Source organism: Trachurus trachurus, assembly GCF_905171665.1.
Source record: "Trachurus trachurus genome assembly, chromosome: 18".
Taxonomy (NCBI): domain Eukaryota; kingdom Metazoa; phylum Chordata; class Actinopteri; order Carangiformes; family Carangidae; genus Trachurus; species Trachurus trachurus.
The window spans coordinates 14,942,539-15,014,627 of NC_139909.1; the positions used below are offsets into that span (position 1 = coordinate 14,942,539).

Genomic DNA, 72,089 nt, shown 5'->3' on the forward strand with positions numbered 1-72,089 from the left:
ACACCACAGTTTCCCTCTGATGTATAATTCACTTAATGAAGGACAAATGAAGTTGTGCAAAAGGTTTTTCTCAAACCTCTGAATTATTTTGAAAGATACATGATGTCACATTATTGGTTACTTCTCTTCTTTTGAGTAATTTATAAAACAAATTATATGATTGAATGTGAACATACAGTAAGGAGGATATGAAAAACAGTTATAGTTGTTGGAAAGTGAGAGAAACAGGAAAAAAAGAACTTGTTACCTTGAGTTTCTCCATAGAGTGTATTCAGCACTAAAATAAAGATTGAAACCTCATGAGACATAATCAATCTGATAAACATCATCATAAACTACAGCTTTTTAAGAACCAGGTGGAGTTTCAGACGAGGCCACTTTCATTGAAACAAGGGGCACAGTCTAGCTCTATCAACTGTCCTATTGATTAAAGGCAAAAAGCCCCCAAACATACTTAAAAAGATTACTCAACCTAATATTCTAAATTTCTGAAAAGGCATAAAACTTGAATGAAATAGATGTAAAATAAAGCAAATAACATTACTGTGCATAATGTGCATCATGCATTGTACAAATTTGTAGAAATAACCTGTGCAGTTCTCCATGTAGCTCTGGTCACATCAACAAAACTACTACAAGGCGGCAGCTAATGGGGATCCATCTAATGAACAATAAACAAACTACAGGGCTAAAATCATGAATCTGCCTCTGAAAGACACAGACTTGTAAAATGACTGATGTACTCACAGAGTAATGACAGCACACAGAGCAAAGTGTGGCCCATCTTCACATCCAGCACCGACACCGTCGCACTGCTTCTGGAAATGTTTCTACTTTATATAAATAATGATGTAAAAAGAGAGAGGGAGAAGGATGGTACAGTAGAAGAGGAAGTTCATCCACACATGCATGGAATTAATTTTGCTCAACTCCCTCTAAGTTCAGCCCCTCTGTTCTTCCTTCTATTCCACACAAAGTTCAGACCACTACATGATGACTACAGCACATTGACACTTCCTGCTCTCTGCTAAGATATAGTAGTCTGTCTCTTGTGCATATTGTAAGTTGGTGTCTGACCCTGAGGTGTGTTGTGTGTACAGTATCTACCTATGCATGAATCTGCTTCATCCTCTTCACAGAGTAACTGATGTCAAATGTGATCAAGACAATAGAATTAATTAATCAGTCTGAAGTACAACTGTTACCTTGTCATCACTCAAAGACATTCACAAGTTGTGTGTGAAAGTTAAAAAGAGGAAGCACCATGTACTGTAGATAGTGTGTGCAAAGTGGTAGAAACAGAACAGACCAATAACAGCAGATTTTCTTAATAAAACAGCAACTGGTGGTGATGTCACAATGTGCAAGATCTGAAAAATCACGAGGGAACAAGAATCAAAGTCTAAAGACTGAGCTTGAACAAGTTTATTATAAAAGTCTCTGTGTTCTACATCATGAATGAACTCTTCCTATCATCACCACTGTCTGCTGCATGTGGTATGGCTGTGTGAGAAATATCACGTACCTCCTGTGTTGAACTGACCTGTGGGTTGAGAACTCGTGTCGTCTTGCTTCATTGACCTCAGAAATCAAGGGTGAATTCCAATTCCTATTTTAACCCTCAAGCTCAACCCTTAATCTTAGTAGCCCTCAAAACCAAGTCTTAAGGGCTGTTTTGTGACTTAGAAATGGGATACCCCTTAAATGCAGACTGTGGGGGGTTTGACATTAGTTGATTATTTTATATATATATTTGCACTTGTGGCAAGGTGAAAAGGGCCCGGGCGGGCTTCGAATGCCAGACTCCCGGGTAAGAGTAATGCGCGCTAACCATTTGGCCAAAGGGACATCCCCTTGGCCAACTAGGCAGGGCGCATGATCAATTGGAGGTATGGTGACAGGACCTGTCAACTGTCACTGTTTGGTTATTAGTTTTCTTTTGTAGCCTATAAGTTAGTTGAGTTAGTTAGTTAGTATAAATTGATATTCAAACAAATAATCTGTTTAAATACCACAACATATTCAGCTGAAAGTCACCACATACCACGGCTTATTGAAAGCTAAACACCAGTTGTTACTTTCGTTAGATAACTCTGCGGCTACAGGAGATGACATTAGCCTGGTCATCTTATAACATTATCACCGCAAACATTTTGCTGTATCTTGATAAAACAACTTAACAACTACATTACCACCGAGAAAAATGACCGTCTTGTAACGGCCGGCTATTGACAAAAGTAAAAAATAAATACATTTTATGCAACAATGAGGTAAATAATCCATAAAATGGGCCTAAACTAAGATAATACAATGGTTGGAAATTACGGTAACACTTTACTTGAAGGTATCATCATAAGAGTGGCATGACACTGTCATGAATGTGTCATAAACATTAAGTCAATGTCATATTGTTATTAAGTGTCATTCAGTTTACCCTAACCCTAACCCTACAAACCCGAATGACATAGCAATGTAACCCGATGTATGAATGCCTTATGAAGTTGTCATGGATGAATTACGAACACCTTATAAACGGTCTTATGAATGAGTTATGCACTAACCCCTCAAGTAAAGTGTTACCAAAATTACCACTGTGCAGGCTACGTCACCTTGCGCTGACGGAGCTGTCTGACAGTGGCTGTCCTTTCCTTCTCAGTCCGATCACACTGAAGCAGAAATAATTCACTTAGTTTTATGTCAGGAAGAATATTCATCCCGTAGATGGGCTCGTTCCCTGACGAGGAATGAACCAACCACTAGCCTACCACTTCTCATCACAGTCCATCATTTATCTGAACAATAATATTCTCCATCTGCACATCTAATATCAGGCTACACACCGAGGAATGGAAAGGACTTGCACTTATCTAGCGCTTTTCTAGTTCCTTAGACCACTCAAAGCGCTTTACAGTGTGTCACATTCACCCTTTCACACACAGACATTCATACAGCACTAGGCACAGTGCGGGAAGTAACCATTCCAGACATTCATACACCCAATGCACACATCGTGGTCTCAGATCTGTATCGTTTTTTATCACTTTGCAGGATTAACTAACCACCTCCCCTGCGATCAGAAACATTGTATTTGGTCACTCCAAGTTCACAATTTCTATCACCACTGTCTGCTGCATGTGGATAGCTATAGCTGTGAAATATCATACGTTGCGTGACCTCTGGGTTGAGAACTCGTGTCTTATTGCTTCACTGGCCTCAGACGTCAAATCCATGAGAAACTCAACTGAAAAGGAAATGAAAGTCTGAGAAGAACTCAGTTTCCCAACACCTCCAGCTCCTTTACTGTACATAATTTGTTGACGGAGTCAGCAAATCTAATTGACCGGCTGTCCACAAGTTTCCAGCGTAAATTCCAGAAAAAATTTGAAAAAATGATGTGAACCTAACTTAAAGGGATAGTTCAACATTTTAGCAAATTGGCCCATTGCCATAATACACAATCCAACAACTCCAAAACGCTCTGGTGGACAAGTTGAGATCTGCACACATTCACCACGCTATGAGATAATAACAAAACATTACGAGACAGAGTTGTTTTAGAGGCATCAAGGATTGTGTATTTGATGAGATTGATGAGGGAAACCAAGAATTCCCATGAGCCTCTGTAGCGTAGTTCTGAGCAGCTCGCGGCTCAGCTTGGCCGTAAAAGCTGAGCCGTAAAAATAGCTTGCACTGACAATTAAAGGTAGGCCTAATGAACCTACTGCTATGACTATAGGGATTATGGAGTCTGACAGAGCTGTCTGACAGGGGTAAGTGCTTTGAATTTGGTCCATCGACAAGCTGAAGACAACTGTGTTTGGTGGCTGACAAGAGGATCCCAAAAAGAGAGCTAAATGAAGCAACTGTAACCCACGATCCTGCCCACATTGAGGAGGTACTAGGGTGTTCTCAACTGTAGTGGAAAATGGCCAAAACCGAGTCGAGTCAAGTGGTGCTGTAACTGTGTAGTGGAAAAGAGCCATTAACTACACTAACTGTGGGAGAGCAAAGAGCTGTCTACTGCAGATATTAATTGCATTATTATATTACTGAGGCCACTAGGTGTCGCCTTACAATAAAAAATAACTAAGGTTCATATTGTCCTGTCCTTGAAATTGACTTGAGGACAGTCTTCAACTTGCTCTATGATGAGCTCCATCTGTGGCCTCTCTCTTGGATCCAGATGTGGGCCAGCAAAGATGCACTATTCAAAAATTTTTAACAGAAAATCCAACTGTGGTTTTTGATTTTGATTTTTTCATTCACAAATCCAAATGATTTTGACACAATGAAAATAAATCTTAAGAAAACGTTCAAATAGATCTTTAAAAAATACAATCAAATAAAATGTACAGTGGCACAACTTCAGAAAAAGTTCTATAGATTTTCTATTTTCCAAGATTAAAAAAAACTGTCCATATTATCTACAAGCAAACCCACGTACAAATACAGTACAAACAGAAACATTTTGCTGCTTGTGGTTTTTCCCTGATCTGACTGCAGGTCTCTACATGCTGCTCTTCTAACAACTACATGTAGCAAAATACAACCATTGTAAGAGCTGCATTCTGTAATATTATTTCATTTTCACCACTTATTACATAATGTTTATCAAACTGAACACTGATGTTAAATTCAGCACCATATGATGTACACACTGAGCAACAGAGGAATATAAAATCAAACATGTACAAACTGTTTAAAAATGAGAAACCTGTATAACCTATGGTACAAACATTTCACTGCATTCAATATTCATTCATATTCCAAAACAAAACTCTCAAACTTTTTTATATACTGTATATTATCTGTTGTTCACCTCAAAATGTCTTGTTGTCCATGTTGCTCTTGTTTTGTCGACGATGTTTTTCTATTCATTAACCTGGAACAAAATTTGAAATGACTGTAAATATAGTATTAAATATACATTCAAATAAAAAAATCACAATCTCTATGTGGAGTCAGCAAACACCTTACTTAGAAACAACTCTTTTGCATTATCTTCCAGAGCACATATATCGTAAAAGAAATCAAAGTCAAAATCAAGAGAAAAAAACTGTGTCAACAAAAAGTAAATTGAACAGAAAAAGATGAAACAAGTTAAAGAGCTGATGTTAATGTTTGTACCTGGCCTGTGGCTGGATCTGGATTCTCATAGTCAGAGCTCTGCTCTGCATCGTCACATTGACCTGTTGAGATGAACATTACAGACATTTTATATCAGTTTCATTAGGAGATGTGACATTAGTGTCTGAGCTGAGAAAATGTTGTTTTCATTGTCTTGGACATTATTACAAGTTTATACTGAACCTTGTCCAGTGTTTTCAGAGCCTCTGATTGATTCATAGATGCAGGTGTCACCTACAGGTCAGTGATGATGAAAACAAAGTCCCATCAGTCACCTCATGTCTGTGATTTAAACTGAAACAACTTCCTCAATAGATGTGAAAGTGTTGGAAGCTACATGAACAACTGACCATGGAGGAGAGAGGAATAAACCTGCTGTTGGTTTTCATCATGGTGGACTGAGTCCTGATTCTCTCTCTGAGTCTGAGTGAGTCTGAAACATGGAGTTTAAAAACGTCTATTAGCAGTGATGAGCAGGAACATTTCAAAGTAAAACATGATAAAGATGTGAAAAATAGAAGTGATTTTAATTTGGAGATGAGAGTTTGTTGTATGAACCTGTTGGCACATGGACCTGTGAAACACAAAGTAGATATTGAAAACTGAACCGCTAACTGCACCATGACATGACATCAGAATTACTCAGTGATTGATCAATAATCAGTATCTCACCTTTTGATCTTATGCAGCTAAACAGCGGCAGGACAGTAATCAATAATATTCCACAAACCAACCTAACGATCAGCCACACAGGAAGTGAAGAGTTTTCAGGTTTGGGCCCAGCTGTTGGAAATATTCAAAATTAAATAATAAAACCATCAACAAAATGAGACACAGGTCAAGTCTAAAGATCTACATCTCAGATAATGGAAAAATACTTCCAGACTTCCAAACACTTTAACACTACTCACCTCTGACTGACACCCAGCTCTGTGGAGACTTTTGTCCTGAGGACTCACACCTGTAGAAACCTTCATCAGACTTTGACACTGCAGAGATCTTCAGCTCCGTCCTGGTGTCGTTTTGGATCAGTTTGTTATTCTGATAGAAAAACACACTGGAAGGATTTGTGTTTGTCCTGAATTCACAGCTCAGAATAACAGACTCTCCCTCAGTCACAGGATGGACGGGGCTCAACAGGATCATATCAGAATATTCACGACCTGTAAAACAGTCAGAACATGAAGCATGAAGCAATTAATTAGATCACGAGACATTGAAAATTATTCAGATTCTACAAAACGTGTAAAAGAGGCTAAATGTAATAAAACGTACCATCTATAGTGATGTTGACTGTGTTGCTGAACTCTCCTGATCCAGACTCACACCAGTAAATTGCATCACTGGGCTGGGATGTGAACATTATACATGTGGATCGAGTCATTATTCTCAAGTCAGAACAGGACCAGTATCGACCCTTGGGAATCTTCTGAGAAAACCTCCAAGGAAACCTCCTCAGTCTCCACTTAGTAAAGTTTCCTTTACATCTCAGTGAGATCTCCTGAGAGGTGAAGTGCTGCACTCTGTCAGGACTCACTGTGAGAGATGCTGATGGATTAACATCTGTAAAAATAAATAAATAAAAAAGGGCTTTGGAACAAACAATTATCATTTCAACACACTGATATGAATTGCATATTGATCTTCTTTCACTTTCAAACCAACACGTTCTCACCCCCAGTGCGTCAACAGCCTGACGAACGGTCACTGTCCCTCCTCGTCACATGCCTGACTCATTAGGTGCCCGTTTTTCGTCAGGTTTTGACGCGCTCGGCTTTCAGTTGATTCCAATGCAGTTCCCTTCGCGGCGATATGTGACGCTCAGAGCAAGTGATCCAGCCGACCCGGCTGGCGGCTGCGGCACTGACGGACGTTGTGAGCAGAGGAAAACTTTTTTTTTTTTTTTTTTTTAACTTTTCCTTAAATCTTTATTGAACCTGATGCTGCTGTGTCTGACGTAGCTTTCGGCAAGGACGTCCTTTCGGTTATTTATTTATTTATTTAGTGATCATGGTGTTTGGTGCAGAATAATCAATCAATAAATAAATAAATTACGTCCTTGTCGGAAGCTGCGTCAGACCAGGAGGGGGGGGGGTTGTGGATTCTACAGGTGAAGACCACTTCCGCGTTCAAAAAGCTGCTCTGTTTAATCAATATTCTGAAGAAAGATCTGATTATTAGCCATAACGCTGTAACCATCCAAGGAAGACTGTGTAACAATATTATGTGCTTCTGCTGAGTCCAAAAGCCCTGTGTAATATCAACTTTATTTTAAGAAAACACGCTTTGTTTCCAATGTCATATCACAGAGAAGCACTACATTACCCATAATCCTCATATTTATCAGCGACGTGTCTGATTGGTTGAGCTTGCTGTTATCAGCAAATGAAAAAATAAAACAAATTGAGCTTATATTATTTTCTTAGTAACTAAAAGGTCTTAACATCTTTTTTGTTTTCAACATTGAATAAAAAAAGGGTGCTATATTGTTAAAATTCAACAATAAAGTGCATAAAAGTTGGCTTGACTTCTTTCTTTTTTTCTTTTTTTTCATAATTTTCACCAGCATCTTTCTGGTCCACATCACATCACATTTATTGTAATTTTTAATTCAATGAGTGACATTTTATTTTTTATCTGAAAAACATTATTATGAATTCAAGGGTCAGAGGTCACTGATTAGTGTTAAATTTAACCTTTTTGACCCTGTTTCCTTGAATAAATCACTAAGACTTTGATGCGGAAAGCTGAGATTTTGATTTGATTTTGTTCAGAGCACTAGGGACAAAGTTTCTGTAGAATTTCAGACCTGTCGGACGTCCAGAAGGGTCACAGCTGACTGTCCAGGCTCGTTTCTCGGCCTTCAAAGCCTAGATTTAGAAGCCTTTTGTCTAATAACGTCTACATCCTTGGGGTTATAAGGCTGAAAGTTTAAGTTAAGTTAAGTTAAGTATGCCTTTATTCATCCCACGACGGGGAAATTCACAGGTTACAGCAGCAGTACATACAAACACACTCAGACATGCCATGCACACTATGGTGGACTGATAAAAAAGAATATATAAAAATATGGACATTTATAAATAAATATAGGGGCAACCAAGATATTAAGAGAAGTATAAAAAAATATATATATATGTATATATAGCTAAAAAAGTAGTGTCAAAGTGCAGTCGTGGATCGGGGGGGGGGGGGGTTATTGCACATGATTTTTTCCTGGTCTGGCAGAGCCTCAGTGGGCCTCGTTGAAAAGTCTGACAGCAGAGGGGAGAAAGGACCTGCGATACCTCTCTGTTGAGCAGCGCGGGTGCCGGAGCCTGTCGCTGATAGAGCTTTCCAAAGCTCTGACAGTTCCATGTAGGGGGTGGGAGGCATTGTCCATGATTGATGACAGTTTCATCATCATCCTCCTGGCCCCCACCACCTCCACGGGATCGAGGCTGCAGCCAAGGACAGAGCTGGCTTTCTTCACCAGCTTGTTCAGCTTCTGTCTCTCTGCTGCTGTAATGCCGCTGCTCCAGCATGCCGCACCATATAGGATGGCAGATGCAACCACTGAGTCATAAAAAGTCCTCAAGGGGGCTTCCTGGACCCCAAAGGACCTCAGTCTCCGCAGCAGGTGGAGTCTGCTTTGGCCCTTCCTATATATTGCCTGTGTGTTCACGGCCCAGTCCAGCTTCTTGTTAAGGTGAACACCCAGGTACTTGTATGAGTCCACTATCTCAATGTCTGTTCCTTGGATGTTCACAGGTGAGGGGGGGGGGCCTTTGCGCCGGCGAAAGTCCACTACCAGCTCTTTCGTTTTTCCAGCGTTAATCTGTAGATGGTTCCGCTGGCACCAGGTCACGAAGTTCTGGTTCAGCTCTCTGTATTCGTTTTCATTCTCGCTGTTGATGAGACCAACGATGGCAGAGTCGTCTGAAAACTTTTGTATGTGGCAGCTTGGTGTATTGTAAGTGAAATCAGCCGTGTAGGTGGTGAAGAGGAGAGGAGCCAGAACTGTCCCCTGTGGCGCCCCCGTGCTGCAGACCACCGTATCAGACACACAGCCTTTTGTCCTCACAAACTGTGGCCTGTTAGTGAGGAGGTCCAGGAGCCAGGCTATCAGATGGTGATGCACTCCTGCATAGTCCAGCTTTTCCTTCAGAAGTTCTGGTTTGATAGTATTAAAAGCGCTGGAGAAATCATAGAACATGATTCTCACCGTGTTTCCAGACTTCTCCAGGTGGGACAGGGATCTCTGCATGAGGAAGATGACAGCGTCCTCAGCCCCCATGCGAGGCTGGTAGGCAAACTGCAGTGGATCCGCAGATGAACTCACCAGGGGGCGCAGGTGGTGAAGGACCAGCCTCTCCAGGGTCTTTGCCAGGTGGGCTGTCAGGGCCACTGGTCGGTAATGGTTGAAGTCACTGGGTCGAGGTGATTTGGGCACCGGTACCACACAAGATGTCTTCCACAGCTGTGGTACCTTCTGTAGCCTCAGACTCATGTTGAAGAGGTGCTCCACAACCCCGCACAGTTGTGTAGCGCAGGATTTGAGGACCCTGGAGCTGATGCCGTCTGGACCCGTCGCCTTCTTGACCTTGAGCCTGGCCAGTTCTCTCTCTACCTGGGCTGTGGAGAGCACCATACTGGGTGGAGGGGGGATGGTGAAAATACTGGGGGGTTGTGGTGGATCTGAGGGGGGAGGGGGAGGGGTTGATGGGACAGTGAGAGCGATCAGGGGCTGTGGAGGGACTGCATGGAGAGGGGGGGGGGCTGGGGTGGAGGGAGAGGTGGAGGCTTTTCTGACTAAGAGGGTCTCTCACGCTTTAAGTCTGACAGACTCTGAGTCTGAAAAGCCGAAATAGACAAAACACATTTCCAAAAGTCGTACAGTTCTGATTTCGTAATATATGGTTCGGGGGCCCAAGACGAACGCGTAGATGTGTGTTTGGTCCTGATTGAGCCATTACTTTTCGAGAGGCGGGGCTTCAAACAGTCGCATTCCTCTGTATCCTTGAGGCCGCTGTTTCCATAGAAACCGACCAAATCACTTGAAACTTGGCCTGTGGACTCATGGTGAGGCCCTTATCCATCACCCCGAGACCCAACTCTGTGGGAGCATGGGAAAGCCAAGTGGCCCCCCGGGGCCCCCTGGGGCCCCTAGAGCAACGGGACCAAAATATTCTGATAGAGGACTCTCTGATATACAACCTATTAATATTTCATGATGATAACTTAAAGCATGTGTGTTTTGTTGAGAAAAAGCAGGAATGGCTGGATTCACTTTGATGTTTGACCCCTGTGACCTTTGACACTTACCAATTGGCTTTATGCACAGCTCCCCTACTTCCTGATCGTACACCAGCTCCTTTAGCTAAAAATTCAGCCTGATAGGCCAAAGCATCTGGAAGCTATTAAAGAATTGCATTTCTCCTTTAATATGAGTTCAGAGAAAGGAGCATTGCTTTTTGGCTATTTGTGACCCTTCTGAATGTCACAGAGCTCTGAATCTTTTGCACACACAATCTACTAGACATTCTGGACCACATATTAAAAGCTCATCTTCCTGCATCAAAGTCTTGGTGTTTTATTCAAGGAAACGGGGTCAAAAAGGTCACAGATCAGCGACCTTTGACACTTGTGAAGGTCGCACGGGTTTGAAATTGCACATGGTGGATGGCCTTAGGCCCCGGACAAATGCATGAAACTTTCAGCCTTATAACCCCAAGGATGTAGACGTTATTAGACAAAAGGCTTCTAAATCTAGGCTTTGAAGGCCGAGAAACGAGCCTGGACAGTCAGCTGTGACCCTTCTGGACGTCCGACAGGTCTGAAATTCTACAGAAACTTTGTCCCTAGTGCTCTGAACAAAATCAAATCAAAATCTCAGCTTCCCGCATCAAAGTCTTAGTGATTTATTCAAGGAAACAGGGTCAAAAAGGTTAAATTTAACACTAATCAGTGACCTCTGACCCTTGAATTCATAATAATGTTTTTCAGATAAAAAATAAAATGTCACTCATTGAATTAAAAATTACAATAAATGTGATGTGATGTGGACCAGAAAGATGCTGGTGAAAATTATGAAAAAAAAGAAAAAAAGAAAGAAGTCAAGCCAACTTTTATGCACTTTATTGTTGAATTTTAACAATATAGCACCCTTTTTTTATTCAATGTTGAAAACAAAAAAGATGTTAAGACCTTTTAGTTACTAAGAAAATAATATAAGCTCAATTTGTTTTATTTTTTCATTTGCTGATAACAGCAAGCTCAACCAATCAGACACGTCGCTGATAAATATGAGGATTATGGGTAATGTAGTGCTTCTCTGTGATATGACATTGGAAACAAAGCGTGTTTTCTTAAAATAAAGTTGATATTACACAGGGCTTTTGGACTCAGCAGAAGCACATAATATTGTTACACAGTCTTCCTTGGATGGTTACAGCGTTATGGCTAATAATCAGATCTTTCTTCAGAATATTGATTAAACAGAGCAGCTTTTTGAACGCGGAAGTGGTCTTCACCTGTAGAATCCACAACCCCCCCCCCTCCTGGTCTGACGCAGCTTCCGACAAGGACGTAATTTATTTATTTATTGATTGATTATTCTGCACCAAACACCATGATCACTAAATAAATAAATAAATAAATAAATAAATAAATAAATAAATAACCGAAAGGACGTCCTTGCCGAAAGCTACGTCAGACACAGCAGCATCAGGTTCAATAAAGATTTAAGGAAAAGTTAAAAAAAAAAAAAAAAAAGTTTTCCTCTGCTCACAGCGTCCGTCAGTGCCGCAGCCGCCAGCCGGGTCGGCTGGATCACTTGCTCTGAGCGTCACATATCGCCGCGAAGGGAACTGCATTGGAATCAACTGAAAGCCGAGCGCGTCAAAACCTGACGAAAAACGGGCACCTAATGAGTCAGGCATGTGACGAGGAGGGACAGTGACCGTTCGTCAGGCTGTTGACGCACTGGGGGTGAGAACGTGTTGTTCAAACACAAACATGTATTTCATGATCTTTAAAAATATGTTTCTTAAGGCTTTTACTCTATTAGTGTCTCAGCATTATATCTGTTTTTATCTCGCCTGTACCTGCTTTGTCACATGCTGATGTCTGTTTTTAATCAACTTTTTCATTTTCCGGGTTTGTGTGGTTCAATCTGAACACTGAGTAAAGTCTCCACCTACTTTTCCTGTCTGCTGACTGAATAAAAACAAACAAGCACAGACAGTGAGATGAAGTTCAAATATCCACAATAAAAATCTCCACTAAGGAGAGAGAGTGGACACACTGCAGTGGAAACCTCATATCTCTCTGTCGGCTGATTATGAAACTTTCAGATTAATTGAAGAAGGAAAAGGGAAAGAGAGAAGGAAACAAGGAGAGAGGGATCTTAGCCCAGATCTTAACCTGGTCCCCAGTCAGTACATTTCTTCCACTGGGACCATGAACTTAAACATCCATTTATTTGGCAGTATCAACATTGATTGTTGGGAAATGTTGCTCACTGGTAAAAACATGGATGAATTCAGGTACTTCTTCACAGAAAACCGACAAGAAACAACAAACTGACCTCCAGACCAGACAAACGTTGGTTCACTAGTCTCAGTGTAAACCACTGGGTCTCCTCTTCCAGCCCGACACACATATCCTGCTGTGTGTGTCTGACCATGAACCATGTAGGAATCCTGTTCAGTCCCACTACTGCTACCAGGGAGCAGCTCAGAGCGGTATTGAGGTCCGTCTTCAAAATCCCTCCTGTGTCCATATCCAGAGTGGTCATCATGGTTATAAATGTTGATTTGGGTCAGATTGGGAACAGCCTTAGACCAGAAGAACCTCCATCCTGCAGATTTAAGTCCAACCTCACACTTGAGAGTTACTGAGGCTCCAGGACTCAGCCATGATGGAGACACAGTGAGGACAGGTTTGTCTGTTGGGAAGTTGGACACAATATGGACAAACTTTCAGTTTCAGTAGAAAGGGAAAAAAGAACATATATATGACTTGTTTAGATTTTAACATCATCTAATTTACCATCATACACTGTCAGTCTGACTGAATCACTCCACTTTATTGATGAGTAGTCTCTTCTACCTCTACAGCTGTAGTCTCCACTGTCAGACTCAGTAACATTGTTGATAGTGAATTCTCTGAGTGATGGAGGTTTGTATGAGCTGGTTGTTCTCCACTCATACGTCCACTCAGTGTCTCCACCTCCCTGGATCTCACATCTGACAGTGATCTTCTCTCCTCTGTAGATCACAGACCAGCTGGGCAGCAGAGTCACACTGACTCTGGAGACTGACATAAAAATGACACAATAAGAAAAAGACTAAAAGTTCAAAATTAAGAATAACTTTTCAGCACAAATTCAGATGACTATTAGCAATTGCCAGGTCAGCTGACTTTTAAAGTGATAAAACTAAATGCAAAAGTGGTAAAAAAAACAAACAAACAAACAAACAAACAAACAAAACAAAAAACTGTGATGAAATGAAATACGACACTTTTTTAGTAAATTATTTTTTTTTTAAATACTACTGACCCTGTATCATTTATTCAAGGGCTCCAAATGACTCCCTCCACACTCCATGTATTGTTTTATGATTTAAAGAATCCAGAAAATCAGTTCACTCACCAGTTTCATGAATGGTGAATGAATCACTGACAGCTGTGACATCTTTTGTCTCTCTTCTATATCCTCTGCACCTGTAAACACCTCCCTGGGAAACACTGAACACTGCGTTTGATTCACCAACTCTATAGAAATCAGTGTTTGAAGTGTGTCGGTATAACTCATATTTCCAACCATCATGATCATCCACAGAACAGGTCAGTGTCACGTTGCCCCCTGCTGGTATCTCTGTCCTGTCTGCTGTCAGAGTGGCCTTCAGTTGACGCTCTGTTCAAGTTAGAAAAACAAGAGCTTTAATGTATGCCTACATGCCATCATTCAAGATATATTTTCATAGGGGTTGGGGGGCTGTTGCTTTTAAACAAGCTCTTTGTGATACGTTTTTATTATATGAAAAGTGCTTTATAAATAAGGTTTGATTGATTGAAGTTCAAAAACACAGTGTCTGTTTTTAGGTTTTAGTTGAGTTTAATATTCTTGTCCGTCACTTCCTGTTTTATTTTGAAGTCATAGTTTTACCCCTGTCTTCCTGTCAATTTTCCCGCCGATGTGATTGCTTTCTCCATCCTCATGTGTTTTACCTGTGTCTTGCTGTGTTTCCCTTCTGTGCCACATTGTCTAGTTCCAATAGAGTCAGCCGCGTTCCAGCATTATTGTGATTTCTTCATGTGATTTCCTTCGTGTGACCGTGTGTGTGGTTTCTCTTGACCACTGAGTTTTGCCTGCCGGATAATTGTTCCATTGCCTGACTGCTTTGACTTCCTGGTTTTGACCCTGCCATCAATAAACCTTTCTGAGTAAGCCTGAGCCCCCCAGGTCAATGATTGTCTGCACATGGTCCATTATGACAATCTGGCCAAAGACATGGACACATCAGACCCGCACCACGCTGAGCGCACAAGGACAGAAACATGACCAGCAGTTTGTCGAGATCACCACAAGCTAAGTGTGCAACAGTCTCAGCACAACTTAACCTCGTCATCGCTCTGAGGGTTAGGGTAGGCATTTAAATCATTTATATTGATATATCAAATTAAAGGAACACATGCAAACACAAAGTGGATATAATTGAGAGTGATTGTTGGTAATTACCGTAGTAGGAAATTAATATTAAAGAAACTATATATATGTGAGAACAAAACAGGAAAGAAAAAGAACTGGTTACCTTCTGCCTCTCCGTAGAAGAGGGTATTCAGCACTAAAATAAAGATTGAAATCTCATCAGACATGATCAACAATATTCTGTACATTTCTTAAGAGGCAGGAGACATAAAAGTAGAATTGAAATTAAATAGATGTTAAATAAAACAAATAACATCAACATTACATCAGACTATATACTGTATGTTGCGGCTTTCCTGCCACAAATAAGCAAAAGGAACAGGTGTTTACACAAATAAAAAAAGGAGATGTAATCCATTTTAAACTAAATAAAGAAAAACTAAATAATATCCTCCCACATACAGTACAAAAACCTTGTGATTCCATTCCTGGGGCAGCTCTAATCAAAACCTGCTTGAGCTGCATGTGATTTAAATACAAATTAAAGGGGCATTGTCAAAAACAACGTAAATGGACACCGAACATATCTATAGAGAGAAATAGAATTTCAAAAGACCTCAATAGTATTTCAAAAGAAAATATTAACTTAATGGTCCTCGACACATTATGGCTCTTACACTGCGCATACATTGTACAACTTAGTAGAAATCACCTGTGCAGTTTTCCATGTAGCTCTAGACACATCAAGAAAACTACTACGGTGCTAAAATCATGAACCTGCCTCTGAAAGACACAGAATTGTAAAATGACTGATGTACTCACTGAGCAATGACAGCACACAGAGCAAAGTGTGGCCCATCTTCACACCCAGCACCGACACCATCGCTCTGCTTCTGAACATGTCTCTAATAATAATAGAGAATAAGAGGGAGTTACATTTCACACATGTATGACATCTGAGTTTTGCTCGATTCCCTCTAAGTATAGCCTCTCTGTTCTTCTTCCTGTTTAACACAAAGCTCAGACGACAATATGACTACAGTATAGCACTTAGACCTATTGACACTTCCTGCCCTCTGCTAAAATATAGTGGTCTGTCTCTTGTTGGTTAGTGTCTGGCCCATGAGGTGTGTTTTCAATATACGCATGAATCTGATGTAAAATGTGATTAAAACAATATAATTTTTGATTGACTGAATTACAACTCTTATATATATATATATATATATATATATATATATATATATATATATATATATATATATATATATATATATATATATATATATATATATATATATATATATATACATACATAAGTTCCCATTTACACATGAAGCTCAGCCAATGTGATGAAGAAAAAAATGAGACAGTGACATCACCACATTCACACCTCATGAAAAGAAGAAGCATCATCTACTAAACACAAATGTTTCCACACTGTTCTGCATCTATCACCTCTTTCTGGTACATGCGGTCAACGGTGTGAAATACCTCATCTACCAACCCACATCTCACTACCTTTTCAGTAGAGCAGCTCTAGGTGAAAATGTTGTTCACTTATTTTCAGTAGAGTCAACATGCAAACATAAACAGTTTTGACATTGAAGTCATATAACCTTCTTTACATGTTTTGTTCACTGGATCATCAGTTCAGACTGACTTGTTCACAATAGTTAAAAAAAAATTAAAGCAACTAAAAAAAACTTTTAACTGGATATGCAAAAGTCTCTTGTTTCTGATGATCTCTCTGTACAACCTACAACAGCAAATGAGGCCATCGGTGGGATGAGATAAGCTATCTCTTAATAGTGTAACTCCATACCTTCAGGAGGCAGTGGTCGGGTCGGTCCACCAGATGAAACGATTTGTGGCACTCAGACTGGAGAAGGCACACAGGAGCCAGATAAGCAAGTAATATGCGCTAGAGCTCAGGAAAGTGCATTCTTCATTCCAGTATAACACTACTGCTTTTGTCCACAGGGGTCGCCAAAATCAACACAAAATTATAGCTGCTATACAGTAGCAGCAATGGGTCAGGTCTGGGCTATTTTTTGGCATATTTAGGCAAATTTCTTTAAGCGAAGATGCTCTGTAGCAAGTTTGGTGTCAATTGAGGAAAAATCGTGGGAGAAGATAGATTTAATAACTTTTGCAGTTTTTGGAAAAAAAAAAACTGAGTGATGGACTTCATAATTTTTAATAGGTTTAAATGTACAAATTTTTTCTTCAATATTGAGGCTACAGGTTGATAGATAGAGTTGTTAAGCTGTAGCATGTATGGTTGATTTGTTATGAATTTTCAAAGTTTTGAACTATAGACGCTTGCTGTAGCGCCACCATCAGAACTATTGACTTGAGTTGAGGTAATCTAATCTGGCAAAAGCAGCATGAAGACTGTCCTAGTGCAGATCAGGTTTTACTGTAAAGTATGAGGCAGTCCAAAACTGAAAAGTCCAAGGCACTACTCTTTGTAGGGGCTTTAAGTTTTAAAAAATCCAACTGAGATTTTTGTCTTCACTTCAATATGTTTATTTACAAATCCAGTTGAAACTAATGACATGAAATAGTGATGCTAAATGAATATTAAAAAATAACTTAAAAAACCACACAACACATAATGTAAAAAAAAACAACAACAAAAAAACCTTCATTCCACTTTGCAAACACCTAGAAAAACTTACCACACTGTATTGTGGTAATGTTTCTATACAGTACTGTAAAGTCAAAGTCTGTATTTGTGTGAATGATGACTAATATACCAATATATGAAAATATAAACATCACAGCTGACATATACAATTCAAAATAAAAAAGTATATATTATGAGCATAAATTCAAAAGCAAATCCACTACGCAGCTTTATTATTTATACCAATGATGTGATGCTTTAGAATATGATTAATGAATGACAAATGATGTCCAATGTGAACTATATTGTAAAAAAAAAAAAAAAAAAAACTGATGCTGAACTGTCTGCCTGTAACATAAAACGTAATAGTACTACTTCACTTTAAGACTATCTTTATTAAGAACTTGTAAATGTCTCTAAATTGGTCATTAATACTGTTGAAAATACGCTATTTAGTAACGCATGAATGAACAAATAACTTACACAAATTATAACACTGTTTTCTTACATTGACGCATGTTTTTTACTTGACAAGATCAAGTTAATGCTTGTAACTCACTAATCTTACAAGATACTGTCAATTTATCTGATTCTATGAGACTAATTGTTAATAACTTTATAAACATCTGATGAATGCAAGGCAAAATGCTCATGATGGAGAAAACAAAAAATCTCAGAAACCACTGAGACATGAGGCTCAACAGTACAGATGTATGTGAGATCATTATTTGGCAAGGAACATCATTGTTGTCCTTTTTATCTAACATGTTATGTTAGATAAAATGTATGTTATGTGTTAAACTAATTAATAAAGTAGTTATAAATCATTTATAAATCCTTCATAAGGAGAGTCTTATTATAAAGTGGCACCAACTTAACAAACAACTGATAAAATAACTATACAAAGCACAACAAATAATGAACAATAATGAAGACACTCAAAATATCAAATGTAAATCTCAGAAGTCTAAAACAATAAATCCATGTGTTTGCATAAGCTATGAACAATAAAAGGTGAGTATGTGTGATGTAAAGCAGAGATACACAAAGTGGTTCCAGAAAGTTTTGTCTTTGGTTTTGTTGATGCAGCTTTTCACAGACCTGGGAGAAGAGGAAAACAAAGACACAGGTTTATCCAAGATACGCTGAGTAATACTATACTATAACTCATAAATCAGAATAATATTCAAATAATAGCACAATTATTACCAGAAGATGTTCCTGGTTTATTGACTTGAGCATAAAGATTTTTATCAGTTGCTGCAGGAGATGATTTTTCTAGAAACGGAGACATGATTAGATCGAGGCAAAGTTTAGAAGTGACACTGTGAGTTCAGGAAAGACAAAAGGTTAATCAAGATGTAATGTACAAGTTAAAGGAGTATTATCGCAAATCCAAATCCTTAATTCGGCCACTAGATGGAGCCAGGCGGAGCTTATCAGATATAAACAAGTGGGCAGCTGTCAGAGAGAGAGAGCAGCCTCGTTTAGTCCCCCCCCCCCCCTCCTTCTCCCTCCCCCCTCCTCCTCCCTCACCAGGCTGAATGAACGTGCAATCGCGGGAAAAAGAAAACTCGCTAGTGGAAGCGGCAGCTCTACGTCGCGAACAACGACAACAACGGCAACAACAGCAACTGAAACGTCCTCCTCCTTAATAACGCTGAGAGGACAGCTGAAGAAAGACACAGGGACGTGGAGACAAAGTGTTCTACCAGCGATTCAGTGACTGTGAGCAGCCTAACACACTGCTACATTAGGGGCCGTGTCCACCAGACGCGTTTTCAACGCTCTGGGCGTCTATTTTACATTCAAACCCTATTGAGTTGGGCGCTCACAGCGCTCAGCGCCCTCAGCGGTAAAACGCCCTGGGCGCTTGCTTCTTTTTGTCGCGGCGCTCAGAGCGCTTCGAGTTGAAATCTGTTCAACTTTTAGAACAGCGCTACGCTCGTCAATGTCACTTTTCCCCGCACTGACCAATCAGAATCAAGAAGGGGCGGGACATACGTTACCGACAGAAACACAACCGGAGACGTGGCTCGGTTTATATCATGACCCACACTTGTGTTGAAGGTAGGCCGACCTCAGGGTCCATGTCAAAAGCTGCCGCTAATGCTATTGTGTATTTCTGACACTCGTTGTAGTGTTTACATTAAACAAGGCCGGAACACGGAAGTGTCCGAGGACTCGTTTTGTAACCTAGCAACAGCGGCATTCTGACGAGGGAGAGAGAGAGCGCTAAGCGCTGGGAAAGCAGCGCTCAGAGCGCTGTCAGAGCTGAAAACGCGTCTGGTGGACACAGCCCCTACTTACTGTTGCATATTTGTCCGGTTCGGGGGTCGGATTTGCGAGTTCCGAGTGCATTTTAACGCAGCAAGCGCCGGGCCGGCTTGGATCATAACAAAGACAAATGCTGCATTTGCCCCACGGACACTATACTGTTGGCGATTTTTTTTGTAAATTTAGTTATGGCTCCCCCCGACCCATCTTTTGCATATTTCATCTTATTTTATGCTATTACTGCTGTATTTGCGATAATGCTCCTTTAAAACTCATAAATCAGCACAATATTCAAATAATAGCACAATTATTACCAAAAGATGTTCCTGGTTTATTGACTTGAGCATAAAGATTTTCATCAGTTGCTGCAGGAGTCAATTTTCCTATAAATGGAGAGGTGATTAGATCAAGGCAAAGTTTACGTACAGAAGTGACTCTGTGAGTTCAGGAAAGACAAAAGCTTAATCAAGATGTAGAGCTGCTTTAAGCTATTATGAGTTATAACTCATAAATCAGCACAATGAACAAATAATTATTATTATACCAGCAGATTTTCCTGGTTTATTGACTTGAGCATAAAGTTTTTCATCAGCAGGAGTTGATTTTCCTATAAAAAGGAAAGATGATCAGATTGAGGCAAAGTTTAGGTAAAGAACTGAGATTCAAGTAAGATGGTGTCATTTTTACCAGTAGCTGTTTCTGGGGTTTTCACTTCAGAATAAAGAGTTTCAGCAGCAGAAGATGATTTTCCTGTGAGAGAGATGAGTATTAAGCCATTTCAGCATACAAAACAGAAAATAAACATGCATTACCAAAAAGACATTTTACCAACCTTTCTTTTTCTTGCCTTTTCCTTTGCTCGGGATGTTGTTGACATACGTGGGACAGTTTTCTAAAACAGAAGTCTGATCTAAAATACAAAAATATGAGAGAAACTAATCAGTTTTATGCTGCAGGAGCTCTGAAATACTGGTGATTGTCTGCAAGGACAGTAAAGACATGTGTCTCGTTGTAAGACAGAAGAGAAACAATATGAAAGTGATGTGATGTGGGAGAGAGTGACGCGTATGTTGTTCCCTGCAATTGACAGCGCTCCAGTGCTCGATCACGCACTAAACAGGCTGAGCACCGACTGGAGGCAGGGATTAATGAGACTCGCAGAGTAGAACTCCTCTAAACTATGAGTTATAATGTTTTATTTGTGCTCTCGCTGTGTTTTATTTCTCTTTGAAGTTACTCATACATCTCCTGTTTTGAATGTGTTTTAACCTGAGAAAAAAAAAGAGGAGGAAAAAAGTGATTGACAGACATCAACCATGTATGTACCTGTAGTTTCAATCTTCAAATCAGAGTAAAGAGAGGTCGTGGCTGGTTCAAGATGATCGGCTGTTAAAAGAGGAATTTATGAAATAAAGAAAACTTGTTATTGTTTAAGGCACTGCATGTCCTTTACATCATATATATTTGGAGCACTCACGTTCCTTTCTGAAATTTTTTAGTTCAATTGAAGAGTATGTTACATCTGGAGCTTCACCTGCATGTGTAATAAAGACATAATTCAATGACAGAGTTTCATATCAAATATTAAAGTTGCATTATTTCAGGAGACTGGTTATAACTGCTCCAAAAGTAGAAACTGTACCATTTGCAGCATCTTCACAGTCTCTCATTGTATCAGAGAGATGAGAATCATCTGTGGCAAGAAAGAAAACCAAGGTCAGGTTAAGGTTTTACCTCCATTATATAGAATAAAGGCAGGTTATATAAGACAGGTTATTTAACTAATAGTCATTGAGACTAGTTTAGAAACAAACCATTTAGAGGAGAGGCATTTTCATGGTGATTTGTGGTGTTGCTCTCTGACTGGATCGATCTGTAACATCATAAATACAGTAGATTTAACACAGAAACAGAGTGAACTGTTGTTATAGTTAAGACCAGAGAGAAGAGTCTTGTACTGACCTGAGGAAGCATAAATCTGTAAAAAAAAAAAAAAAAAGACATTTGATGAATGAGTTTTTGAATGTAATCAAATTGTTATTGTGCTGCTTTACGTTACAATGATATGAGTTCATATTATTTAATACTTAAAGGGACAACGAGGAGTTTCTATTCGGTTATAAAAAAGTCTCACGTTAATGTGGATGAATCTCCGCTACCCACACTTGTTAATGGGCCCATTTTCGATAAATATATCGTTCTGTCTCTATCGTTATTTTGTTATTATTAGTGGTGGCGGAAATGCTGGTCGAGCCGACCAGCGTTTCCTTCATGGCGAGTTATGAGAATAACGCCGCCGAACCGCCGTTTATGGTCGGAACTACGGTGGTATGTGAACCCCTTTGAACCTCTGACTTTAATTATTGATGAATGAAAACACGAGTCCGTCTTGCGCCGGTCAAAGAAATGTACGGTGCGCGCGGAGGCTCATAAATGTAGTGTGAAAACGCTTCGCTTTTCCAAAACTCCTCGTTGTCCCTTTAAAGAATAAATAAAGGTGATAGATAGAAGATAGATGTCTCACCCTTGGACCGTCTGTGGCGATACACGAGGAACAGGACGACAATCAGTACGACTCCACAAAGCAGCAAAACAATCAGCCACACAAGTGAAGAGCTTTCAGGTTTGGGCCCAGCTATAAATGTAAATATTGTAAATTAAATGCTAATGAAACTTTTCAACCAAATTGATAAAAGCTTTCCTAAACATTGGAGGTAGATGGCAGAGAAGCAAAACTTTATTAAATGCCAAAAAAACTAATAAATGTACAACACAGTCACAGCTGTATACTGTATGTTGACAATCAAACATTTTAACACTACTCACCTCTGACTGACACCCAGCTCTGTGCAGACTCTTGTCCTGAGGATTCACACCTGTAGAAACCTTCATCAGACTTTGACACTGCAGAGATCTTCAGCTCCATCCTGGTGTCGTTTTGGATCAGTTTGTTATTCTGATAGAAAAACACACTGGAAGGTTTTTTGTTTGTCCTGAATTCACAGCTCAGAATAACAGACTCTCCCTCAGTCACAGGATGGACGGGGCTCGACAGGATCAAACCAGAACCTGTAAAACAGTCAGAACATGAAGCTTCAGTCAGAGATCAGCTGGTGCAGACCTTTAAAAACCATGAGAAATAACATGAATGTGTGTAATTCATGTTAATCTACAGAGGAAGTGATTTTGTTTGTGTTGTGAAGCTACAATTACTGAACAAACCATGAAGCAGAGTCACAGACCAAACTCTCAGAAAGTCACTGTTGATGTAACAACTCAACTCCAAAATAAATTCACAAAATCACATGAGACATGAGACAAAATTATTCAGATTCTACAAAAAGTGAAAAAAAATGTACCATGTGTAGTGATGTTGACTGTGTTGCTGAACTCTCCTGATCCAGACTCACACCAGTAAACTGCATCACTGGGCTGGGATGTGGAAATTATACATGAGGATCCGTTCTTTATTCTCTGGTCAGAACAGGTCCTATGGTCATTATAGTGGTGACCATAATGACTCCAATGGTCATTCCAACGGTCAATCTTAGGAAACCTCCTCAGTCTCCACTCAGTGAAGTTTCCCTCACATCTCACTAAGATCTCCTGGTAGTTGAAGTGCTGCACTCTGTCAGGACTCACTATGAGAGACGCTGATGGATCAACATCTGAACAACAACAACACACACATACACACAAATATATTAACATTAAAATTTGTTAATTGTACATATTCCTTTGTGTACAGAAATGGCTGTTTGTCCTGTTTGTCGCGCCTCCTTCTACGAGTTTTCATGAGTTGCCGCACGAGTTTACCTGAGTAAGGAAAACAAATTTGATTGGTCGTTATCGAGCGGGTGGGATATTCAATGTTTGGGGCGAGACCGAGCTCGGTGTGTGTGTGTGTCTCAGACGTTTGATTGACGGATGACGGATCCAATATCACTGGCTGATGAATCGTGAGCATTGTGACGCATAAATCGTGCGCCTGCATTATCCAATGCGGAAAAAAAACTACCCCACGTTCATCCAGGATTTACTCGAGATAGAATTTTTAATAGAATATAATTTTGCACAAAGTTTGGGCTACATCGTCTGATAGATGAGTTATTACACTAAAGTTAGGGCCCACAGTGGGCTCAAATTCAATTTTCTTTTCTGAACACCTTTAATCTGTTCTTTGTTAAGCAACAAACAACTTTAGAACAAACACGTATCATCTCGACAAACTGACCTCCAGACCAGACAAACGTTGGTTCACTAGTCTCAGTGTAAACCACTGGGTCTCCTCTTCCAGCCTGACACACATATCCTGCTGTGTGTGTCTGACCATGGACCATGTAGGAATCCTGTTCAGTCCCACTGCTGCTACCAGGGAGCAGCTCAGAGCGGTAGGAGAGCTGTGATGGATCAGGAACAGCCTTAGACCAGAAGAACCTCCATCCTGCAGATTTAAGTCCAACCTCACACTTGAGAGTTACTGAGGCTCCAGGACTCAGCCATGATGGAGACACAGTGAGGACAGGCCTGGGTTTGACTGTTGGGAAGTTGGACATAATATGGACAAACTATATGATACAGTTTCAGTAGAAAGGAACAAAAACACTTTTTAATGAAACATGATGTGATTTACCATCATACACTGTCAGTCTGACTGAATCACTCCACTCTGTTGTATTAAGTCGATCACTTTTCACTCTGCCCCTACAGCTGTAGTCTCCACTGTGGGATGATGAAGCAGGACTGATCCTGTATTCATGTTGATCTGGAGGTTTGAGTGAGGTTGGTGTTTTCCACTCATACGTCCACTCAGTGTCTCCTCCCTGGATCTCACAGCTGACAGTGATCGTCTCTCCTCTGTAGATCTCAGGCCAGTTGGGTTGAAGAGTCACAACAGCTCTGTTTGGGACTGATCATGTCGAGAATTAAATAACAAAATGACAAAAAGTTAATTAAACATCAGATTGCTAGTCTCCACCTTAATGATTTACCATGAATCTAAACTTAGTTTACATTATTTCTATACCCACTAGCATTAACAATCCTGACTTCCTGACTGTCCTCTGTGTAGTAGACTGGGTCTCCTCTTCCTCCTCTGCACCTGTAGACTCCTTCCTGTGAGACTCTGATCTCTCCACTTGTCTTGAAAGCAGCATCACGTGGGTTCAGAGTTTCAGAGAGTTTATTGTCTCTGTACAAGTTGTATTTCCAACCAGATGATGGGTTCACAGAGCAGGTCAGTGTCACACTGCCCCCTGCTGGTAGGACTCTGTCACTGGCTCTCAGTGAGGCCCGGGGTTTGTTTACTGTTCAGTTCACAGAGAAAAACAAGACAACTCAAAGGTTAAATATAATTTGCTTCAGAAAGAAATTAAACTGCATTAACAACCAAAAAACAGCTTCTTCTGTGATTGTTATTATTATTATGTGATTTCATTTGACATGTTTTAGCAAAAGCCTATTTTCTGTTCTTTTGTTGCACCATTAACACATTTTACTGAGTGTCTGGAGCAACATTTAGAAAGTGTTTTATTGTTTTGTTCAGATGAAACAAAGTTTTAAACTTGTAAAACAACATTTTCATATGGATGAAAGTCACACTTACATGATACAGTCAATGTGATTTCCCCCCACTGTGTTAACCAATAGTTCTTCTGACCCTGGCACCTGTAGTCTCCTCTGTGAGATTCAGTAACACTGTTGATAGTGAATTCTCTGAGTGATGGAGGTTTGTATGAGCTGGTTGTTCTCCACTCATACGTCCACTCAGTGTCTCCACCTCCCTGGATCTCACATCTGACAGTGATCTTCTCTCCTCTGTAGATGACAGACCAGCTGGGCAGCAGAGTCACAGTGACTCTACTGGAAACTGTTGATGTCAAAAACACACATTTACTCTAAGAGACAGAAAATCATCATATAATGTCATGGCTATTAAATCTAATAGAAGTGTAGTGTCTGTAGTTAGGTGAACAAAACAACACATGAACAACATCAGTTGAAGTTACAGAGGAAAACTGCATTCATTTACCCAAGGGATTCGAAGCAGGAATCAAACCCAAGTAACAAGCCAAGTAACGCCTGTGCAGCAGGTCCCACACTTTCTCACGTGACTTTGTGATCATGTTTCTTTGCTGTGACTGTCAGGTACAAACAGCTGATACTCAGCACACAGAGGGCGACAGCACACTGGACTTGAGTCTGACACTGAGGTTACTGCACCTGCAGCTGAGTCAATGTTTACCTTATGTTTTATCTATCTGTTTAGTTATTATTGTTATTATTTATTTACTTTCCTACTTAATTAAGGTGAACATTCTCAAACCTGGTCAATGCTAATACTATCTAAAAAAAAGTTTGAACTTCCTGCATTGTTTTATATCAGTTTTATTTTTAAGTTCCGGTTCACCTGTGGGGGAGCTTTATTGGGGTAACACACAAAGGGGTACGTGGGTGACGTCAGACCAAACTAAACTATTGCTGCTCTTGTGGAGGAAGACTGTTCCTACCTGCAGCTGTGTGTTTCCTGACTCTGCTCTGTGCTTTGCAGAATAAATGAACAAACTCTGATCCATGGTGTGGTCATTCTTCAGCCTATAAGCAACCATTTCACAACTGCTACACACCAGCTGATCAATGAAAATACTTCAATAGCTGTTGGTATCAATGTTTCTCTTACGATACTGATGAACAGAAAAACTGATTTTACAGTGAATGATTTCTAAAGACTAAACTCACCAGTTTGCCAAACGGTGACTTTGCTGCTTTCTTGTGTGGTGAACTCTGGTTCTCCTCTCCTTCCTCTGCAGGTGTAGATGCCTCCCTGTGTCATGTCTCTGGTTGACCAGTCTGTTTCTCCAACAGTCTGAGATGTAGAATAGTAAGATGTTCGTCTGAACCAGGTGTATTTCCAGCTGTTGGACCGATCCACAGAGCAGGTCAGAGTCACCCTGCCCCCTGCTGGTAAATCTGTGCTGTCTGGTGTCAGAGTGGCCGTGGGTTTATTTCCTGTAAAAGAAAACAAAGAAAATTAGAAAACAATTAGGATGTGATTATGTTTTATTACATTAGAAACTTCAAAAGTAAAGACTTGAAATATTCCACAAAACTAAACATCCACTATTTAAAGCAGTAGCCTACTAAAGAACTTTCAGTTTTGGTTGAGTTTGGCGGCGCCTCTGGACCAAAGCGGCAGTGTTTTGCCTGAAGGAAGACTACATTTCCCATGAACACTAGCATGAAGCCCTGTAAATATCCTGCATTAAAGCAGTACTAAAGAACTTTCAGTTTTGGTTGAGTTTGGCGGCGCCTCTGGACCAAAGCGGCAGTGTTTTGCCTGAAGGAAGACTACATTTCCCATGAACACTAGCGTGAAGCCCTGTAAATATCCTGCATTAAAATTAACAGAAGACATCAAAACTAAGTTTCTGTTTCCAGTGGATCATTTCAAAGTGAAAACACAAACATAATCCATTGCTAAAGTGCCGTTTTGCCTGTTCCCTCCTTGTTGTGACTCGCAAAAGTGAAAGTGAAAGTAAAGTGAGAGCCGGGTTCCTACCATGCTCCTCAAAGCTCCTCTTAGTGCCAGAGAAAGAGATACAGACCCCCTCAGACCACAACAGAGGTGTCATTCAACTTGTTGTAAGTCGATGTACCATCACAAAAGTTATGAAAATATTTTATGAAGGTTGAAAAGTTCCTTAGTGTTGGTTTAATTTAGATTTTACCACAAGATAAGTACTACACAGTAGTTTCACTCTGATGTATAATTTGCTTATTTAATGACAAATGTAGTTGTGTAAAAAGTTAACTCCAGTCTACTTTGTCCTCTTTAGTTTAAATATGACTTCTGCTGTTAAAGAAAACTGCACACTGTCTTTTTCATAATCATGTTCATTCACTGAAAATTGTTTTATATTGATCCACTTAGACCATTGACTGACAGATTAATATTGAATAATAAAAAAAAATTATACATTTTATTTTTAAGCGCTCTTACACATGCTCAGCAACACTTTACACTTTGAAAATCATAAAATAGAGCAAAGTCAGAGTGAAATACAATTAAAAACAGCAAACAACCGTATAAAACACACAAAACTATCTCTGGAGCGGGTGTGGGTGAACAGGCGTGCAGCGGAGTTCTGGATGTATTGCAGTTTATTTAAGAGTTTGGATGGTGAACCATAGAGGATGCTGTTGCAATAATAGTCCAGTCTGGATGTGATAAATGCATGGATGAGGGTTTCTGCAGCAGAGAAGGTGAGTGAGGGGCGGAGACGGGCTATATGAGGTGGAAGAAAGCGGTCCTGGTGATGTGGTTGATGTGGAGGTCAAACCTTAGCTGACTGTCAAAGATGATGCCAAGGTTGTGGGTGTGTGATGAGGGAGACAGAGTGCAGTTATCGAAGATGAGGGAGAAGTTGTGGCTGGCTTTGGTGTATTTAGATCAATGAAACATTAAGAAACAACATTTTCAGGATAAATGAGAGACAGTTCAACTCACCTGATACTGTCAGTTTCCTGACTCCACTCCACTGTGTTAACAAATAGTCTCCTCTACCTCTACAGCTGTAGTCTCCACTGTGAGACTCAGTAACACTGTTGATAGTGAATTCTCTGAGTGATGGAGGTTTGTATGAGCTGGTTGTTCTCCACTCATACGTCCACTCAGTGTCTCCACCTCCCTGGATCTCACATCTGACAGTGATCTTCTCTCCCGTGTAGATCACAGACCAGCTGGGCAGCAGAGTCACAGTGGCTCTACTGGAAACTGTTGACATCAGAAGTTTACATTTTCAATTGTAATCAATTGTTTTTGTGAGAGTTTGGATTTTCAAGAAAGTCTTGATAAACAACACAACCATCATTTAACAGCTTTAACACAAAAACAGATGGACAATACATGAAACATGAAAACATACTATGTACTGTAATGACCTGCATAAACAAGTGTGGATGAATGTATGTGTGTTATTATACATAAACAAACTTTGCTAACTATTAGCAGCGGACATTAAGTATTAAATTATTAAACTCACCAGTTTTCTGAATGAGGACCTCCTGACTGTTCTCTGTGTGAAACTGTGGCTCTCCTCTCCCTCCTCTGCAGTAGTACAGACCTCCCTCTGATACAACAGCTCTGTCTGATCTAACGTCTTTAACTTGATCAGCTCTAGAAGAGCGTGAGACTCGTCTGAACCAGTCGTATTTCCAGTCATCAGGACCGTCCACAGAGCAGGTCAGTAACACACTGCCTCCTGCTGGTATGATTCTTGTGTCTGCTCCCAGTCTGGCCTTGGGTCTATCAGCTGTTCAGATTGAACCAAAAATAACAACAATTAAATGAGTTTATTAAAACAGCTACGACCATCACATGACAGTTACAAACAGAACATTATTCGCTGGTTGATACGTGATTTAGGAAACAAAGGGGTCACCACATAACTAACTAGGTCCTGTTTCTGTTCTATTAGTTCAGTGATCAGAGGTTCCCATACAGGAAGTGATCTAAGTGCTGAGCACAGATTCACTGTGATTAGTTTTTGTCTTTTTCAAAATGAGAGAGAGACAGTTTAACTCACCTGATACTGTCAGTTTCCTGACTCCACTCCACTGTGTTATCACATTGTCTCCTCTAACTGTACACCTGTAGTTTCCACTGTCAGACTCAGTAACACTGTTGATAGTGAATTCTCTGAGTGATGGAGGTTTGTATGAGCTGGTTGTTCTCCACTCATACGTCCACTCATTATATCTTCTTCCCTGGATCTCACATCTGACAGTGATCTTCTCTCCTCTGTAGATCACAGACCAGTTGGGTTGAAGAATCACAGTGATGGAATCTGTTGATGTCAAAAATACACATTTACTCTAAGAGAAACAGAAATGGCCGCGGGAAGTGGGGGTGCTGGGGGTGCTGCAGCACCCCTAGTGGCCAGAGTGAGATTGGAAAAAAAAATTTCAAATTATTATGAATACATAGCCTATTAATAATTTATGTTCAATGTTTTGGTGACTAGATCTTCCAAAGTTGAACTCTTTATAGACTTAGAGTAGAGTGTGTAATCTTCCCACTGAGAGAAACAGCAGAGCGCTCCCTGACAGCTCTCAGTGAGCTGCCGGTGAGCCCGCAGGAGAGCACAGCACCTTTTTTTTTTTTTTTAGCGGAGCCCTCCTTACACACACAGATGTCCATGTAAGTTAGCCATCTGGCCATCTTTCACGTGAACAGCTCTTTTACAAAGTTTCCAAATTGGCTATGTGTCAATTTGTGTCACTGTCAGTTTGAAACTAGAGAAAGTTTATTGAAAAGTTAGGTAACACTTTATTTTAAGGGGTCCTTGTTCCTGTGTAGTTACCTAATTAATTACAGTGTAATTACCTATGTAACCGTATGTAATAACATGTACTTACATTGTAAATACATAGTGTATTTTGGTGTACTTACAGGTCCTTGTTACACTTGTAATAAGAAATGCTTGTGCAAAGAGAGAGGCCACTTTGGCATTTCTTATTACAAGTGTAACAAGGACCTGTAAGTACGCCAAAATACACTATGTATTTACAATGTAAGTACATGTTATTACATACGGTTACATAGGTAATTACACTGTAATTAATTAGGTAGATACACAGGAACAAGGACCCCTTAAAATAAAGTGTTACCAAAAGTTACTTTCTCACCGTAACGGATTTAAGAGGGAAAAAACGTAAAAATCCTGAAACGGATGAAAAAATGGCCTGAAAAAATCGCAGATTTTACTAGGCTGTCTCGCCCAGCCCTATGAGGAGAGCTGTTACATGTGTAAATAGTTGGATAATAATTCCTTATGGTGTGCCTAAACGGATTTTTGAGACAACAGAGTTGCGTTTGTCATAGACTGTGATGGTACAGAGACTCAGGTTTAGATAAATATAGACCTAGGTATTGGTTCGTTATTGCATTATTGGTAAGTTTAATTAAAAGCAACATAATATTCATCTGAGAACTGCTTCTGTTACAAATTCTCGATCTCTAGCTACAATGGGAAGTGCTGTTGTTTTTTCCCTGTATTTATTTATTTACATTTAGTCTATTTGGGTGTATAGGACACTTAATAGCGCCAATGACTATTAAAAGCCCTGTCATGTCATGGGTGTTAAATCTAAAGTGAATAATCTGTAGTAAAGTGAAGAAAATAACACATTAACAACATCAGATGAAAACATTAAATTATTGAAACAACTTGAAGCAACAAAATGAGAAGAAAGAAAAGAAACATTTGTGCATCACGAGCCAAACTTTCTCAAAGGGACTTTGTGATCATGTTTCTGTTTTGCACTGTTGGAGATGTATCAACATGAGTTCACTAACATAAATACTAACCTGCATTTGCATCTGCGTTTTTTCTGCAGTTTACATTCGAAGAAACATTCATTAAACTCACCAATTTTGCTGATCCTGATTGAATCACTGTACTCAGAGTAGTAAACTGGGTTTCCTCTTCCTCCTCTGCACCTGTACAGTCCTCCCTGTGACACACTGATTCGTCCAGATGAGAGGAAAACAGCATCTTGTGTTGTCAGAGTTGTATAATATCGATCGCCTCCTCTGTACCAGCTGTAGATCCAACCAGCTGATGGCTTCACAGAGCAGGTCAGTGTCACACTGCTCCCTGCTGGAATCTGTTGGTCATCAGCTGTCAGTTCAGCCTTTGGTTTAGCTGTTGTTGAGTTTAGAGTAAAAATCGTTTAGTCATAAAGCTCAGTGCAAAGAATTTAGCTCCAAGTTGATTCAGACTTTCCCAGAAGCCATTCGTGTCTCCCTTTGTTGCAACGACACCTGAGTTTTGACACAGACTCATTCAGCCTCATTCTCTCTGGTTTACTTTGGAGGAAATATTTCTCATACCGAGCACATTCACTCTACAATAGAAACTATTGTGTCTATTCTTCCCTACAGACACCAGTAGATAAAAGCAGAACAAATAAATAACTTACGTGACACTGTGATGCCTTCACTCCACTGTGTCGAAGAGTACGAGTCTCTTCTGTTTCTACCTCTACACTTGTACTCCCCACTGCGATCAGCACTGGTTCTCCAGGAATTAACATATGTCTGATGTGTGGTTGACCTGGGTGTTGTCCATTCATACCGCCACTCAGTGCCTCTACCTCCCTCGATATCACACGTGAGTGTCATCGTCTCTCCACTGAACATCTGACTCCAGCTCGGTTGTGAAGTCAAAGAGACTTTGTTGGAAACTGTTCACACCAGAAATAGAAAAACATTAAAACTATAATGAAGAAGAACACTTTCGATTTTAGTCCAAACACACTCATCAACTCACATGTTATGTCAATGGTGACTTCATAACTTCCATGAGTGTAGAAGACTGGATTTCCTCGACCTCCTCTGCACCAGTAGGTTCCTCCTTGTGAGACTCTGATCTCTCTGCTCTGATCACCATCTCTCCTGCTCAGATCTTTAGAAGAGTCTGAGGTTCTTCTTCTGTACCAGTAATATCTCCATTCAGCAGGTTTGTCCACAGAGCAGGTCAGAGTAACGCTGCCACCTACTGGTATGGTTGTTTCACCTGCTAGCAGTGTGGCCATGGGTTTATCTACCATAAGAAACAAAATCATGTTACTTATCAATTAAGTAACATGATTTGACAAACAGCACATGATTCACTGGTTAATCATTAGGAAAGAAAGGGGTCACCACATAACGAGAAACAGTTCAACTCACCTGATACTGTCAGTTTCCTGACTCCACTCCACTGTGTTAACAAATAGTCTCCTCCACCTCTACAGCTGTAGTCTCCTCTGTCAGACTCAGTAACATTGTTGATAGTGAATTCTCTGAGTGATGGAGGTTTGTATGAGCTGGTTGTTCTCCACTCATACGTCCACCCAGTGTCTCCACCTCCCTGGATCTCACATCTGACAGTGATCTTCTCTCCTCTGTAGATCACAGACCAGCTGGGCAGCAGAGCCACAGTGACTCTACTGGAGACTGTTGATGTCAAAAACACACATTTACTCCAAGAGAAACAGATAATCATCATATAATGTCATGGGTCTTAAATCTGAAGTGAATAATCTGTAGTAAAGTGAACAAAACAACACATTCACAACATCAGTTGAAGTTACAGATGAAAACATTAAATTATTGAAACAACTTGAAGCAACAAAATGAGAAGAAAGAAAAGAAACATTTGAGCCAAACTTTCTCAAAGGGACTTTGTGATCATGTTTCTGTTTTGCACTGTTGGAGATTTATCAACATGAGTTTAACTAACATAAATACCAACCTGCATTTGCATCTGCGGTTTTTCTGCATTTTATATTCCTAGAAAGATTCATTAAACTCACCAATGTTATTGATCCTGATTGAATCACTGTACTCTGAGTAGTAAACTGGGTTTCCTCTTCCTCCTCTGCACCTGTACAGTCCTCCCTGTGACACACTGACTCGTCCAGATGAGAGGAAAACAGCATCTTGTCTCGTCAGAGTTGTATAAGACTGATCACCTCTGTACCAGTTGTAGGTCCAACCATCTGATGGGTTCACAGAGCAGGTCAGTGTCACACTGCCTCCTGCTGGAATCTCTTGGACATCAGCTCTCAGCCCAGCCTTTGGTTTATCTGCTGTTGAGTTTAGAGTAAAGATGTTTAGTTGAAAAAAAATTAGTGCAAACTACTTTCATGTTATAGCTGTAAGTTAATTCAGACTTTTTCAGAGGCAAATTAGTGTCTCCCTTAAAAAATTGAATTATTTGTCAGAATCCTCTTTGTATTTGCACCTGTTCAAGGCTCAAGGCTTAACTAATAGACAGATTTTTAAAATCTAAATATCAACAGAAACTTGAACAACGAAAGCCTGGAAGCCCCTTCAAATTAATGAATCCCAACTCTAAATCAAAACCAAGTTTGTTCCTTTAACTTAATTCATTTGGGTCTTTTTTTTTTAGCTCTGACCAACACAGAGCACTATAGCTGACGATGGTATTATTATTTAAATGAAATATCAATATATTAATAAACTTTCCTTAGAATACAATTTTATTTGGTTGAAATATAATCTCTGGATAATGTGTCTATTCCTCCCTGTAAACATCAATAGATAAGAGCAGAACAAATAAATGACTTACGTGACACTGTCTTTGTGATGACTTCACTCCACTGTGTTGAAGAGTACAAGTCTCTTCTGTTTCTACCTCTACACTTGTACTCCCCACTGCGAACAGCACTGGTTCTCCAGTAATTAACATCTGTCTGATGTGTGGTTGACCTGGGTGTTGTCCATTCATACTGCCACTCAGTGTCTCCACCTCCCTGGATATCACATGTGAGTGTCATCGTCTCTCCACTGAACATCTGACTCCAGCTCGGTTGTGAAGTCAATGTGACTCTGTTGGAAACTGTTCACACCAGAAATAGAAAAACATTAAAACTATAATGAAGAACACATTTCATTTTATTCATAACACAATCATCAAACTCACAAGTTATCTCAATGGTGACTTCACTTCCATCAGTGTAGAAGACTGGATTTCCTCGACCTCCTTTGCACCAGTAGATTCCTCCTTGTGAGACTCTGATCTCTCTGCTCTGATCACCATCTCTTATGGTCAGATCTTCATAAGAGCCTGAGGTTCTTCTTCTGTACCAGTAATATCTCCATTCAGCAGGTTTGTCCACAGAGCAGGTCAGAGTAACGCTGCCACCTACTGGTACGGTTCTTCTACCTGGTCGCAGTGTGGCCCTGGGTTTATCTACCATATAAGAAACAAAATCATGTTACTTATAAATTAAATACAACAGCACATGACATCATCTGTTAGTAAACCATTTCCACATCAGTCCTGTTATCATGTTTCAAATTTCCTTCCCCTTTTCTATGTTTTATTTCAGATTATTTCACCCAAAACAGCTGACATTTGATAATAAATACTTCACTTCCAAGTAACAAATGAATGTTCCCTAATCAATTGATTTGTCAGAATCCTCTTTGTATTTGTTCTTGGTCAAGGCTACGTATAAAATGTGTTTGATTTTTTTTTTTTTCATCTAAATAACAACAAAGGGCTGGAAGCCCCTTAAAAGAAAATGATCCCAACTCTCAATCAAAAACAAGTTTGTTGCTTTAACTCTCCTTAATTCAACTGGATCATTGTTTTACATCTGATCGACACAGAGCGCTACAGATTATCATGGTATGGTGGTGCAGTTGCGTGGTAAATGTTTTGCACTGGGGGGATGCTGCATGTGTGCATCTCTTTGTGGCAATGACACTTGAACTTTGACACAGACTCATTCCCTCGTTCTCTGTGGTTTACTTTGATCTATTGCATTAAATGTGTTTCTCACACTGAACACATTGGCTCTACAATAAAAACTATAATGTTTCTGTTCTCCACTGTTGCCTCCCTTGTTTAGATTTTCAGTTTAAATGAAACATGATGTGATTTACCATCATTCACTGTCAGTCTGACTGAATCGCTCCACTCTGTTGTATTAAGTCGATCACTTTTCACTCTGCCCCTACACCTGTAGTCTCCACTGTGGGATGATGAAGCAGGACTGATCCTGTATTCATGTTGATCTGGAGGTTTGAGTGAGGTTGATGTTTTCCACTCATACGTCCACTCAGTGTCTCCTCCCTGGATCTCACAGCTGACAGTGATCTTCTCTCCTCTGTAGATCTCAGACCAGTTGGGTTGAAGAGTCACAGTGACTCTACTGGAAACTGTTAAGAGAAATACACATTAAAAGTAAATAAATAATAGTAAGTGAAAACAGGAGTGTTCTAATGGATCCTTAAACTTTTTAGAAACCACATAAAACTACAAATAAATGTGTTCATTTTGTTTGCGCACCACATGGTGTGTGTGCGAGCAGTGAGGTGACCGGCTGATCTGATAGGCAGACAGCTGAACAACCACCAGTGATGCCGGTAACGCGTTACTCTAATATGACCACTGTTTTTCCAGTAACGAGTAATCTAATGCGTTACTATCTCCAAACCAGTAATCAGATTAAAGCAGAAGTAAGCGATCCGGTCGTTTTGGCTAATGCTGTGTTCCAGGCAGGCTTTTGAAACCGTAAATTACAGCTTCAAGTCACAACTTACGACTTTGTAGCGTTCCAGGCAACCCGCAACTCGCGTTTCTCCGACCTGTTTTACCTGTGAAAGTCACTATAACGGCCACTCGTAACTTCCGACCCGTGAACTCGTACCAGATCGAACTGGTATGACTTCACAGGTCGGAAAAACACGAATTACGGGCTGCCCTGAACGCACCATAACGTCTTGTCAGCCGACGGAGTTAGCAGCCCCCGCCCTAGTCATGGATCTATTGGTCCTCGTCCCTACGTCACCACATTCACGCGCATCCCTTGGCTGCACACACAGCCCTTCATGCCGTCTCTCCTCATTGGATAAAAATTGTAGGATACATGAAACGTTTTCTCCTCGGCTTACAGCTGAGCAGAGGGACTGAAAGACCCGTGTTTCGGTCCAAACACTCTATGTAAGTGATTGCTGTCGGAAGATACAACTATTTAAGACTTATATTAACACAAAAATATCGCTTACTTCTGCTTTACATAGAGTGTTTGGACTGAAACACGGGTCTCTCAGTCCCTCTGCTCTGCTCTGAGCCGAAGAGAAAACATTTATCGTATCCTACAGTTTTTATCCAATGAGGAGAGAGAACGGCATGCAGGGCTGTGTGTGCAGCCAAGGAACGCCGAGAATGTGGTGACGTAGCGACGAGGACTGTTATGGTGCGTTCAAGGAAACTCGTATTTTTCCGACCGTGAAGTGGTACCAGTTCGATCTGGTACGAGTTCACCGGTCGGAAGTTACGAGTGGCCGTTATAGTGACTTTCACCGGTAAAACAGGTCGGAAAAACACGAGTGGGTTGCCTGGAACGCTACAAAGTCGTAAGTTGTGACTTGAAGCTGTAATTTACGATTTCAAAAGCCTGCCTGGAACGCAGCATTAGCGAAAACGACCGGATCACTCACTTCTGCTTTAAAGTTATGTATCCAAGTCACAGTGCGTTACTATTTTTTTTTTTATCATTTTCCTTTGTAAAAAAATATATAGGTTACTTCTGCTTTCTTGCATCTTGGGGAGTGACGCCCGTCCGGGACAAGTCACGTTTTCAGCAACAACAACTCCAACACTCACGTGTCAAGCAGCCAGCGACACAAACATAACGTGTAAACAGCAATGAAAGGAGGAGAGAGATGCGCGTTTCTAGCTGAAAATACAGTCACTATTTTGAGTTTGTGTCAGCTAAAGATGACAATATTAAGGTTCACACTCTGTGATGGCGACAAAGTGTTACTGGGGATTTCCACCGGGTTCAGCGCCGGGAGAGACGCTGCTGGCACGCTGCGCGGCGTGCCCTCTTAAAATGCGCGAGTGGCAGCGATCAGCACCACGGCGCTGATGGACCCGGTGGAAATTGAATTGGGGTTAGTAGTCACCACCAAACCAAAAAGCTGGACTTCGGTGCAAAACCAGTAAGTGAGGGAGAGAAGTTGGTCTGGCAGTAGCCTATGTTGTAGAGCAGGGGTGTCAAACATGGGGTCCATGGGCCAAAACTGGCCCGGCAGAGGGTCCAATCAGGCCTTCAGAATGAATTTGCCATGTGTGAAAATTTGAAATTGCACATATTTTTTTATCAATAGCCTACAGTACATGTCAGGTTGTTCATAACATGTTTTGTAAAAGGATAGTTCATTAACTGTAATATCTTTATAATGTACTTAAACAAAGGGACAAATGAATGGTTCTTTGTATTTATAGGTTATCATGCTATTATTTTACTGGTCCGGCCCACTTGAGATCAAGTTCTGCTGTTTGTAGCCCCTGAACTAAAATAAGTTTGACACCCCTGTTGTAGAGGAAATGCCGCCCTTAAACACGGTTGTCATTTTTATGTTGAGCCGACGGGGTGTTGTAAGCAGCTGCTGAATGTAACCAATTAAGTAATTTTCAATATAATTTAGTTACTTTTAAAATCAAGTAATCAGTAAAGTAACTAAATTACTTTTTAAAGGAGTAATCAGTAATCAGATTACTTTTTCAAGGTAACTGGCAACACTAACAACCACAGACACATTCATCACTCAGTCTCTCTCTGCCCTTCGTTCTGCCAGGAGCCTGTGTGTGTGTGTGTGTCATTTTGAGTGTCTTGATAAAATGTGTGATCCAGTCTCTCTCTGTCAGCTCACACAGCAGGACACACCCAGCCAGAGACCCCATAGTCCTGTTTGATTAATCGCCCCCAGCTTAACTTAACATTTTTAACCATTTTTAAGCAACAAATAAAGATCTTTTGTCAATCTTTAACTGAACCTTAACAAACACAACATGGCTCTGAAAACATAAATACTGACATGAAATGTTTGAAAGAAATATGCAATTCTTACACCATTGAATACTTCTCTAGTCATTTAAATCATTTGTAAAAAACAAATTACAGGATCACACACAAACACAAAGTGGATAGGAAGTATGGTTACCTTCAGCCTCTCCGTAGAAGAGTGTATTCAGCACTAAAATAAAGATTGAATCAGAAATGTTCAACAGTATACTGTAAATTTCTGAAGAGGCAGGAAACATACATATTACAAACTCTAAATTGAACGATATAATGTACATGCATTGTCCAAATTAGTAGTGTTAACCTGTGCAGTTTTACATGTCGCTCTGGTCACATCAACAAAACTACTATGGTGCTAAAATCATGAATCTGCCTCCGAAAGACACAGAATTGTAAAATGACTGATGTACTCACAGAGTAATGACAGCACACGGAGCAAAGTGTGGCCCATCTTCACATCCAGCATCAACACATCACTCTGCTTCTGGATAAAGTTTCTACTGTACATTAATAATAATGAGAGAGAGAGAGAGAGAGAGAGAGAGAGAGAGAGAGAGAGAGAGAGAGAGAGAGAGAGAGAGAGAGAGAGAGAAAGAGAGAGAGAAAGAGAAAAGAGGAAGTTGTGTCTGAAAGTAGAAAAGAAGAAGCATCGTGTACTATACAGTGTGCAAAGTGGTAGAAACAAAACAGAGATAACAGCAGTTCTTAAAGCAGAAGTAAGTGGAATGTTTGTGTTAATATAAGTCTTAAATTGTTATATCTTCCGACAGCAATCACCTATATAGAGTGTTTGGTCCGAAACACGGGTCTGTCAGTCACTCTGCTCTGCTGTAAGCCGAGGAGAAAACATTCCTTGTATCCTACAACCTTTATCCAATGAGGAGAGAGAACGGCATAAAGGGGCGGTCCTCTCTGTGTGTGCAGCCAAGGGATGCGCGTGCATTTGGTGACGTAGGGACGAGGGCGGGGACTGCTAACTCCATCGACTGACAGGAAGTTAGCTAAAACGACCGGATCACTTACTTCTGCTTAATACAATTTAACTGGTGATGACAACGTGCATGGTCAATATTTGCTTCTTAGTCTGAAAAATCATGAGGAAACAAGAATCAAAGTCTGAAGACTGAGTTTGAATAAGTTTGTTATAAAAGTCTCCTCTGTTCTATCACCACTGTCTGCTGCATGTTGTCAGCTATTAGCTGTGAAATATCACACATTCAAACACAGACCAGTTCTTCATTTTCAGAACAGCTGCATAAAGTGAAGATGCTTCTCAGTAAAGAGTTGGTACAGTTAGTTTGAGGTTTCTATTTAAAAATACTGATACAGGAGGGTCTGTCAGCAGACACATACATTTCTCACTTCCACGTTGTTATCAGTGATTTTAGAACCGATTAAAGGGATAGTTCACCCAAAATTCAAATTTCGGGTGGAGCAGGACCGCCAGGTGGAGCAGGACCACTGGATGGAGCAGGACCGCCAGGTGGAGCAGGACCGATGGTGAAGTGGATGATCCAAGCCGTCCAGTATGGCCTCCTCCATCCTCAGTGCTCATCTCTCCACCACACCCCCGGTGTGTGACCGTGTGTGGTTTCTCTTGACCACTGAGTTTTGCCTGCTGGTTAATTGTTCTGTTGCCTGACTGTTTTCACTTCCTGGTTTTGACCCTGCCATCAATAAACCTCTCTGAGTAAGCCTGAGCCCTCCAGTTCAATTATTGTGTGCACGTGGTCCATACAATCTGGCCAAAGACACCAGTAAAAAAAAACTGTTGCTGAACTGTGTGCCTGTAACATAAAACGTATGGTACTACTTCACTTTAAAGCAACATTGCGGAGTTTCAGCTCAGTGCTTCCACCATCTGGTGGGAAAAACGAAACTTATCAGCGGCGGGGACGCTGCAATGTTACTTTAAGACTATCTTTATTAAGAATTTGTAAATGTCTCTAAATTGGTCATTAGTACTGTTGAAAATACGCTATTTAGTAACACATAAATGAACACATGACGTACACAAATTATAACACTGTTTTCTTACGTTCACGCATGTTTTTTACTTGACAAGATCAAGTTAATGCTTGTGTAACGGATGTGCACTCACTCCACCCATAAAGGATGTGCTAACCAACCCGCCAAGTGATTGTCAACCTCTTGGCGAAGAGGTTAGCATCGTTGCCTCCGGTGCGGGAGGTCGTGGGATCGAACCCCACCTAGGGCAGGCCGTGAGAAACACAACGCAGAGGGCCAGATATGACATCGGCTACACTTGTAACTCACTAATCTTACAAGATACTGTCAATTTATATGATTCTATGAGCCTTCAGGAGGTTAATTGTTAATAACTTTATAAACATCTGATGAATGCAAGGCAAAATGCTCATGATAGAGAAAACAAAAAATCTCAGAAACCACCGAGACATGAGGCTCAACAGTACAGATGCATGTGAGATCATTATTTGGCAAGGAACATCATTGTTGTCCTTTTTATCTAACATGTTATAACATCTTCACAAAGTGTTGAACTAATTAATAAAGTAGTTATAAATCATTTATAAATCCTTCATAAGGAGAGTCTTATTATAAAGTGGCACCAACTTAACAAACTAATGATAAAATAACTATACAAAGCACAACAAATAATGAACAATAATGAAGACACTCAAAATATTAAATGTAAATCTCATAAGTCTTGTGTTTTATGCTAAAACAATAAATCCATGTGTTTGCATAAGCTATGAACAATAAAAGGTGAGTATATGTGATATATGTAAAGCAGAGATAGCTACACAAAGTGGTTCCAGAAAGTTTTGTCTTTGGTTTTGTTGATGCAGCTTTTCACAGACCTGGGAGAAGAGGAAAACAAAGACACAGGTTTATCCAAGATACGCTGAATTATAACTCATAAATCAGCACAATATTCAAATAATAACACATGATTATTACCAAAAGATGTTCCTGGTTTATTGACTTGAGCATAAAGACTTTCATCAGTTGCTGCAGGAGATGGTTTTCCTATAAATGGAGAGGTGATCAAGTCAAGGCAAAGTTTAGAAGTGACACTGTGAGTTTAGGAAAGAAAAAAGGTTAATCAAGATGTAATGTATGCGTTATAACTCATAAATCAGCACAATATTCAAATAATAGCACAATTATTACCAAAAGATGTTCCTGGTTTATTGACTTGAGCATAAAGATTTTCATCATTTGCTGCAAGAGATGATTTTCCTATAAATGGAGAGGTGATCAGGTCAAAGTTTAGAAGTGACACTGTGAGTTCAGGAAAGACAAAAGGTTAATCAAGATGTAATGTAAGCTGAGTTATAACTCATAAATCAGCACAATATTCAAATAGCACAATTATTACCAAAAGATGTTCCAGTTGCTGCAGGAGTCGATTTTCCTATAAATGGAGAGGTGATCAGGTCAAGGCAAAATTTAGGTACAGAAGTGACACTGTGAGTTCAGGAAAGACAAAAGTTTAATTAAGATGTAAAGCTGCTTTAAGCTATTATGAGTTATAACTCATAAATCAGCACAATTAACAAATAATTATTATTATACCAGCAGATTTTCCTGGTTTATTGACTTGAGCATAAAGATTTTCATCAGCAGGAGTTGATTTTCCTATAAAAAAGAAAGATGATCAGATTGAGGCAAAGTTTTGGTAAAGAACTGAGATTCAAATAAGATGGTGTCATTTTTACCAGTAGCTGTTTCTGGGGTTTTCACCTCAGAATAAAGAGTTTCGTCAATCGCAGAACAAGATGATTTTCCTGTGAGAGAGATGAGTATTAAGCCATTTCAGCATACAAAACAGAAAATAAAAATCCATTACCAAAGACATTTTACCAACCTTTCTTTTTCTTGCCTTTTCCTTTGCTCAGGATGTTGACATATGTGGGACTGTATTCTGAAACATAAGTCTGATCTGAGGAATTAATGAAATAAAGAAAACGTGTTATTGTTTAAGGCACTGCATGTCAAACAACCTTTTTTTTAAAACTCTTTTACATCATATATATTTGGAGCACTCACGTTCCTTTCTGAAATTTTTGAGTTCAATTGAAGAGTATCTTACATCCTGGACTTCACCTGCATGTGTAATAAAGACATGCTTCAATGACTTTTTGAATTTCATATCAAATGTTAAAGTCGCATGATTTCAGGAGACTGGTTATAACTGCTCCAAAAGTAGAAACTGTACCATTTGCAGCATCTTCACTGATTGTATCATAGAGATGAGAATCATCTGTGGTAACAAAGAAAACCAAGATCAGATTAAGGTTTTACTTCCATTATATAGAATAATGATCATAGTATTGACAACAATCCTAATTTTCCTATTCCTATTTCCTATTAGACCTGTAATTGTGCCAACAAGTGTAATATTATCATAAGAGACCAGTGTAATTATATATTTCAAGGATTATTTTAGTTTTCTGTCTCATATAGTTCATGTTCAGTTCAAATAGAATCAGTCTAAAACACTGTAAATATTCATCATGTGGTCAGTGGATTATCTGACAAGTTATTTAACTGCTCTGGTTAATAACAATAATAGTTTAGATACAAACCATTTAGAGGAGAGGAATTTTCATGGTGATTTGTGGTGTTGCTCTCTGACTGGATTGACCTTTAACATCATAAATACAGTAGATTTAGGTATAGTAGTAGACACAGAAACAGAGTGAACTGTTGTTATATTTAATTCCAGAGAGGAGAGTGTTGTACTGACCTAATGAAGCACAAATCTGTGAAAAAGACATTTGATGAATTAAATGAGTTTTCAAATGTAAACAAATTGTTCTGCTGCTTTACGTCACAATGAATGAGTTTATATTATTTAATACTTAAAGAATAAATAAACTGTTAAATATCAGAGGATAAATGTCTCACCCTTGGACCATCTGTGGCGATACACGAGGAACAGAACGACAATCAATACGACTCCACAAAGCAGCAAAACAATCAGCCACACTGGAAGTGAAGAGCTTTCAGGTTTGGGCCCAGCTATAAAGGTAAATGTTGTAAATTAAATGTTAATTAAACTTTTCAACCAAATTGATAAACGCTTTCTAAAAAATTGGAGGCAGATGGCAGAAAAGCAAAACTTTATGAGATGCAAAAAAACTAATCAATGTACAACACAGTCACATAGCTGTACTGTATGTTGACAAACACTTTAACACTACTCACCTCTGACTGACACCCAGCTCTGTGGAGACTCTTGTCCTGAGGACTCACACCTGTAAAAACCTTCATCAGACTTTGACACTGCAGAGATATTCAGCTCCGTCCTGGTGTCGTTTTGGATCAGTTTGTTATTCTGATAGAAAAACACACTGGAAGGATTTTTGTTTGTCCAGAATTTACAGCTCAGAATAACAGACTCTCCCTCAGTCACAGGATGGACGGGGCTCAACAGGATCAGATCAGAACCTGTAAAACAGTCAGAACATGAAGCTTCAGTCAGAGATCAGCGGGTGCAGACCTTTAAAAACCATGTTAAAGACACACGAGGAACAAGATTAATGTGTGTAATTGATGTTAAATCTATAGAGGAAGTGATTTTGTTTGTGTGGTGAAGCTACAAAATACTGAACAAAGTCACTGTTGACGGAACAATTCAAATCCAAAATGAATTCAATCACATGAGACATTGAAAATTATTCAGATTCTACAAAAAGTGTTAAAGAGACAAAAATTATATAAAATGTACCATGTGTAGTGATGTTGACTGTGTTGCTGAACTCTCCTGATCCAGACTCACACCAGTAAACTGCATCACTGGGCTGGTATGTGTAAACTTTACATGAGGATCCGTTCTTTATTCTCTGGTCAGAACAGGACCAGTATTCATCCTTACGAATCCTCTTAGGAAACCTCCTCAGTCTCCACTCAGTAAAGTTTCCCTCACATCTCAGTGAGATCCACTGATCGGTGAAGTGCTGCACTCTGTCAGGACTCACTGAGAGAGACGCTGATGGATCAACATCTGAACAACAACAACAACAACAACAACACACACACACACACACACACACACACACACACACACACACACACACACACACACACACACACACACACACACACACACACACACACACACACACACACACACACACACACACACACACACACACACACACACACACACACACACACACACACACACACACACACACACACACACACACACACACACACAATATTAACATTATTTTACATATTCCTTTGTTAATCTGTTCTTTATTAAGCAACAAACAACTTTGGAACAAGCACGTATCATCTCAACCAACTGACCTCCAGACCAGACAAACGTTGGTTCACTAGTCTCAGTGTAAACCACTGGGTCTCCTCTTCCAGCCCGACACACATATCCTGCTGTGTGTGTCTGACCATGGACCATGTAGGAATCCTGTTCAGTCCCACTGCTGCTACCAGGGAGCAGCTCAGAGCGGTAGGAGAGCTGTGATGGATCAGGAACAGCCTGAGACCAGAAGAACCTCCATCCTGCAGATTTAAGTCCAACCTCACACTTGAGAGTTACTGAGGCTCCAGGACTCAGCCATGATGGAGACACAGTGAGGACAGGCCTGGGTTTGTCTGTTGGGAAGTTGGACACAATATGGACAAACTCTATGATACAGTTTCAGTAGAAAGGAACAAAAACACATTTTAATGATTTTTTCAGTTTCAATGAAACATGATGTGATTTACCATCATACACTGTCAGTCTGACTGAATCACTCCACTCTGTTGTATTAAGTCGATCACTTTTCACTCTGCCCCTACAGCTGTAGTCTCCACTGTGGGATGATGAAGCAGGACTGATCCTGTATTCATGTTGATCTGGAGTTTTGAGTGAGGTTGGTGTTTTCCACTCATACGTCCACTCAGTGTCTCCTCCCTGGATCTCACAGCTGACAGTGATCTTCTCTCCTCTGTAGATCTCAGACCAGTTGGGTTGAAGAGTCACAACAGCTCTGTTTGGGACTGATCATGGTCAAGAATAACAACATATCAAAATAATTATTTTGTTTCCATCTTAAAGATGCATCATGTAGACAATAATATTGTTCTGCATAATCTGTTTATTTCCATACTCACTAGCGTTAACAACCCTGACTTCCTGACTGTCCTCTGTGTAGTAGACTGGGTCTCCTCTTCCTCCTCTGCACCTGTAGATTCCTTCCTGTGAGACACTGATCTCTCCACTTGTCTTGAAAGCAGCATCATGTGGGTTCAGAGGTTCAGAGAGTTTATTGTCTCTGTACAAGTTGTATTTCCAACCAGATGATGGGTTCACAGAGCAGGTCATTGTCACACTGCCTCCTGCTGGTAGGACTCTGTCACTGGCTGTCAGTGAGGCCCGGGGTTTGTTTGCTGTTCAGTTCACAGAGAAAAACAAAACCTCTCAAAAGTTAAATATAATTTGCTCCAGAAAGAAATTAACCTGCATCAACAACCAAAAAACAACTTCTGGGTGACTGTGATTATTATTATTATTATTATTATTATTATTATTATTATTATTATTATTATTATTATTATTATTATGTGATTTAATTTGACATGTTTTAGCAAAAGCTCATTTTCAGTTCTTTTGTTGCACCATTAACACATTTTACTGAGTGTCTGGAGCAACATTTATATAGAAAGTGTTTTATTGTTTTGTTCAGATGAACCAAAGTTTTAAACTTGTAAAACAACATTTTCATATGGATGAAAGTCAAACTTACATGATACAGTCAATGTGATCTTTTCCCACTGTGTTAACCAATAGTCTCTTCTACCTCTACAGCTGTAGTCTCCTCTGTGAGACCCAGTAACATTGTTGATAGTGAATTCTCTGAGTGATGGAGGTTTGTATGAGCTGGTTGTTCTCCACTCATACGTCCACTCAGTGTCTCCACCTCCCTGGATCTCACATCTGACAGTGATCTTCTCTCCCGTGTAGATCACAGACCAGCTGGGCAGCAGAGTCACAGTGACTCTACTGGAAACTGTTGATGTCAAAACACACATTTACTCTTAGAGAAACAGAAAATCATCATATATTGTCATGGCTGTTAAATCTAATAAAAGTGTAGTGTCTGTAGTTAGGTGAACAAAACAACATATGAACATCATCAGTTGAAGTTACAGAGGAAAACTGCATTCATTTGCCCAAGGGATTCGAAGCAGGAATCAAACCCAAGTAACAAGCCAAGTAACGCCTGTGTAGCAGGTCCCGCACTTTCTCACGTGACTTTGTGATCATGTTACTTTGCTGTGACTGTCAGATACAAACAGCTGATACTCAGCACACAGAGGTGGACTTGAGTCTGACACTGAGGTTACTGCACCAGCTGAGTCAATATTTACCTCATGTTTTATTTATCTGTTTAGTTATTATTGTTATTATTTATTTACTTTCCTTCTTAAAGCAGAAGTAAGTGATATATTTGTGTTAATATAAGTCTTAAATAGTTATATCTTCCGACAGCAATCACTTGCATAGAGTGTTTGGACTGAAACACGGGTCTCTCAGTCCCTCTGCTCTGCTCTGAGCCGAGGAGAAAACATTTATCGTATCCTACAGTTTTTATCCAATGAGGAGAAAGAACGGCATGCAGGGCTGTGTGTGCAGCCAAGGAACGCCGTGAATGTGGTGACGTAGGGACGAGGACTGTTATGGTGCGTTCAAGGAAACTCGTATTTTTCCGACCGTGAAGTCGTACCAGTTCGATCTGGTACGAGTTCACCGGTCGGAAGTTACGAGTGGCCGTTATAGTGACTTTCACCGGTAAAACAGGTCGGAAAAACACGAGTGGGTTGCCTGAAACGCTACAAAGTCGTAAGTTGTGACTTGAAGCTGTAATTTACGATTTCAAAAGCCTGCCTGGAACGCAGCATTAGCGAAAATGACCGGACCACTTACTTCTGCTTTAATTAAGGTGAACGTTCTCAAAACCTGGTCAATACTATCTAAAAAAAAGTTTTAACTGTTTTATATCAGTTTTATTTTTATGTTCCAGTTCACCTGTGGGGGAGCTTTATTGGGGTAACACACAAAGGGGTACGTGGATGACGTCGGACCAAACTGCTCTTATTGTGGAGGAAGACTGTTCCTACCTGAAACTGTGTGTTTCCTGACTCTGCCCTGTTTGAATAAATGAACAAACTCTGATCCATGGTGTGGTCATCCTTCAGCCTACTGTATAAGCAACCATTTCACAACTGCTATACACCAGCTGATCAAATAAAGATTAATTAGTGAATCATGGTGATTTTGTATTTCACGTATCAGAAAAACTCCAAGCAGGACAACGGAATATTCACATGTTTAGCTTTTTGCTTTTATTTTGAAAGCATCATCAGGAGCAGCTGTTAGCAGCTAATAAATTCCAGCTGTTTGTTCAGTGAACCTGATGTGTCACAGACCTGACACTGTTTGTTAGACTCAATATCAACATCCAAACTCTCAACCTAAACAATTTCTGTTTCTTAGAAACTTTGAAATTATTGTTAAGTAGATTTTTATTACATGAATCTATTAATTTTATTTCAATATTTCCCTAACTTAGCTTTTCTTTCCTCACACCTCCATCATAACATTGTCGAGTTCTTTTATTTATTGTTTGCTGTTGGTATCAAAATGTCTCTCTTATGATAGGTTACTGATGAACAGAAAAGCTGATTTTACAGTGAATGTTTTCTAAAGATTAAACTCACCAGTTTGCCAAACAGTGACTTTGTTGCTTTCTTGTGTGTTGAACTCTGGTTTTCCTCTCCTTCCTCTGCAGGTGTAGATGCCTCCCTGTGTCATGTCTCTGGTTGACCAGTCTGTTCCTCTTACAGTCTGAGATGTAGAATAGTAAGATGTTTGTCTGAACCAGGTGTATTTCCAGCTGTTGGACCGATCCACATAGCAGGTCAGAGTCACTCTGCCCCCTGCTGGTAAATCTGTGCTGTATGCTGTCAGAGTGGCCGTGGGTTCATTTCCTGTAAACGAAGAAAACAAAGAAAATTTGAAAACAATTAGGATGTGATTCTGTTTTATTACATTAGAAATTTCAAAAGTAAAGACTTGAAATATTCCACAAAACTAAACATCCACTTTTTAATTTAGATTTTGCCACAAAAAAGTAAGCTAACAAACTGTTATAACAAAACTACACAGTAGTTTCACTCTGATGTATAATTTGCTTATTTAATGACAAATGTAGTTGTGTAAAAAGTTAACTCCAGTCTACTTTGTCCTCTTTAGTTGGAATATGAATTATTTTTCATAATCCTGTTCATTCACTGAAAATTGTTTTATATTGATCCATTTATATTGACTGACAGATTAATATTTAATAATAAAAATAATAATAATACTAGATTTTATTTGTAAGAGCTTTTACAAATGCTTAGCGACACTTTACACTTTAAAAATCATAAAACAGAGCAAAGTCAGAGTGGAATACAATTAAAAACAGCAATAGAACAGCATAAAACACACAAGACTATACAGTAGGCCTATATGTAAGTGCTTTGTGTGTGAGGAGGATGATTTTGAACTATGCGGTGAGTGATGGGCAGCCAGAGCAGGTCACGGAGGACGGGGGTGATGTGGTCTCTGGAGCGGGTGTGGGTGAGCAGGCGTGCGACAGAGTTCTGGATCATGTATTGCAGTTTATTGAGGAGTTTGGATGGTGAACCATAGAGGATGCTGTTGCAATAGTCCAGTCTAGATGTGATAAATGCGTGGATGAGAGTTTCTGCAGCAGAGAAGGTGAGTGAGGGGGCGGAGACGGGCTGTGTTCATGAGGTGGAAGAAGGCGGTCCTGGTGATGTGGTTGATGTGGAGGTCAAACCTTAGCTGACTGTCAAAGATGATGCCAAGGTTGTGGGTGTGTGATGAGGGAGACAGAGTGCAGTTACCAAAGGTGAGGCAGAAGTTGTGGCTGGCTTTGGTGTGGGATTTACACACCCTATTTGGATCAATGAAACATTAAGAAACAACATTTTCAGGATAAATGAGAGACAGTTTAACTCACCTGATACTGTCAGTTTCCTGAATCCACTCCACTGTGTTAACAAATAGTCTCCTCTACCTCTACACCTGTAGTCTCCACTGTGAGACTCAGTAACACTGTTGATAGTGAATTCTCTGAGTGATGGAGGTTTGTATGAGCTGGTTGTTCTCCACTCATACGTCCACCCAGTGTCTCCACCTCCCTGGATCTCACATCTGACAGTGATCTTCTCTCCTCTGTAGATCACAGACCAGTTGGGAGTCACAGTGACGCTACTGGAAACTGTTGACATCAGAAGTTTTTTAATCGTAATCAATTGTTTTTGTGAGAGTTTGGATTTTCAAGAAAGTCTTGATAAACAACACAACCATCATTTAACAGCTTAAATACAAAAACAGATGGAAACTACATGAAACATGAAAACAGAATGTAATGACCTGCACAAACAAGTGTGGATGAATGTGTGTAATTATACATAAACAAACTTTGCTAACTATTGGCAGCAGACATTAAGTAATAAATTATTAAACTCACCAGTTTCCTGAATGAGGACCTCCTGACTGTTCTTTGTGTGAAACTCTGGCTCTCCTCTCCCTCCTCTGCAGTAGTACAGACCTCCCTCTGATACAACAGCTCTGTCTGATCTAACGTCTTTAACTTGATCAGCTCTAGAAGAGTGTGAGACTCGTCTGAACCAGTCGTATTTCCAGTCATCAGGACCGTCCACAGAGCAGGTCAGTAACACACTGTCTCCTGCTGGTATGATTCTTGTGTCTGCTCCCAGTCTGGCCTTGGGTCTATCAGCTGTTCAGATTGAACCAAAAATAACAAATAAATGAGTTGATAAAACAGCTACTACCATCACATGACGGTTACAAACAGAACATTATTCACTGGTTGATACGTGATTTAGGAAACAAAGGGGTCACCACATAACTAACTAGGCCCTGTTTCTGTTGTATTAGTTAAGTGATCAGAGGTTCCCATACAGGAAGTGATTTACTGTAAGTGCTGAGGTTCTGTTGTTGAGCTCAGCACAGATTCACTAGGATTTGTTTTTGTCTTTTCAGAAATAGAGAGAGACAGTTCAACTCACCTGATACTGTCAGTTTCCTGACTCCACTCCACTGTGTTAACAAATAGTCTCCTCCACCTCTACAGCTGTAGTCTCCACTGTCAGACTCAGTAACACTGTTGATAGTGAATTCTCTGAGTGATGGAGGTTTGTATGAGCTGGTTGTTCTCCACTCATACGTCCACTCAGTGTCTCCACCTCCCTGGATCTCACATCTGACAGTGATCTTCTCTCCCGTGTAGATCACAGACCAGCTGGGCAGCAGAGTCACAGTGACTCTACTGGAAACTGTTGATGTCAAAACACACATTTACTCTTAGAGAAACAGAAAATCATCATATATTGTCATGGCTGTTAAATCTAATAAAAGTGTAGTGTCTGTAGTTAGGTGAACAAAACAACATATGAACATCATCAGTTGAAGTTACAGAGGAAAACTGCATTCATTTGCCCAAGGGATTCGAAGCAGGAATCAAACCCAAGTAACAAGCCAAGTAACGCCTGTGTAGCAGGTCCCGCACTTTCTCACGTGACTTTGTGATCATGTTACTTTGCTGTGACTGTCAGATACAAACAGCTGATACTCAGCACACAGAGGTGGACTTGAGTCTGACACTGAGGTTACTGCACCAGCTGAGTCAATATTTACCTCATGTTTTATTTATCTGTTTAGTTATTATTGTTATTATTTATTTACTTTCCTTCTTAAAGCAGAAGTAAGTGATATATTTGTGTTAATATAAGTCTTAAATAGTTATATCTTCCGACAGCAATCACTTGCATAGAGTGTTTGGACTGAAACACGGGTCTCTCAGTCCCTCTGCTCTGCTCTGAGCCGAGGAGAAAACATTTATCGTATCCTACAGTTTTTATCCAATGAGGAGAAAGAACGGCATGCAGGGCTGTGTGTGCAGCCAAGGAACGCCGTGAATGTGGTGACGTAGGGACGAGGACTGTTATGGTGCGTTCAAGGAAACTCGTATTTTTCCGACCGTGAAGTCGTACCAGTTCGATCTGGTACGAGTTCACCGGTCGGAAGTTACGAGTGGCCGTTATAGTGACTTTCACCGGTAAAACAGGTCGGAAAAACACGAGTGGGTTGCCTGAAACGCTACAAAGTCGTAAGTTGTGACTTGAAGCTGTAATTTACGATTTCAAAAGCCTGCCTGGAACGCAGCATTAGCGAAAATGACCGGACCACTTACTTCTGCTTTAATTAAGGTGAACGTTCTCAAAACCTGGTCAATACTATCTAAAAAAAAGTTTTAACTGTTTTATATCAGTTTTATTTTTATGTTCCAGTTCACCTGTGGGGGAGCTTTATTGGGGTAACACACAAAGGGGTACGTGGATGACGTCGGACCAAACTGCTCTTATTGTGGAGGAAGACTGTTCCTACCTGAAACTGTGTGTTTCCTGACTCTGCCCTGTTTGAATAAATGAACAAACTCTGATCCATGGTGTGGTCATCCTTCAGCCTACTGTATAAGCAACCATTTCACAACTGCTATACACCAGCTGATCAAATAAAGATTAATTAGTGAATCATGGTGATTTTGTATTTCACGTATCAGAAAAACTCCAAGCAGGACAACGGAATATTCACATGTTTAGCTTTTTGCTTTTATTTTGAAAGCATCATCAGGAGCAGCTGTTAGCAGCTAATAAATTCCAGCTGTTTGTTCAGTGAACCTGATGTGTCACAGACCTGACACTGTTTGTTAGACTCAATATCAACATCCAAACTCTCAACCTAAACAATTTCTGTTTCTTAGAAACTTTGAAATTATTGTTAAGTAGATTTTTATTACATGAATCTATTAATTTTATTTCAATATTTCCCTAACTTAGCTTTTCTTTCCTCACACCTCCATCATAACATTGTCGAGTTCTTTTATTTATTGTTTGCTGTTGGTATCAAAATGTCTCTCTTATGATAGGTTACTGATGAACAGAAAAGCTGATTTTACAGTGAATGTTTTCTAAAGATTAAACTCACCAGTTTGCCAAACAGTGACTTTGTTGCTTTCTTGTGTGTTGAACTCTGGTTTTCCTCTCCTTCCTCTGCAGGTGTAGATGCCTCCCTGTGTCATGTCTCTGGTTGACCAGTCTGTTCCTCTTACAGTCTGAGATGTAGAATAGTAAGATGTTTGTCTGAACCAGGTGTATTTCCAGCTGTTGGACCGATCCACATAGCAGGTCAGAGTCACTCTGCCCCCTGCTGGTAAATCTGTGCTGTATGCTGTCAGAGTGGCCGTGGGTTCATTTCCTGTAAACGAAGAAAACAAAGAAAATTTGAAAACAATTAGGATGTGATTCTGTTTTATTACATTAGAAATTTCAAAAGTAAAGACTTGAAATATTCCACAAAACTAAACATCCACTTTTTAATTTAGATTTTGCCACAAAAAAGTAAGCTAACAAACTGTTATAACAAAACTACACAGTAGTTTCACTCTGATGTATAATTTGCTTATTTAATGACAAATGTAGTTGTGTAAAAAGTTAACTCCAGTCTACTTTGTCCTCTTTAGTTGGAATATGAATTATTTTTCATAATCCTGTTCATTCACTGAAAATTGTTTTATATTGATCCATTTATATTGACTGACAGATTAATATTTAATAATAAAAATAATAATAATACTAGATTTTATTTGTAAGAGCTTTTACAAATGCTTAGCGACACTTTACACTTTAAAAATCATAAAACAGAGCAAAGTCAGAGTGGAATACAATTAAAAACAGCAATAGAACAGCATAAAACACACAAGACTATACAGTAGGCCTATATGTAAGTGCTTTGTGTGTGAGGAGGATGATTTTGAACTATGCGGTGAGTGATGGGCAGCCAGAGCAGGTCACGGAGGACGGGGGTGATGTGGTCTCTGGAGCGGGTGTGGGTGAGCAGGCGTGCGACAGAGTTCTGGATCATGTATTGCAGTTTATTGAGGAGTTTGGATGGTGAACCATAGAGGATGCTGTTGCAATAGTCCAGTCTAGATGTGATAAATGCGTGGATGAGAGTTTCTGCAGCAGAGAAGGTGAGTGAGGGGGCGGAGACGGGCTGTGTTCATGAGGTGGAAGAAGGCGGTCCTGGTGATGTGGTTGATGTGGAGGTCAAACCTTAGCTGACTGTCAAAGATGATGCCAAGGTTGTGGGTGTGTGATGAGGGAGACAGAGTGCAGTTACCAAAGGTGAGGCAGAAGTTGTGGCTGGCTTTGGTGTGGGATTTACACACCCTATTTGGATCAATGAAACATTAAGAAACAACATTTTCAGGATAAATGAGAGACAGTTTAACTCACCTGATACTGTCAGTTTCCTGAATCCACTCCACTGTGTTAACAAATAGTCTCCTCTACCTCTACACCTGTAGTCTCCACTGTGAGACTCAGTAACACTGTTGATAGTGAATTCTCTGAGTGATGGAGGTTTGTATGAGCTGGTTGTTCTCCACTCATACGTCCACCCAGTGTCTCCACCTCCCTGGATCTCACATCTGACAGTGATCTTCTCTCCTCTGTAGATCACAGACCAGTTGGGAGTCACAGTGACGCTACTGGAAACTGTTGACATCAGAAGTTTTTTAATCGTAATCAATTGTTTTTGTGAGAGTTTGGATTTTCAAGAAAGTCTTGATAAACAACACAACCATCATTTAACAGCTTAAATACAAAAACAGATGGAAACTACATGAAACATGAAAACAGAATGTAATGACCTGCACAAACAAGTGTGGATGAATGTGTGTAATTATACATAAACAAACTTTGCTAACTATTGGCAGCAGACATTAAGTAATAAATTATTAAACTCACCAGTTTCCTGAATGAGGACCTCCTGACTGTTCTTTGTGTGAAACTCTGGCTCTCCTCTCCCTCCTCTGCAGTAGTACAGACCTCCCTCTGATACAACAGCTCTGGCTGATCTAACGTCTTTAACTTGATCAGCTCTAGAAGAGTGTGAGACTCGTCTGAACCAGTCGTATTTCCAGTCATCAGGACCGTCCACAGAGCAGGTCAGTAACACACTGTCTCCTGCTGGTATGATTCTTGTGTCTGCTCCCAGTCTGGCCTTGGGTCTATCAGCTGTTCAGATTGAACCAAAAATAACAAATAAATGAGTTGATAAAACAGCTACTACCATCACATGACGGTTACAAACAGAACATTATTCACTGGTTGATACGTGATTTAGGAAACAAAGGGGTCACCACATAACTAACTAGGCCCTGTTTCTGTTGTATTAGTTAAGTGATCAGAGGTTCCCATACAGGAAGTGATTTACTGTAAGTGCTGAGGTTCTGTTGTTGAGCTCAGCACAGATTCACTAGGATTTGTTTTTGTCTTTTCAGAAATAGAGAGAGACAGTTCAACTCACCTGATACTGTCAGTTTCCTGACTCCACTCCACTGTGTTAACAAATAGTCTCCTCCACCTCTACAGCTGTAGTCTCCACTGTCAGACTCAGTAACACTGTTGATAGTGAATTCTCTGAGTGATGGAGGTTTGTATGAGCTGGTTGTTCTCCACTCATACGTCCACTCAGTGTCTCCACCTCCCTGGATCTCACATCTGACAGTGACCTTCTCTCCTGTGTAGATCACAGACCAGCTGGGCAGCAGAGTCACACTGACTCTACTGGAGACTGTTGATGTCAAAAATACACATTTACTCTTAGAGAAACAGATAATCATCATATAATGTCATATAATGTTAAATCTAAAGTGAATATAATCTGCAATAAAGTGAACAAAACAACACATTCACAACATCAGTTGAAGTTACAGACAAAAACATACAATTATTGAAACAACTTGAAGCAACAAAATGACAAGAATGCAAACTTCTCAAAGGGACTTTGTGATCATGTTTCTGTTTTGCACTGTTGGAGATTTATCAACATGAGTTCATTAACATAAATACTAACCTGCATTTGCATCTGCGTTTTTTCTGCAGGTTACATTCGAAGAAACATTCATGTAACTCACCAATTTTGTTGATCCTGATTGAATCACTGTACTCTGAGTAGTAAACTGGGTCTCCTCTTCCTCCTCTGCAACTGTACAGTCCTCCCTGTGACACACTGATTTGTCCAGATGAGAGGAAAACACCGTCTTGTCTCGTCAGAGTTGCATAAGACTGATCACCTCTGTACCAGCTGTAGATCCAACCATCTGATGGGTTCACAGAGCAGGTCAGTGTCACACTGCCCCCTGCTGGAATCTCTCGACCACTGGCTCTCAGCCCAGCCTTTGGTTTAGCTGCTGTTGAGTGTAGAGTAAACACGTTTTGTCGAAATAATCTGTGCAAGCTACTTTCATGTTAGTTGTAAGTAAATTCAGACTTTTTAGAAGCAAATTAGTGTCTCCCTTAAAAAATTAAATGATTTGTCAGAATCCTCTTTGCATCTGCGTTTTTTCTGCAGGTTACATTCGAAGAAACATTCATGTAACTCACCAATTTTGTTGATCCTGATTGAATCACTGTACTCTGAGTAGTAAACTGGGTCTCCTCTTCCTCCTCTGCACCTGTACAGTCCTCCCTGTGACACACTGATTTGTCCAGATGAGAGGAAAACACCGTCTTGTCTCGTCAGGGTTGCATAAGACTGATCACCTCTGTACCAGCTGTAGATCCAACCATCTGATGGGTTCACAGAGCAGGTCAGTGTCACACTGCCCCCTGCTGGAATCTCTCGACCACTGGCTCTCAGCCCAGCCTTTGGTTTAGCTGCTGTTGAGTGTAGAGTAAACACGTTTTGTCGAAATAATCTGTGCAAACTACTTTCATGTTAGTTGTAAGTAAATTCAGACTTTTTAGAAGCAAATTAGTGTCTCCCTTAAAAAATTAAATGATTTGTCAGAATCCTCTTTGTATTTGCACTTGTTCAAGGCTACGTCTGAAAATGTAATTGATAGACTGATTTAAAAATCTAAACATCAACAGAAACTTGAACAACAAAAGCCTGGAAGCCCCTTAAAATTAATGAATCCCAACTCTAAATCAAAACCAAGTTTGTTCCTTTAACTTAATTCATTTGGGTCTTTTTTTTTAGCTCTGACCAACACAGAGCACTATAGCTGACGATGGTATTATCATTTAAATGAAATATTAATATATGAATAAACTTTCCTCAAAATGAAATTTTATTTGGCAGAAATATAAATAAATTACTTACGTGACACTGTCTTTGTGATGCCTTCACTCCACTGTGTTGAAGAGTACAAGTCCGTTTTGTTTCTACCTCTACACTTGTACTCCCCATCGTAGAGAGCACCGGTACTCCAGTAATTAACATCTGTCTGATGTGTGGTGGTTGACCTGGGTGTTGTCCATTCATACCGCCACTCAGTGTCTCCACCTCCCTCGATATCACATATGAGTGTCATCGTCTCTCCACTGAACATCTGACTCCAGCTTGGTTGTGAAGTCAATGTGACTCTGTTGGAAACTGTTCACACCAGAAATAGAAAAACATCAAAACTATAATCAAGAACACATTTCATTTTAGTCCAAACACAATCCTCAAACTCACAACTTATCTCAATGGTGACTTCATAACTTCCATCAGTGTAGACGACTGGATTTCCTCGACCTCCTCTGCACCTGTAGATTCCTCCTTGTGAGACTCTGATCTCTCTGCTCTGATCACCATCTCTCCTGCTCAGATCTTCATAAGAGCCTGAGGTTCTTCTTCTGTACCAGTAATATCTCCATTCAGCAGGTTTGTCCACAGAGCAGGTCAGAGTAACGCTGCCACCTACTGGTATGGTTGTTTCACCTGCTAGCAGTGTGGCTGTGGGTTTATCTCCTGTATAAGAAACAAAATCATGACAACATACGACATTATCTGTATTCCACATCAGTAATCATCACGTGTAATCACGTCTCTATTTCTCCCCTTTTATATTTTATTTCTGATTATTTCACCCACAGCAGCTGACATTTGATAACAAATAATGCAGTAATTTTCTGGATGACACTTTAAAAGCATTCTCTGTCATGACAGTAGCAGGGGGAAAAGGGCCCTGGTTAAACAGAGCTCAAACAGACTCTCCAGTATAGAATGTGGACCAGTTGGGCTCAAGTGTCAAGAAAACAACACAAACATTCATACAACAACACACTAGATATACAACATATCACAAAACTCTTCACAATCCATTTGTCCAGTCTACATAGACTGAAACAATGGAGTCATGAAACGGGCCATAGAAAGTGTATACATGATGCAGTAAGTGAAAACAGTATTTATCTTCAGTGTGTCCAGAGTGGGGGGAGGTCATCAGAATAAAAATAGTGGACATTTTTCAGAAAAGCAGAAATAACCATTGAACAATAATCAAAGCAAATTGTAGGAGCCAATATGAGTTTTTGTTGATTAACTTGTGTTTTGTCATTATGTGAGTGAGTGAGTGTGTGTGTGACTGAGTGTGTGACTGGGTGTGTCTAGCCCCATCTGGTGGGTGCAGCCAGAGGAGCACAGAGGCCTTAAAACCAAGCAGCACTGCATCCAGGAGTGGTTGGGAAAGGCAACAAGTTTTCGACCGTTCTGAGGCCTGCAATCCTGCCCTAATCCCAGTTCTTATGTTACGTTATGTTTTGTTGATCAATCTAAAGCACTGTATTTACAATAAATGGTCAAAAGGGACCAACTGGAACATTTTCTCATAGTCATCTTTCAACCAACTGCATGTGTCAAGCTTAAGTCCGGACCAGCCACCAAGAGGAGTGATTAAAATTACTTCTACACAAATAATTCATATTTCTTACAGTGAGATAATATTCAGTTTGAAATCTAGCAACGTGTGATGATGATGATTTTGAAACATAAAACTCAAATCATGTAAAATAGAATAACTTCAACATTACATCAGACTATAGGCTATTCTGTAATGAGCATACATTGTAGCTCTCCCTGTAGCTCTGGCCGTGGCAGCAAAACTTAAATTACACAACAAGAAAACAACTAGAAAAAAAAGAGGAACTGAGCCTCGATCATTTATTAGACTCTAATTGACTTCCTCCATGTATTGATTTATGATTTAAAGAATCCATGTTGTTTTACTCAGAGAAAATCAGTTTACTCACCAGTTTCATACATGGTGACTGAGTCACTGAGAGCTGTGACATCATGTGTTTCTGGTCTCCATCCTCTACAGCTGTAAACACCTCCCTGGGAAACACTGAACACTGGGTTTGATTCATTTCTATAGGAGTGAGTGTATCTGAACAACTCGTAGTTCAAACCATCAGGATCGTCCACAGAACAGGTCAGTGTCACGCTGCCCCCTGCTGGTATCTCTGTCCTGTCTGCTGTCAGAGTGGCCTTCAGTTCACGCTCTGGAAACAAACATATGTCTTAGTCAGTCATAATATTCTGCTGAAATGAATCTGATTTCACCCAATTTAGTCTCTTTGTATCCACAGGTTTCTCAAGAAAGCATAAAGCACAACACACTGACTCCAAACCTGACATCTTAGTGGGCTGAAATATTAAGTTAACAAACACACATTACAGGATGTTAGAGCTGAATATATCCACCACATCAATGTGTATGTGAAGCATTTCTATCCTATTCTATTCTATTGATTTTGACAACTCTGACCAAACAGACACTGTGTCAGTCAGCCACCAAGCCACACCTCAAAGTGAGAGAAGTACTACATGTGTAAAATCTGAACATATGATTCATATAGTTTTACTTGCTGCAGAAGCCCCAGGTTCGATTCCACCAGGCAGACCTTTGCTGTGTGTCACTTCTTCGCTCGTTGTCTGTTCCGATTCCCCGTCGCTCTCCAGCTGTCCTGTCAATTATAAAGGCATAAAACCCTGAAAAAATACTTGAGTGAATGCACTTTTTCAGCAGCATTTTATCTCTTCAGTAATATGTATCATGTACAACACTGCTCAGACTGTAAATGAGTTCATGTTGCAACATATCATCCGTCTATATGTGGAACATTTGACAGTTTCTCACATTGGCAAAGTGATGACACTGCAGTGCTGCCTGCAGGACTGCAGCTAATAACTATCTGTTGTTAACTCTCTCTCATCAGTGTCTCTGATGGGTCACTACCCGACCCTGTTAAGATGAGCAGACCAACACATGTAAAGAAAACTCATCTGTATGAAGGTACTGTAACAGACTCTGATCTGAGGCTCAGTTCAACATTCGGTTCACATACATGAACACAGCTCTGAAAACATAAATACGTGAAATGAAGCTATGACATGTTTGGGGAAAAAATGCAGTTTTACACCATTGGATACTTCTCTAGTCATTTATTTCATTTGTATAATTTATAAAACAAATTACAGGATTACATACAAACACAAAGAGGATAGGAGGTGTGGTTACCTTCAGTCTCTCCATGTACGAGTGTATTCAGCACTAAAATAAAGATTGAATCAGAAATGTTCAACAATATTCTGTAAATTTCTTACGAGGCAGCAAACATACAAACTCAAATTAAACAGTTGCATCAGACTATAATGAGCATGCATTGTACAAATAAGTAGTAACCTGTGTAGTTTTACATGTCGCTCTGGTCACATCAACACAACTACTACGGTGCTAAAATCATGAATCTGTCTCTGAAAGACACAGAACTGTAAAATGACTGATGTACTCACAGAGTAATGACAGCACACAGAGCAAAGTGTGGCCCATCTTCACATCCAGCACCGACACATCGCTCTGCTTCTGGAAATGTTTCTATAACAAAAGAGAGAGAGATAGAGAGAGATTGTACAGAAGAAGAGGAAGTTACATTTCACACATGTATGAGATCTGAGTTTTGCTCGATTCCCTCTAAGTACAGCCTCTCTGTTCTTCCTTCTGTTTCACGTAAAGCTCAGACCACTACATGACCACAGCACGTTGACCAGTGGCGTGCACAGGGGGGGGGCAGGGGGGGCGGTCGCCCCCCCCCCGTGGCCCAATTGTTGAAAAACGCGTGCTAAAGTGCCCCCTGGGAGCCAAAACGCGCGTTAAAGTGTCCTCTTGGAAGCCAAAACACGTGCTAAAGTGTCCTCATGGGGGGCAAAACGTGTGTTAAAGTGCCCTCTTGGAAGCCAAAACACGTGCTAAAGTGTCCTCATGGGGGGCAAAACGTGTGTTAAAGTGCCCTCTCGGAGCTAAAACATGTGCTCAAGTGCCCTCATGGGGGCCAAAACGTGTGCTAAAGTGCCCTCTAGGAACCAAAACGTGTGCTAAAGTGCCCTCTAGGAGCCAAAACGTGTGCTAAAGAGCCCTCTAGGAGCCACAATGCGTGCTAAAGTGCCCTCTAGGAGCTGAAACGCGTGCTTAAGTGCCCTCTAGGAGCCAAAACGTGTGCTAAAGTGCCCTCATGGTAGCCAAAACGTGTGCTAAAGTGCCCTCTAGGAGCCAAAACACATGTTAAAGTGCCCTCTTGGAAGCCAAAACACATATTAAAGTGCCCTTGGAAGCCAAAATGTGTGCTAAAGTGCCCTCTTGGGAGCCAAAACACGTGTTAAAACAGGCCACATCGATGTTTTTTAGTCTTAAGGTATTGATATTAAAACAGGCCAAATCGATGTTAAAAAAGGCCAAAATTTTTTCGCCGCCGACCTGTGGTCGCCGGCTCTTGGGAGCTAAAACACGTGTTAAAGTGCCTTCAGGGAAGCCAAAACGTGTGCTAAAGTGCCCTCTTCAGTGGCGAGGACGCGCTATTAGGTGCCCCTTTTTTTCCTTTTCGCCCCTGCCCTTCAAAAAGTCTGTGCACGCCACTGACGTTGACACATTTACACTTCCTGCTCTCTGCTAAAATAAAATGGTCTGTCTCTAGTTGGTTGGTGTCTGACCATCAGGTGTGTTGTGTGTATCTACGTATGCATGAATCCGCTTCATCCTCTCTACAGAGTGTCTGATGTTAAATGCGATCAAAACAATCTGAATTACAACCGTTTCCTTGTCACCACTCAGAGACATTCACACCTCGTGTGTGTGAAAGTAGAAAAGAAGAAGCGTCATGTACTATACAGTGTGTGCAAAGTGGTAGAAACAAAACAGAGATAACAGCAGTTTTTGTTAATACAACAATAACTTGTGATGTTACAATCTTAATATTAACAAAGTCAATATTTATTTCTCAGTCTGAATCATGAGGAAACAAGAATCAAAGTCTGAACTGAGCTTGAACAAGTTCATGATAAAAGTCTCCTCTGTTCTATCACCACTGTCTGCTGCATGTTGTCAGCTATTAGTTGTGAAATATCACACATTCAAACACAGACCAGTTCTTCATTTTCAGAACAGCTGCATAAAGTGAAGACGCTTCTCAGTAAAGAGTTGGTACAGTTAGTTTGAGGTTTCTATTTAAAAACACTGACACAGGAGGGTCTGTCAGTCTGCCAGCAGACATTAGTTCTTCTTTACATTTCTCACTTCCACGTTGTTTTCAGAGATTTTAGAGCCGATGTTATTAACAAGATCCTCGACCCTCCTGTGTTTTAACTTGGCCTGTGGGTTGAGAACTCAGTGGCCTCACACATCAAATACATGAAGGAGGAAACTAAACTCAAACAGAAACGAGAGTCTGAGAAGAATCCAGCCACACAGTTTCCCTTAAACACCTCCACACCCTTCACCCTTTGTTGACTGGGTCATCGAATCACTGACCTGTTCACAAGAGTTAAAATTTTAAATTTTAGATTTCAACCTCATTGATATTTTTCCACAGCAGACTGAACTGTGAGCTTTGATCTGATGACAAAAAACTAGTTGTTTGACCTGAGTCTGTTTCCTTGTTTCTACCTGGCTCAGCTACAAAGATACAAGGTCAGTGACAATCATCACCTGTTCTCACTAAAGTCTTCAAACATCTTTGAGCTCAAACTGCAGCATGACCACAGAAGAAGAGACACAGAGACCGGTAATGACCGTACAGTCTATGGTGATGACTCATCAAGGACCTGAGGTTGTTGCTGTTCATGGTGACACCTGGTGGCAGTGCTGTGTATAACACCACCACATTAAAGAGGCAGAAGGGACAATAAGGAAGCAACAACAGCATAACACGTCACTACACTCCTCTCTCTGCTCTTGTCACTGCGGCCACTAGATGTTACAATAAAACACATCTATGGGTCATAATATTGTCCCAAACAAACAACCTATGGATTTGATTTTTACTGGAGGACAGTCTCCAACTTGCTCTATGATGAGCTCCATCTGTGGCCTCTCTCACTCTCTCTCTCTCTCTCTCTCTCTCTCTCTCTCTCTCTCTCTCTCTCTCTCACCCAGGACCAGTAAAGGTGCACTAGTAAATATTTGTAACAGAAAATCCAACCAAGGTTTTGACTTTACTTAATTGTATTTATTGACAAATCCAAATGATTTTGAGACAATGGAAATAAACACGGCTAAATTGTTCAAATGAATGTTTCAGAAAATATAAAACAAATAAAATTTCCAATGGCACAACTCCCCACATAAGACAAAAACTGCATCCATAATATCTACAAGCAAACCCAGATATAAACATATAATATCAAAGCTGACAATAGCTACAATCCTGTGTCATCTCAACAAACAAAATTACTGCAACAAAATACAATTTTAAATTCAAGCATTGTTGTTCCTGATCATGACACTGTCATTTTGATCTCACAGTGACTGCAGGTCTCTATATGCTGCTCTTCTCACAACTACAGTTGATCAGCTGGATACAACCACTGTATGAGCTGTGTATGTGATGTGTGTGTGAAATTACTGTCTTATCAGACACTGATGTTTAATTCAGCACTTGATGTACAAACTGAGCAACAGAGAAAAAAAAGAAAACCTGTATAAAATGTTTAATAATGAGAAATAACCTATGGTACAGATACTTCACTTAGAAATATAATATATCAATATAATATGTATTCAATATTTATATGCAAAAGATAAATAAACCAAAACTTTTTTCTTTTTTAAGGACCCATATTATGCAAAATCCACTTTATACTGGTTTTGTGGCGGTTGTATGTGTTCCCATGGCCTGTCTATGATGCCTGGAGGTGAAAAAGCTTTTGCATTACTTGCATTTCAAGGTGCAGAACAGAAACGGCTCATTCTCAGGAGAGCTCTTGAGAGCTACTTTTAGGTTGCTGAGATTTAGTACCGCAGATTGATTTGGGGACAAGTCCGAATACAATGTGGTTGGATGACTTAGACCTATGTGAAATGGTTGAAAAACAGTATAATATGGGACCTTTAATATAAACTGTTGTCCACCTCTATAAAATGTCTTGCTGTCCATGTCTCTCTTGTTTTGTTGATGATGTTCTTCTGTTCATGGACCTGGAATAAAATAAAAAAAAACTACTGTAAATAGTATTTTGTCATAAAATGATACAAACAAAATCTCTATGTGGAGTTGCAAAGTTCTGATAATTCAACCAAAAGTGATTACACCTAAATAAAGGTGTAATTTAGATGTTAGAGAACTGTTGAACAGAAAATATCAACTCAAATTTCTCTTCAACAGTATCTACCAAAGCACATGAAGCATTTCTATATTTCGGGTGGATAAACTGAAGAAATCAAAGCCACAATCAAAAGGAAAAGTGTCAATAAAATAAAACCAAGTTGAAGAGGAAAAGATAAAACAAGGCAAAGAGATTACTGTTTGTACCTGTTGGATCTGGATTCACATAGTCAGAGCATTGATCTGTTGAGATGAACATTACAGACATTTTATATCAGTTTCAATAAGAGATGTGACATTAGTGCCTGAGCTGAATAAATTATGTTTTTATTGTCTTGGACATTAGAAAACGTTTATACTGAACCTTGTCCAGTGTTTTCAGAGCCTCTGATTGATTCATAGACACAGACGTCACCTATAGGCCAATCAAAATGAAACAAAGTCCCATCAGTCACCTCATGTCGGTGATTTAAACTTAAACAACTTCCTCAATAGATGTGAAAGTGTTGGAAGCTACATGAACAACTGACCGTGGAGGAGAGAGGAATAAACCTGCTGTTGGTTTTCATCATGGTGGACTGAGTCCTGATTCTCTCTCTGAGTCTGAGTGACTCTGAAACATGGAGTTTAAAAAACATCTATTAGCAGTGATGAGCAGGAACATTTCAAAGTAAAACATGATAAAGATGTGAAATAAAGAAGTGAATTTAATTGGAGACGAGAGTTTGTTGTATGAACCTGTTGCCGCATGGACCTGTGAAATGCAGAGTAGGATTTGTATTAAAAAACTGAAGCACTGCTCTATGATGAGACATCAGAGCTGATCAATAATTATTCAATATCTCACCTGTTGATCTTATGCAGCTAAACAGCGGCAGGACAGTAATCAATAGTATTCCACAAACCAGCCGAATGATTGGCCACGCAGGAAGTGAAGAGCTCTCAGGTCTTGGCACATCTGTTGTGAATACTTGATTTTAATTATCAGGTAATAAAAGCTTCAATAAAAAAAAAAAAACCTTATATGATGAACTTCAAAATCAAAATCAGAAATATTGAAACACAGGTGACTTCACGTCTTTGTAACGTAACAAAATAAAACACATATATTGTTGACACTGTTTCTTTATCAGACAACAGTCAGACTACTCACCTCTGACTGACACCCAGCTCTGTGCAGACTTCTTTCCTGAGGACTCACACCTGTAGAAACCTTCATCAGACTTTGACACTGCAGAGATATTCAGCTCCGTCCTGGTGTCGTTTTGGATCAGTTTGTTATTCTGATAGAAAAACACACTGGAAACATTTTCATTTGTCCTGAATTCACAGCTCAGAATAACAGACTCTCCCTCAGTCACAGGATGGACGGGGCTCGACAGGATCAAACCAGAACCTGTAAAACAGTCAGAACATGAAGCTTCAGTCAGAGATCAGCTGGTGCAGACCTTTAAAAACAGCATAAAGATACATGAGAAACAACATGAATGCGTGTAATTGATGTAAAATCTACAGATCACAGAGGAAGTGATTTAGTTTGTGTTGTGAAGCTACAATAACTGAACAAACCATGAAGCAGAGTCGCAGACCAAACTCTCAGAAAGTCACTGTTGATGTAACAACTCAACTCCAAAATAAATTCAATCACATGAGACATTGAAAATTATTCAGATTCTACAAAAAGTGTAAAAGAGACAAAATGTAATAAAATGTACCATGTGTAGTGATGTTGACTGTGTTGCTGAACTCTCCTGATCCAGACTCACACCAGTAAACTGCATCACTGGGCTGGGATGTTGAAATTTTACATGAGGATCCGTTCTTTATTCTCTGGTCAGAACAGGTCCCATGGTAACGCTTAGGAATCCTCCTCAGTCTCCACTTAGTAAAGTTTCCTTCACATCTCACTAAGACCTCCTGAGAGGTGAAGTGCTGCACTCTGTCAGGACTCACTGAGAGAGACGCTGATGGATCAACATCTGAACAACAACACACACACACAAAGATATTAACATTAAAAACAACAGTGTAGTGTTAATGTTCCTTTGTTGAGTATCAGAAACATCAGCAGTAACAAAGGTATTTGGAACAAACACGTATCATCTCAACCAACTGACCTCCAGACCAGACAAACGTTGGTTCACTAGTCTCAGTGTAAACCACTGGGTCTCCTCTTCCAGCCCGACACACATATCCTGCTGTGTGTGTCTGACCATGGACCATGTAGGAATCCTGTTCAGTCCCACTGCCGCTACCAGGGAGCAGCTCAGAGCGGTAGGAGAGCTGTGATGGATCAGGAACAGCCTTAAACCAGAAGAACCTCCATCCTGCAGATTTAAGTCCAACCTCACACTTGAGAGTTACTGAGGCTCCAGGACTCAGCCATGATGGAGACACAGTGAGGACAGGCCTGGGTTTGACTGTTGAGAAGTTGGACACAATATGGACAAACTATATGATACAGTTTCAGTAGAAAGGAACAAAAACACTTTTTAATGACTTCTTTAGATTTTCAGTTCAAATGAAACATGATGTGATTTACCATCATACACTGTCAGTCTGACTGAATCACTCCACTCTGTTGTATTAAGTCGATCACTCTTCATCGTGCCCCTACAGCTGTAGTCTCCACTGTGGGATGATGAAGCAGGACTGATCCTGTATTCATGTTGATCTGGAGGTTTGAGTGAGGTTGGTGTTTTCCACTCATACGTCCACTCAGTGTCTCCTCCCTGGATCTCACAGCTGACAGTGATCGTCTCTCCTCTGTAGATCTCAGGCCAGTTGGGTTGAAGAGTCACAACAGCTCTGTTTGGGACTGATTATGGTCAAGAATTTAACAACAAAATGACAAAAAGTTAATTAAACATTGGATTTCTAATCTTCACTGTAATGGTTTTTCATTAATATAAAATTAGTTTATTATTTCTATACTCACCAGCATTAACAATCCTGACTTCCTGACTGTACTCTGTGTAGTAGACTGGGTCTCCTCTTCCTCCTCTTCCTCCTCTGCACCTGTAGACTCCTTCCTGTGAGACACTGATCTCTCCACTTGTCTTGAAAGCAGCATCATGTGGGTTCAGAGGTTCAGAGAGTTTATTGTCTCTGTACAAGTTGTATTTCCAACGAGATGATGGGTTCACAGAGCAGGTCAGTGTCACACTGCCCCCTGCTGGTAGGACTCTGTCACTGGCTCTCAGTGAGGCCCGGGGTTTGTTTACTGTCCAGTTCACAGAGAAAAACAAAACCACTCAAAGGTTAGATAGGATTTGTTGCTGAAAAAAAATCTTCATTTTTACTGTGTATTTCAACAAAGCTCATTTTCAGTTCTTTTGTTGAAACACTTAACACATTTTACTGAGTGTCTGAAGCAAAATATATAGAAAGTGTTTCTATAGCTTTGTTCAGATAAAACAGATTTTTAATGTCGTAAAACAACATTTTCATATGGCTGAAAGTCACACTTACATGATACAGTCAATGTGATTTTCCCCCACTGTGTTAATAAATAGTTCTTCTGACCCTGGCACCAGTAGTTTCCTCTGTGAGACTCAGTAACACTGTTGATAGTGAATTCTCTGAGTGATGGAGGTTTGTATGAGCTGGTTGTTTTCCACTCATACGTCCACTCAGTGTCTCCACCTCCCTGGATCTCACATCTGACAGTGATCTTCTCTCCTCTGTAGATCACAGACCAGTTGGGAAGCAAAGTCACAGCGCTGGGAACTGTTGATGTAAAAAAAAAAACACACAGTATAAAAAAGGAAAAAAATAGAAAAAAAGTGAAAAACACAGGTTTTCACTGCAGCACTGTTTTTAATGGTCTTTTTTTTTTTAAGTTTGAAGCTGATCAACTTGTTTTAGAAGATAGGCTACAGTCAGTAAAACACAAATACTGTGATAATGACAAATGTCTCGCATTTCACACAAATTGAAGAGAAACTAACATTTTGTTTTGTTTTACTCTTCTTTTTTTAACCACTGACAAGAAACTTAATCAGAACAATGAATATTAAATGATCAAACTCACCAGTTTTCTGAATGAGGACCTCCTCACTGTTCTCTGTGTAAAAGTCTCCTCTCCCTCCTCTGCAGTAGTACAGACCTCCATCTGATACAACAGCTCTGTCTGATCTAACGTCTTTAATTTGATCAGCTCCAGAAGAGTGTGAGACTCGTCTGAACCAGTCGTATAACCAGTCGTATTTCCAGTCATCAGGACCGACCACAGAGCAGGTCAGTGTCACACTGCCTCCTGCTGGTATGATTGTTGTGTCTGCTTCCAGTCTGGCCTTGATGATGCCGTAGCACGCTAGAGGGAATAGAGCAGTTATCTCTATCTCAAACTATTCCACAAAAGATCGTGTGGCCAGCAGCATTTTTTTCTCCCTATGTACATTCAGGGCCGTTGCTAGGAATTCTGGGCCCCTTTAGAGAATACTAAAGTGGGCCCCTCCCCCTAACTTTTCCTTTTTTTTTTCTTAGACTATGTATGTATTATCGTTTCTTATTTAGCCTTCTTTGTTTTGATGCTAATGCAGCATTACACCGCAAAAACTCAAGTATCTGAGCAAGAATATTTGTCTTATTTCTAGTCAAAATGTAATTTCTAGTCTAAACAAATCTCATTATACTTAAAATAAGACACATCATATTAAAAGTAGCTTGTTTTTAGACACTTTTTACTTCTTTCAAGCAGATTTTCACTTGGAATAAGTCGAAAAAATCTGATAGTGGAGCAAGTTTTTCTTATTACAAGCACAAAAACTTACTTTTACTGGCAGATTTTTCCATTTATTGTGAATTTAAGTGAAAATTATCTAAAAACAAGTTAATTTTTAAGGTAATGAGTCTTATTTTAAGTGGAAAGAGATTAGTTTTGACTAGAAATGAGACATTTGGACAAGAAATAAGACAAATATTCTTAGAAGGATGTTGAGTTTTACTATATTAGTCAGGGTCTTACACAGAATAATTCAGTCATACATTTCAGTCATACAAACTTTTTATGGGCCCCATTGGGTGCTGGGCCCCTAGAATTATCATCACCTTTCTCCCCTATACAACGGCCCTGTGTACATTAACATGTATGGTGTACAAAACTGCTCAGACTGTAAATGAGTTCATGTTGTTGAAACATATCATCCATATATGTGAAACATTTGACAGTTTCTCTGGCAAAGTGACAAAAAGAGACACTATGTCAGTTGAGTGAGATCATCTATGCTGCAGCTAATAACTATCTGTTGTTAACTCTCTCATCAGTGTTTCTGATGGGTCACTACCCGACCCTGGTAAGATGACCAGACCAACACATGTAAAGAAAACTCATCTGTATGAAGGTAACAGACTCTGATCTGAGGCTTAGCATTTGGTTAATACATGAACTTGAACACACCACGGTGCAGAAATCACAAATACTGATATGAATTATTTTGAAAAATATGCAATTTTACACTTCTCTCAACATATAAATCATTTATATTGATATATAAAACAAATTAAAGGATCACATACAAACACAAAGAGGACATGATTAAAAATAATTGTTGTAGCAGGAAATTAATATTTGAAAAATTATAAATGAGAAAAAAACAGGAAATAAAAAGAACCAGTTACCTTGAGTCTCTCCGTAGAAGAGTGTATCCAGCACTAAAATAAAGATTGAAACCCAATCAGAAATGATCAACCTGACAAACATCATCATGAACTACAGCGTTTAAGAACCAGGTGGAGTTTCAGAAGAGGCAACTTTTCCTTATTGGCAAATGTCTGAGACAAATTTCTGAAGAGGCAGGAAACATAAAACTTAAATAAAATAGATGTAAAATAAAACAAAAAACTTTAACATAACATCAGATCAGACAATAATGATCACACATTGTACAAATAACTATAAATAACTTGTGCAGTTCTCCATGTAGCTCTGGTCACATCAACAAAAATCTGCCTCTGAAATTGTAAAATGACTGATGAACTCACAGAGTAAAGACAGCACACGGAGCAAAGTGTGGCCCATCTTCACATCCAGCACCAACACGTCGCTCTGCTTTTAGAAATGTTTCTACTTTACATTAAAGTAACAAAAAAGAGAGAGAGAGAGGGATGGTACAGAAGAAGAGGAAGTTACATTTCACACATTAATGTTTATGTATTTATGTTTTGCTCGACTCCCTCTAAGTACAGCCTCTCTGTTCTTCTCTTTGTTTCACACAAAGCTCAGACCACTACATGACCACAGCACGTATATTTCCACTTCCTGCTCTCTGGTGCATAGGTTGGTGTCTGACCCATGAGGTGTGTTGTGTATACGAATGCATGAATTTGCTTCATCCTCTCCACAGAGTATCTGATGTCAAATGTGATCAAAACAGTAGAATCAAATGATCCGCTTGAATTACAACTGTTTCCTTGTCGTCACTCGAAGACATTCACATCTCGTGTGTGTGGAAGTAGAAAAGAAGAAGCATCACGTACTATACAGTGTGTGCAAAGTGGTAGAGACAAAACAGAGATAACAGCAGTTTTTGTTAATACAACAATAACTGGCAGTGATGTTACAATCTTAATATTAACAAAGTCAATATTTATTTCTCAGTCTGAAAAATCATGAGGAAACAAGAATCAATGTCTGGAGATTGAGCTTGAACAAGTTCATGATAAAAGTCTCCTCTGTTCTATCACCACTGTCTGCTGCATGTTGTCAGCTATTAGCTGTGAAATATCACACATTCAAACACAGACCAGTTCTTCATTTTCAGAACAGCTGCATAAAGTGAAGACGCTTCTCAATAAAGAGTTGGTACAGTTAGTTTGAGGTTTCTATTTAAAAACACTGATACAGGAGGGTCTGTCAGTCTGTCAGCAGACATTAGCTCTTCTTTACATTTCTCAGTTCCACGTTGTTATCAGTGATTTTAGAGCCGAGCTGAAGGTGAGCAGCAACAACCTCAGGTCCTTGATGAGTCATCACCATAGACTGTATGGTCTTTACCGGTGTCTCTTCTTCTGTGGTCATGCTGCAGTTTGAGCTTAAAGACATTTGCCCCGTTTACATGAGAGCTTTAATTCCGAATTAAAATCATTTAATTCGGAATTAAAGTTAATTCCGCTTTAAAAAGATCATGTAAACACTTAATTCCGAGTGAAAATTTAATTCGGAATTAAACTTAATTCCGAATTAAGTGGGTGGTTTATTCCTATTTTAAAGCGGAATTAATTAATTCCTCTATCATGTAAACGTTTATTCTTTTTAAAAATAATTCCGGTCGTTCTGTGCATGCGTATTAACTGACTCGCCGCTCTATGTGTGTGTCTCGGTGATAATTTAACCGTGAAAAGTAGGCTACAACACACACAACATAACGTTACAGCCGCAGTGTTGTGAGTGAATCATGTCGGGACAACCAGGCTTCATGAACCCGCTTCACAGACCCCGGTGCTTGGCCGCCGCCGCTGCTGCTCTAGTGGCGGCCGGGCAGCGGGGTCTGTGAAGCGGGTTCATGAAGCCTGGTTGTCCCGACATGATTCACTCACAACACTGCGGCTGTAACGTTATGTTATAGCCTACTTTTCGGCTACAACACACACAACATAATGTTACAGCCGCAGTGTTGTGAGTGAATCATGTCGGGACAACCAGGCTTCATGAACCCGCTCCACAGACCCCGCTGCCCGGCCGCCGGTGGCTCACACACCGGGGAAGGCGATCCGGGCAGTGAGGGTGTGTGAGCCTGGCGCCGCCGCCGCTGGGGGCGGGGAAGGCGATCAGTGAGCTTCGCCTTCCCCGCCGTAGCAGTAGCGGCAGTGGCGGCCGGGCTCACACACCCAGGGAAGGCCATCCTGGCAGTTAAGAGGAGAAACTTTCTGCTTCTAAGTTGTTGTTAAGTTCAGGAGCAGCGGAGCGGCTCGCAGCTGCAGCTCTGTTCACTTCACACCAGCTTCACACACTGAGAATGGAGTTTGTTTTCTTCCGGTAGACGTAAATACGTAAACACGTGTACCCTCTGTCCAATCAGAACGCTTCCCGACCTCCAGACGTTGAGCGGAATCAAATAAAGGCGATTTAACGTGTCTTCCATGTAAACCCTAATTCGGAATTATTATGTCCATGTAAACTCGAAGGAAAATATTTTAATTCCAAACTATTTAATTCAGAATTAATTAATTCCGCTTTAAAAACATCATGTAAACGTGGTAATTTAGTCAGGAATCAGAGTCTGTCAGACTTAAAGCGTGAGAGATCCTCTTAGTCAGAAAAGCCGAAATAGACAAAACACATTTCCAAAAGTCGTACAGTTCTGATTTTTTAATACTTGGTTCGGGGGCCCAAGACGAACGCGTAGATGTGTGTTCGGTCCTGATCCAGCCATTACTTTTCGAGAGGCGGGGCTTCAAACAGCCGCATTCCTCTGTATCCTTGAGGCCACCGTTTCCATAGAAACCGACCAAATCACTTGAAACTTGGCCTGTGGACTCATGGTGAGGCCCTTATCCATC

At 40.1% G+C, this 72,089-nt stretch overlaps 1 protein-coding gene and 1 long non-coding RNA gene across 2 annotated transcripts; both read right to left on the reverse strand.

The window, feature by feature from the left end:
- Positions 1-17,609: 17,609 nt before the first annotated feature.
- LOC311001911 (Fc receptor-like protein 5) lies at positions 17,610-29,889 on the reverse strand (the record flags this gene model as incomplete). The annotated part of the gene is made up of 23 exons (XM_083993089.1): positions 17,610-18,671; positions 19,985-20,053; positions 20,215-20,277; positions 20,358-20,420; positions 20,503-20,580; positions 20,997-21,056; positions 21,148-21,204; positions 21,313-21,363; positions 21,485-21,543; positions 21,633-21,648; positions 22,195-22,305; positions 22,497-22,739; positions 23,030-23,102; positions 23,268-23,338; positions 24,001-24,207; positions 24,304-24,579; positions 24,701-24,976; positions 25,330-25,539; positions 26,409-26,678; positions 28,234-28,443; positions 28,712-28,981; positions 29,255-29,515; positions 29,853-29,889. The coding sequence occupies 23 exons, from the start codon at positions 29,887-29,889 to the stop codon at positions 18,580-18,582; spliced, it is 3,123 nt and encodes a 1,040-aa protein (XP_083849215.1). The 3' UTR covers positions 17,610-18,579.
- A 10,478-nt stretch (positions 29,890-40,367) lies between these two features.
- LOC311002232 lies at positions 40,368-41,885 on the reverse strand. Its single transcript, XR_014596229.1, has 4 exons — positions 41,765-41,885; positions 41,622-41,684; positions 41,004-41,072; positions 40,368-40,903 (listed from the first exon to the last, which is right to left on the reverse strand). It is a non-coding gene; the product is annotated as an uncharacterized lncRNA (long non-coding RNA).
- Between the last annotated feature and the right edge of the window lie 30,204 nt (positions 41,886-72,089).